At 40.2% G+C, this 72089-nt stretch overlaps 1 protein-coding gene and 1 non-coding gene across 3 annotated transcripts; both read right to left on the bottom strand.

Annotated features, from left to right (window-relative positions):
- Window positions 1-20983: 20983 nt before the first annotated feature.
- On the bottom strand, window positions 20984-21088 carry LOC115936088 (U6 spliceosomal RNA). The gene has a single exon (XR_004071672.1). It is a non-coding gene; the product is annotated as a U6 spliceosomal RNA (small nuclear RNA).
- Window positions 21089-34242: 13154 nt separating this feature from the next.
- MTPAP (mitochondrial poly(A) polymerase) lies at window positions 34243-70768 on the bottom strand. 2 transcript variants are annotated; one of them, XM_031015573.3, is made up of 9 exons: window positions 70533-70768; window positions 62840-63012; window positions 61587-61811; window positions 58161-58385; window positions 47840-48051; window positions 43795-44021; window positions 37520-37612; window positions 37365-37438; window positions 34243-35388 (listed from the first exon to the last, which is right to left on the bottom strand). In XM_031015573.3, the coding sequence occupies exons 1-9, from the start codon at window positions 70687-70689 to the stop codon at window positions 35026-35028; spliced, it is 1749 nt and encodes a 582-aa protein (XP_030871433.1). In that variant the 5' UTR covers window positions 70690-70768; the 3' UTR covers window positions 34243-35025. The 2 variants fall into 2 exon arrangements, with proteins under 2 accessions (XP_030871433.1, XP_055208364.1); XM_055352389.2 differs by lacking the exon at window positions 70533-70768 and adding an exon at window positions 70273-70513.
- Window positions 70769-72089: the final 1321 nt, after the last annotated feature.

Genomic DNA, 72089 nt, shown 5'->3' with positions numbered 1-72089 from the left:
ACATAATGGTAAGGGATCAATGCAACAAGAAGAGCTAACTATCTTAAATATATATGCACCCAATACAAGAGCACCCAGATTCATAAAGCAAGTCCTTAGAGACCTACAAAGAGACTTAGACTCCCACACAATAATAGTGGGAGACTTTAACAGCCCACAGACAATATTAGACAGATCAACGAGACAAAATTAACAAGCATATTCACGACTTGAACTCAGCTCTGGACCAAGCAGACCTAATAGATAACTACATAACTCCACTCCAAATCCACAGAATACACATTCTTCTCAGCACCACATAGCATTTGCTCTAAAATCAACCGATAATTGGATGTAAAACACTCCTCAGCAAATGCAAAAGAACAGAAATCATAACAAACAGCCTCTCAGGCCACAGTGCAATCAAATTAGAACTCAGGATTAAGAAACTCATTCAAAGCTGCACAGCTACATTGAAACTGAACAACCTGCTCCTGAATGATGACTGGGTAAATAATAAAATTAAGGCAGAAATAATGAAGTTATTTGAAACCAATGAGAACAAAGACACAACGTACCAGAATCTCTGGGGCACAGCTAAAGCAGTGTTTAGAGGGAAGTTTGTAGCACTAAATGCCCACATCAGAAAGCAAGAAAGATGAAAATCAACATTCTAACATCACAATTAAAAGAACTAAAGAAGCAAGAGAAAACAAATTCAAAAGCTAGCAGAAGACAAGAAATAACTAAGATCAGACCAGAACTCAAGGAGACAGAGAGACGAAAAACCCTTCAAAAAATCAATGAATCCAGGAACTGCTTTTTTGAAAAGATTAACAAAATAGATAGATCACTAGCCAGACTAACAAACAAGAAAAGAGAGAAGAATCAAACAGATACAATAAAAAATGATAAAAGGCATATCACCACTGATCCTACAGAAATACAAACTACCATCAGAGAATACTATAAACACCTCTATGCAAATAAACTAGAAAATCTAGAAGAAATGGAAAATTCCTGGACACATACACCCTCCCAAGACTAAACCAGGAAGAAGTTAAATATATGAATAGACCAATAACAAGTTCTGAAATTGAGGCAGTAATTAATAGCCTACCAACCAAAAAGAGCCCAGGACCAGACAGATTCATAGCCGAATTCTACCAGAGGTACAAAAAGGAGCTGATACCATTTCTTCTGAAACTATTCCAAACAATAGAAAAAGAGGGACTTCTCCCTAACTCAATTTATGCGGCCAGCATCATCCTGATACCAAAGCCTGTCAGAGACACAACAAAAAAAGAAAATTTCAGGCCAATATCTCTGATAAACATCGATGTGAAAATCCTCAATAAAATACTGGCAAACCAAATCCAGCAGCACAACAAAAAGCTTATCCACCACGATCAAGTTGGCTTCATCCCTGGGATACAAGGCTGGTTCAACATACACAAATCAATAAACATAATTCATCACATAAAAAGAACCAATGACAAAAACCACATAATCATCTCAATAGATGCAGAAAAGGCCTTCAATAAAATTCAACACTGCTTCATGCTAAAAACTTTCAATAAACTAGATATTGATGGAACATATCTCAAAATAATAAGAGCTATTTATGACAAAGCCGTAGCCAATATCATACTGAATGGGCAAAAGCTGGAAGCATTCCCTTTGAAAACTGGCACAAGATGAGGGTATCCTCTCTCACCACTCCTATTTAATTAGTATTGGAAGTTCTGGCGAGAGGAATCAGGCAAGAGAAAGAAATAAAGGGTATTCAAATAGGAAGAGAGGAAGTCAAATTGTCTCTGTTTGCAGATGACATGATTCTGCATTTAGAAAACCCCATCATCTCAGCCCAAAAGCTCCTCAAGCTGATAAACAACTTCAGCAAAGTCTCAGGTTACAAAATCAATGTGCAAAAATCACAATCATTTCTATACACCAATAATAGACAAGCAGAGAGTCAAATCATGAGTGAACTCCCATTCACAATTGTTACAAAGAAAATAAAATACCTAGGAATACAACTTACAAGGGACGTGAAGGACCTCTTCAAGGAGAACTACAAACCACTGCTCATGGAAATGAGAGGAAAAAACGGAAAAAAAAATCCATGCTCATGGATAGGAAGAATCAATATCGTGAAAATGGCCATACCGCCCAATGTAATTTATAGATTCAATGCTATTCCAAGCTACCATTGACTTTCTTCACAGAATTGGAAAAAAAACTACTTTAAATTTCATATGGAACCACACAAGAGCCCATATAGCCAAGACAATACTAAGTAAAAGGAAAAAAGCTGGAGGCATCATGCTACCTGACTTCAAACTATACTGCAAGGCTACAGTAACCAAAACAGCATGTACCAAAACAGATATATAGACCAATGGAACAGAGCAGAGGCCTCAGAAATAACACTACACATCTACAACCGTCTGATCTTTGACAAATCTGACAAAAACAAGCAATGGGGAAAGGATTCCCTATTTAATAAATGGTGCTGGGAAAACTGGCTAGCCATATGCAGAAAACAGAAACTGGACCCCTTGCTTACATCTCATACAAAAATTAACTCAAGATGGATTAAAGACTTAAACGTAAAACCTAAAACCACAAAAACCTTAGAAGAATACCTAGGGAATACCATTCAGGACATAGGCATGGGCAAAGACTTTGTGACTTAAACACCAAAAACAATTGCGACAAAAGCCAAAATTGACAAATGGGATCTAATTAAACTAAAGAGCTTCTGTTCAGCAAAAGAAACTATCATCAGAGTGAAAAGGCAACCTACAGAATGGGAGAAAATTTTTGCAATCTATCCATCTGACAAAGGGATAATATCCAGAATCTACAAGGAACTTAAGCAAATTGGCAAGAAAAAATCAAACAACCCCATCAAAAAGTAGGTGAAGGATATGAACAGATACCTCTCAAAAGAAGACGTCTATGCTGCCAACCAACATGATAAAAAGCTCACCATCACTGGTCATTAGAGAAATGCAAATCAAAACCATAATGAGATACCATCTCATGCCAATTAGAATGCTGATCATTAAAAAGTCTGGAAACAACAGATGCTGGCAAGGATGTGAAGAAATAAGAAGGATTTCACTTCTGGTGGGAGTGTAAATTAGTTCAACCATTGTGAAAGACAGTGTGGAAATTCCTCAAGGATCTAGAACCAGAAATACCATTTGACCCAGCAATCCTGTTACTGGGTATATACCTAAAGGATTATAAATAATTCTACTATAAAGACACATGCACGTGTATGTTTATTGCAGCACTATTTACAATAGCAAAGACTTGGAACCAACCCAAATGCCCATCAATGATAGACTGGATAAATAAAATGTGGCACATATACAACATGGAATACTATGCAGCCATAATAAAGAATGAGTTCATTTCCTTTGCATGGCATGGATGAAGCTCGAAACCATCATCCTCAGCAAACTAACACAGGAACAGAAAACCAAACACCATACGTTCCCACTCATAAGCAGGAGTTGAACAATGAGAACATATGGACACAGAGAGGGGAACATCACACACTGGGGACTGTCGGTGGGTAGGCAGAAAGGGGAGGGACAGCATTAGGACAAATACCTAATGCATATGGGGCTTAAAACCTAGATGACAGATTGATAGGTGCAGCAAACCACCATGGCACATGTTTACATTTAAATTTCATATGGAACAAACAACAGCCCATATAGCCAAGACAATCCTAAGTATATAACAAACTTGCACATTCAGCACATGTATCCCAGAACTTAAAGTAAAATTTAAAAAATAATAATACATAAATAAATACAACAAATATGATAACAGCCCTTTCCCAAAACAAACCCCCTTCTTGCCTGAGGACTAGACTGCCTTCATAGTAATAACAAATTACCCACAAGATTGGAAATTATGGTTTAGGAGTCATGCAGCTGGAGGCTACAAGATTCTGATCATCCCTAAACTGTTCCTTAGATCAATGCTTGCGATATTTTTGCAGACCCTGCACTTGATGGAGCAGCTGGCATCATCCAGAGCGATAAACTGGCTCATCTGATCTTGTGGCCCCCACACAGGAACTGATTCAGTGCAAGAGGACAGCTTCAATTCCCGATGATTTCATCTCCAACCCAACCAATCAGCACTCTTGGACTCACTGGCCTTCCCCCATCCACCAAATTATCCTTAAGAACTCTGATCCTCAAATGCTTGGAGAGACTGATTTGTGTAATACTAAAACTTTGGTCTGCCGCACAGCCGGCACTGCATGGATTACTCTTTCTCTATTGCAATTGCTGATATGGTTTGGCTGTGCCCCACCCAAGTCTCAACTTGAATTGTAGCTTCCATAATTCCCACGTGTTGAGGGAGGGGCCTGGTGAAAGATAATTGAATCATGGGAGTGGCTCCCCCCATACTGTTCTTTGTCGGACTAAGTCCGACAAGATCTGATGGTTTTATAAAGGGTCTCTCCTCGGCCGGGCGCATTGGCTCACGCCTGTAATCCCAGCACTTTGGGAGGCTGAGGCGGGCGGATCACGAGGTCAGGACCTCGAGACCATCCTGGTTAACAGGGTGAAACCCCATCTCTACTAAAAATACAGAAAATTAGCCGGGCGTGTTGGCGGGCGCCTGTAGTCCCAGCTACTCGGGAGGCTGAGGCAGGAGAATGGCGTGAACCCGGGAGGCGGAGCTGGCAGTGAGCCAAGATCACACCACTGCACTCCAGCCTGGGCGACAGAGCGAGACTCCGTCTCAAAAAAAAAAAAAAAAAAAAAAAGAAGTTTGTGGGCTCAAGCAGTTGACTCCTATGCAGCCATTAAAATATATGTCCCCAACAGAAGGCAGGCTTCCACGTATAACACATGTGACCATTTTCCCCGGGCCCTCTAGTTTGCAAAGGTGAGGGCAGAGCTCAACCTGTAGTGTACAGCCTGAGACAGAGGGACCATGCTCCCTGTGTCCTAATGGGAAAGGGCTCTTCTTGAGTAGAAAGGTGATTACCGAGTTTTGGTTTCTCCTATAGATGAAACATGAGCAAAAACAGGGAAATGGAGACCTGGAAAAGTGAGGGCACAGAAATGGCCAGGTGGGTACACCTGTGATGCTGGTGGTGGGATTCGTTGGTGAACTACAGCCCGTAGGCCAAATCCAGCCCACCACCTGATTTTGCATGGCCCAGGAGTGAAGAATGGTTTGTTTGTTTTTTTGTTTGTTTGTTTGTTTTACATTAAAATGATTGAGAAATAAATTTTTTAAAAGAATATTTCATGGCTTGTGAATATTATATAAAATTCACATGTCATAAATAAAGCTTTATTGGAACATGCCAGACGCATGCACTTACATATTGTCTAGGGCTTCTTTCCCCCATGTAAAGTTGAGTAGTTTTACAGAGATCATATGGGTACCAAAGCCTAAAATATTTACTATGTGACCCTTTACTGAAAAAGTTTGCTGACCCCTGCCTTGTAGTATGACACATGGATTTTTGGAAGAGTAAAACAAATTTAACATTTGCTGAGCACTCCTTCTTACCCAGCATGGCTATAGACTCTTCTCATATATTTAATATAATTTTGTGAACAACCCTATAAGGCAGGTACTATTATTATCTTCATTTCACAAATAAGAAAGTTAAGACACCTCGGTAATTTTCTCAAAGTCAGGTCATTAGTGAGTAGAAAAACTGGGATACGAACCCAGGCTGTCCAATTCCAGAGCAATAATCTAGTTAGATTTTCTGGCTTGTTATGTGATGGAATTCCTGCCAGCTGTCCCTCAAAAATGTCAGTATCGCTATGCAAACCATCATTTACTTGATTAGTCTTGCTGTGGAGAAAGGGATTGGGCTGTGCCTACACTTGGGGCACAACGGGAGAGGACACAACAGGAGGGGACAGTAGCCTGGAGAAGTGGCAGGAGGGGACAGTAGCCTGGAGAAGTGGCACCAGTTCACTCCTGGGCTTTACATTTGATGGCGTCATAGAATGGAGGAAATCATTGTGTGTGTGTGTGTGTGTGTGTGTATGTGTGTGTGTGTGTGTGGTGTATACATAGCAAATGTCTCGAAGGTCCCATCCCAAACTACATATAGCATTTGCCCTTCAGTAGTGAAATGGATAATGTAAAATTGGGAGCTGTCTACATTTTAATCCTACGTTGTTTGAAATTTTAAGTGAGGTTGTAGTCTTTGTATTGCTATTTTCAGAAACTCATATAAATATGGTGAAAATAACTCTCTGGCCTGATTTTCCCTTTTGTGAGGTAAATTGACTTAACTCTTCTTTAAGTTTCCTAGGTTTCGAGAAGAGATAGATTATTTAATAATCCATTTCCCCAGGACGGCACCTAGAGGAAAAGAAGATTATCCAGCCACCAAGAAATGCCCAGCTCCTCTATTTAGGATGAACCTGACTTAATCAGGAGTAGAAGGCACCTTTCTTCTTTTCAGAGTTACACAGGGGCCCTGGGTTTCCTGTTGACATGAAGATATTCACACCCTTCAGAGGATGGAACTCTTCACAAAGAGTTTATCATCTGTTCCACTTTCTGCTCTTAGAGATGAAATAGGAAGTTTCTTCTTTGTTCAAAGATTAAGGAAACCACTGTTTCCCTGTTGAGATGGGGAAAGACGTACCATCCTGGGATCTTCATGTCTCAGAAGGATTATATGCATTTTCCCTTGTCTTCCCTGCAAAGGAATGAGAGAAAGAACAGTCCCAGGGTTTGGCCACTGAAGGCTGGAAAGGGATGGCAGGGCCCTCCCACACTTAGCCATCACTCATGCATGAGGGCAGCTCCCAGCCCTCAGCTCTGGAGGGGTGGTTAGGGCTGGTTTTCCTGGGCTCTGCTAGGTATCTTGGGGGACTATCTCAAATTGAGTAAAAGAGCAGTGAGTGTTGCTTCCATTTTCGGCACACCACTGAAAATGAAGTACTTGTACAAGCTGGACATTTGAGTTTCACTTCTCTTGTAATGTTGAATACAGACTCCTAATTTAAAGACATGTATCTAAAGGACAAATAATTGCACTGATCCAAGAAGCGCTGGGCTCCTGGCTAAACTCTATCCTGAAGCCTGGAACCTTGGCCCTAAGTGAAAACAGCCAACCCCATTTTTCCACCCAAATGATTTCCTTTTCGGCCCACCCCGCCCCCTATCCTGTGCCCATAAAAAACCAGACTTCAGCTGGTAGAGGGAAAAAAAAACACACACACATACAAAAGCTGCTGACCGTCGGGGATACAAGCAGCTGAGTGGTGAGCAGAGAAGCAGCAACTGCGTACTGTAGAATATGGATAAACGCAGCTAACTTCAGACGGTGCGGCTTCAGAGGGGAGCCTGGCTGGAGACAGGCTGGGCTTCAGGGAAAGATCACCTTCTTCCCACTCGATCCCCTTTCCAGCTCCCCTTCCACCGAGAGCCACTTGCACTGCTCGATAGTCTTCTGCACCAATCATCTTTCAAACAGTTCATGTGACCTGATTCTCCCAGAATATTGAACAACAACTCGGGTGTCAAAAAGGGCAGGTGCAGAAGGCTGTCACCCTAACCTTTTACTGAGCTGTTAACACTTAGCCATCCACAGACTGCACGCTGCAGGCTGAGTGAAATGAGTCACTCCAGTTCCACGAAGGGGGTCAAAGTCAAGGGAAAAATCTCATCTTAACACAACCCATAATGTAATAGTGTGCAATATCTTTTCTAGTAATCACAGTTTTTAAAAAAAATCAGTATAAAGCTGTCAAGTTTTCTTAGAAAAGATCTGTTATATTTTTCTGAAATCATCTTCTTTATCTTTTGCAGGGAGGAATGTCCTTCCTTTTATGAAATTAAATAAGAGCCCCTATAATTTGCAAGAAACTGTTCTAAGTCCTAAGGAGTTGGCAGCAAACAAAACACAGCAAGTCTCTAAACTTGTAGAGCAAATTTTTTTCCAGAATAAAATGTAGCTTTATTATGACATAGGAAAGACTGCAAACCATTAGGGGAGGAGGACGAGGAGTCAAATTGATGCAGGATTATTTTCTTGACTGTTTCGTGGGACTCGTGACAGGGGTGCCCTGTTTACTCAGCCCACCTCGCTTAACCCCTTGTAGGAGGGAGCACACAAGCAAATGAATGGAGGAACCGGCTGGCTGCTTTAGCTCCAGCAGGAGCAAACTCCGTTCCTTCAGGTCTGCCATGCTCCACCCCTCACAGGAGGGAGCATGTAGGCAAGTGAGTGCAGGAACCAGCTGGCTGCTTTGGTGCCAGCAGGAGCAAACTCCAGGCAGGCCCCGCAGCAGTGTCTAGGTGGGGGTGCCTGTGACCCCAAAGCCCCAGAGGGCATGTTACAATGCTCTCTTAGCTCCACTGTCCACAGACAGCAGTGTGTTATCAGCTCAGTGGGCCCTTTGCCTCATCGTAGGGGCAGCTGCCCTCTGCCAGTGAGGGAAAGGGACCAGTGTTGACAGCCTTTTTGGGTATCAGCCCTTCGTGCCTACTGAATCCTTGTTTGGTGCCCAAGAAGAATGAGGTCACATGAACGAATTGAAGGTTGGTGGATGAGGATAATTTTATTGATCAATGAAAGCAGATCTCAGCCGAAAGGGGAGCTGGAAAGGAGATGGGAAGGGCAGGTTGCTCTCCCTTGAAAGCCTCTGTTTGACATCCAGCTGCTGTCTCTGAAGTCAAGTTGCCTCTTCCCAGTGTCCAGCTGCTTCTCCTCTCTACAGGCTGAGCCTGGGGTCTTTGTAGGCACAGGATGGGGGGTAGGGCAGGCCATAGGTTGCTTTGGAAAAGGCAACATTTGATTGGCAAAAAGACGTTATTCAGAAAGAACCAATCAGGAGACAGTGGGCACACAGGGATAGAAGTTCTCACTTTGGGTCGCAGGTTTCAGGATTTCCAGAAGGTGGGGTTTTGCCACAGATCCACCCCTGTCTGCATAGAATTTCTCTGCCTCTTGCCTCTATCAAGATAGCTCCTTAAAATGAGAGGTAAAAGGAAGACATAAACACTTTGGTAATGAAGCCTCCAACCACAGCACAATCATTGGATGTTTTTTCTCACAATTTTTTGTTTTCAAAGCTATAGTAAATGAAACAGTTACTTGAATTATCAAAAGAATAGCAGTTTTACACAATGAGAAGCATACATGCCAAGCAAAAATATAGTAGCACTTGGGCATAGAGTCCAGGGACCCTTCGTGCACCTGATAGGGAAGCCCAGGGCCTCGGTAGGTGTTGTGGGGGTGTTGGAAGGAGGCCAATCATGCTCCCAGCATATGGCTCAGCTCAAAGCACAAAAGCAAATTCTAGAAAACAAATAAATATATAACACCATGCCAATAGTAATTGGCACTATTAGTGCCCATTAATAATATTAGCACTATTTTAATAAGTGCTATGAAGAGACATGAAATAGAACCAGGAGCTCAAGCAGTGGGACTCAACCTGGGCCCAACGCTGTAAACACCCAAGAGCTTTAAAACATATTGTTGCCTTGGTTCTACTTGGAGAGTTCTATTCCAATTGGTCTGGAGTTTAGCTTGGGAATCTGAATTTTAAGCACTTTGGGTGGGTCTAATGTACTGATGAGCAGTGACTGCCAATAAGGGCACACTGGCACTTGAGGCTGTCACTCACATTTCATTGGCCAAAGCAAGTCATATTCCTGACCTGCACTCCAGGCAAGAGGGCAGTGCCATTCCAGGAATGCCCTGGAGAAAGGGAATGTGCGTGAAGCCCCTTAATGGTGGCCACAAGCTCCTCCTCCCTTGCTTGAGTCCAAGTGAAGAACTGTTTTTCTATTAAATCCAATTCTATGACTTTCCCTAACATTCACACACAAAGTAATGCAATACAGACCCACATACCAGCAGATCACTACTAGCTGAGTGTGTGACCAGTTTGAGTATCTGGATGGGCCAGATGTTCACAGTGGCCACACTTAACCACAAAACACAACAGCCTTCAATGTCCCAGCCCTTGGCCTAACCATCATTGCTCTCCAAGCATGTGGAGGCTTCAGCTTTCTCACTTCCGGAGCCGAGGTGACACTGTTATGCGCTGGCTAGTTTAGCTTTTTTGCATGCAACATCTGGAACAAATGTGTAACTTGATGTTGGTCACTTTTACACAAAAATAAATAGTCTGTATCCGACAGACCCAGTGAAAGGTGCTGTTTGTTTAGACAGTGGATTTGTTGTGCATTTCATTTAGCTAATGAATCTTGGAACTCTCAACATAAACAATCAGGAAACTTAAACCCTTAAGGAGCCTAAGAGATAGGAATGTTTTCTTCAGTGTGAATCATGAGCTAATTATTGTTCCTAAAACTGTAAACCAAATTAATTATGCCTACCTAGTAGCTAGAGAACATGAAGGATCCAGCACCTGCCTTGTGTTCAAATATGGACTATTTAGAGACAAGAGGTGTGTTCGATTTTTCTGCTTGCTAGAACATACTCTCTTTCAAGTTTCTTCAAGTAGCAGGGGTCCCTTGTAAAGATGTACGTGAGTTAAAAAAGAAACAGGGATCTCATGAGAACCTAAGAACAGAAGCCAATGGACACTCAGCTTACATATAATTACATATATAATTAATATTCTCAGTGACATAAGAGGAATCTTTGCATCCATGACACAGGAACAGAGTCATTTAAAAAAGGATCAATCAGACATTCAGAAATAGAAAAAGAGCTTTTGGAAATCTAAAATATGATTGCAGAAACACAACAATGACAAACTCAATAGAACAAATAAAAGTAAAATTTGGGCCGGGTGTGATGGCTCACGCGTATAATCCCAGAACTTTGGGATACTGAGGCGGGAGGATCATCTGAGGTCAGGAGTTCAAGACCAGCCTGGCCAACATGGTGAAACCCCGTCTCTACCAAAATATAAAAAATTAGCCAGACATGATGGGGTGCTTGTAATCTCAGTTACTTGGGAGGCTGAGGCTGGAGAATCACTTGAACACAGGAGGCGGAGGTTGCAGTGGGCTGAGATCGCACCATTGTACTCCAGTCTGGGTGACAAGCAAAACTCTGTCTTAAAAAAAAAAAAAAAAGTTAAATTTGAGGAAATCTCCCAGAGAGTAGTCAAAACCACAAAAAGATGAAAAATAGAATAGCAAAGATAACAAAATTTGAGGACCAGTCCAGGTGGTCCAATGCTGATATTTAATAGGAGTTCCAGAAATATATTAGAAAAAAATGAGGCAAGAAAATCATCAATGAAATGAGTCAAGAAAATTCTCAGGACTGAAGGACCTGAGTAGCCAGATTGAGAGAGCCCACAGAGAATCACACCAAAGCCCATCATGTGAAATTTCAAGTCCTGAGAGGCATGAGATGATCCTACAAGTTTCCGGAGAGTAAAACACAGGGCATGCATAGAATTAATATTCATGGATTTAGACTTCTTGAGACACCAGAGCAAGAATATATCTTAAAGGAAAATTATGTCTGACCTATTATTCTATATGCAGCAAAACTATTAATTAAATATGAGGGTAAAATAAACACATTTTAACATATGCAAGCCCTCAAAACATGTATCTCCCAAATATCCTTTCTCAGAAAGCTACTAGAGGAAGCACTCCACAAAAATAAGAGTAAACCAAGAAAGAAGAGGCATGGGAACATGGGAAATCCCACAAACAGAGAGACAAAGAGCATCCCTGGGATGACAAAGGGAGGTCTCAAAATGACCAGACTGAGGGAACATAGTCCAGACAGAAGCACCGTCATCCACGGATGTCCTGGGAGGTCATGAGCAAGATTCACACTGCCATTTTTTAAAACCAAAGGTCACATGTCCAATGGAGCTCATTGACTATCTTGTCTATGTACTGAGAAGATTTCTTTTTTCTCCTCTATGACCTACTACTTGGATCAGCTGAGAATCCTCATTTCACCCCCAGAGAAATGTTCTTCTTTGACCTACTCTTGGGAGCTGGAGGCAGATTATGGTAAGTTTGGACCCAGGAAGATCTGGGTAGCCTACTTGCCTGACCACATCACTGCTGAATCCAGACCCTGCTCCACAAATGGATGCCTCAGTGATGTGCTCCCATGTTTCCAGGTTTCAACAACGGCCTTGCCCCTGACCTTTTCAGAAGGGATGCTCTTACACATCCAGGGAATCTAAACCCAGAGATTCAGTTGAACTTATCCCAAGAACCTACTGGAAATTAACTCATTTTATTGCAGTTAAGTTTGTATTTGCTATTCAGTCAAAACTGAGCAATGTATCCTTTGAGGATACAAACAAGTTGGAAATCTATAAAGAAAGGCAAAGGAATTACTAACACAAAGGTTTGGAGAGGAATTTCCTTGGGGTGGAGGCTCGGGGCTGTCATAGAGAAGACAATCAAAGGGCGCTTCTAAGCTACTGACATGATTCTTCTGAGCCTGAGATAAGTGTATGCGGGAATTAATTTTATCCTTCTTCTGCTCTTACATAAACATTTTCTATCCTATTATGCATGATACATTTCACAAAAAAAATTATTCTTTTAATTTAAAAAACAGTCACGGCCAGGCACGGTGGCTCACGCTGTAATCCCAAGATTTTGGGAGGCCGAGGCAGGTGGATCACTTGAGGTCAGGAGTTCAAGACAAGCCTGACCAACATGATGAAACCCAGTCTCTACTAAAAATACAAAATTAGCCAGGCATGGTGGCAGACGCCTGTAAGCCCAGCTTAGGCTGAGGCAGGAGAATTGCTTAAACCCAGAAGGCAGAGGTTGCAGTGACTCTAGATCACACCATTGCACTCCAGTCCGGACAACAAGAGCAAAACTCCGTCTCAAAATAAATAAATAAATTTTAAAAAATAAAAAAGAATCAAGTAGCAGTTAGTGTTTTAAAAAAACAAAGACTGAGGAAGCTCTGTGTACTGATGTGGAATGATCTCCAAGATATTTTTTCAGATGAGACAAAAGGGATGTCGATGAGACAATGATTGAGAAGTCAAAAAACAAAAAAGCACACACACACACATGCATGTGCATGTACACACACACACTTGCTGGTGTCCACATAAAAATGCCCATGTAAGATTCCTTTAGGAACTTCTACTCTAAACTGTAAATGGGCTGCCTGGAGATCAGGGTCATAGAATGCTCACGTTCTATTTTTTTTTTTTTTTTTTTTTTTTTTTTTTGAGATGGAATCTTGCTCTGTCACTCAGGCTGGAGTGCAGTGGTGCAGTCTCAGCTCACTGCAACCTCTGCCTCCCAGCTTTTTAAGCGATTCTCCTGCCTCAACCTCCCGAGTAGCTGGGATTACAGGTGTGCACCACCATGCCCAGCTGATTTTTGTATTTTTAGTAGTGAGGGGGTTTCATGATGTTGGCCAGGCTGGTCTTGAACTCTTAACCTCACGTGATCCACCCACCTCAGCCTCCCAAAGTGCTGGGATTACAGGCGTGAGCCACCGCGCCTGGCCTACATTCCATTTTTTTATAGTTTTGAATTTTGCAGCACTTGAAAGTTTTACCCAGTCAAAAAAAAAACTTTTTTTTTTTTAATAAAAGAAAGAAGCCTGACAGGACCAAAGCAAATGTTATGAAGGATGCAGAATCATATCCTGCTGATAGGAGAGCAAATTGGTAAACCTCCTTGGAAAGCAATCTGGAAATATCTCATCAAGTTGAACCAGCAACTACACTCCTAGGTACATGCTCTAGGAAAACGTCTTTCATATGTGCATCAGGAAACATCTACAGGAACGTTCCAACCAGGCTTGCATATGATAACTAAAAAGGAAGAAAGAAAAAAGAGCAGCAATATAAAAGGTCCCAAAGAAGAGACTGTATTTAAAGAAATTCTATTATTTCCTTGGTCTGTGTGTCTGCTTTTACTGCAATACCATGCTACTTTGATTACTATAGCTTTGTAGTAGATTTTGAAATCAGATAGTGGGATGTTTTGCTTTGGCTATTCAGATTCTTTTGTGTTTGCATAAAAATTTTAGAATTTGTTTATAGTTCTGTGAAAAAGATTATTGAAATTTTGATAGACATTGCATTGAATCTCTAAATCATTTTGAGTAATATGGACATCTTAACAATGATCATTATTTTAATCCATGAACACAGGATATCTTTTCATTTATTTGTACTTTAAATTTCTTTAATCAGTGTCTTATAGTTTGTAGTGTACAGATATTTCACCTCCTTAATCAGATGTATTCCTATTTTATTGTTTTTGATGCTGTTGTAAATGGGATTGTTTTCTTAGTTTCTTTTTTGGATAGTTCATTGTTAGTGTATAAAAACACAACTGGACAGGGGGAGGTGGCTCACGCCTATAATCCCAGCACTTTGGGAGACCCAGGTGGATGGATCACCTGAAGTCAGGAGTTCAAGACCTGCCTGACCAACATGGTGAAACCCCGTCTCTACTAAAAATACAAAAATTAGCCCGGCATGGTGGCACAAGCCAGTAATCCCAGCTACTTGGGAGGCTGAGGCAGGAGAATCACTTGAACCTGGGAGGCGGAGGTTGCAGTGAGCCAAGATCACACCACTGCACTCCAGCCTGGGCGACAGTGAGACTCCGTCTCAAAAAAGTAAATAAATAAATAAATAAATATAAAAGAAAAACACAACTGATTTTTGTATATTGATTTTGCATCCTGCAACTTTACTGAAGTTGAGCGTTCTAACAGGTTTTTTGGTGGTGTGTGCTGGGTTTTATATATTTCAGATCATGGCATTTCATCTGCAAACAGAAATAATTTAATTTCTTTCTTTCCAATTTGGGTGTCTTTTATTTTTCCCTGTTGCTTAATTATTCTGGCTAAGATTTCAAGTACTATGTTGAGTAGAAAGCATGAGAGTGGGTACCTTTGTCTTGTTCATAATATTAGTAGAAAAACTTCCACCTTTTCACCTTTGTGAATGATTTTAGCTGTGGGCTTGTCATATGGCCTTTATTATGCTGGGGTGCATTCCTTCTATATCCAATTTGGTGAGAAGTTTTTTTATTTTATTTTATTTTTTCTTTTTAGCAGGAGTCTCACTCTGTCCTCCAGGCTGGAGTGCAGTGGTGTAATCTCAGCTCACTGCAACTTCAGCTTCCCGGGTTCAAGCAATTCTCCTGCCTCAGCCTCCCGAATAGCTGGGATTAGAGGTGGGCGCCGCCATGCCCAGCTAATTTTTGGCTTTTTTAGTAGAGACAGGGTTTCATCATGTTGGCCAGGCTGGTCTTAAACTCCTGACCTCAAGTGATCCACCGCCTCGGCCTCCCAAAGTTCTGGGATTACAGGCATGAGCCACAGCGCCTGGTCAGGTGAGAGTTTTTATCCTGAAAGGAAGTTAAATTTTGTCAAATGCTTTTTCTGCATCTATTGAGATTATTAAGGCCAACTAAATATGGCCTGAGAAAGACTGCGTACTTCTATATTTGAGTCCTTGTAGATGAACTGTAACCTAATTTAATAGGTAGACAACATTGAAAACGTAAATTAGGAGTATGCACCTGTAACAATAGCTAAGTATTGGCATTGTACTTCAACACTCATACACTGCCAAGTGTTCAAACTGTGTTCAAATAAGGCAAACGCCAACCTGTAAGCAATCCAGCTGTTACTGTACCTTGCTTCCAATTTTTGTACGTCAGTTTACGTTTTTGTCTATAAATTTGTTCCGACTGCAAGGCACCCCTGGAGTCTCTCTGAATCTGCTGTGATTCTGGGGGCTGCCCAATTCGCGAATCATTCATTGCTCAATTAAACTCCTTTAAATGTAATTCAGCTGAAGTTTTTCCTTTAACAAGATGATCATATAATTTTACCCTTCAGTCTGTTAATGTGGTGCATCACATTTACTAATTTGTTTATTTGAAGCATCCTTGTATCCCAGGGATAAATCCCACTGGATCATGGTGGATGACCCTTTAAATGTGCTGTTGAATTTGGTCTGCTAGTATTTCAATGGGAATTTTTGCATCTGTATTCATTAGAGATATTGGCCTTTGATTTTCTTTTTTTGTAATGTCTTTGTCTGGCTTTGGTATCAGGGGAATGCTGGCCTCATAAAATTAGTTGGGAAGCATTCTCTGCTCTTCAATTTTTTGTTAGTGTTTAAGAAGGATTGGCATTAATTCTTCTTTAAAAGAGTGATGCAATTCACTAATGAGGTCATCTGGTCCTGGGCGTTTCTTTGTTGGGAGGTTTTTGATTACTGATTTAATCTCCTTATTTGTTATTGGTCTGTTAAGATTTTCTATTTCTTCATAATTTAGTCTTACTAGTTTGTACGTATGTTTCTAGGAATTTGTTCATTTCTTCTAGGTTATCCAATTTGTTGGCATATAATTATTTATACTAGTCTATTATCCTTTGTATTTTCTGTGACATCTGTTGTAAGCTCTCCTCTTTCACTGCTAATTTTATTTGTTTGAGTCTATAATTACCATTTCCCTGAGTCTGGTAAGACAGAACAAACACATGTTATATGAAGCAGATGGATTGCTTCCAGATAGACAGCAAGGGACCAATCAAAAAGGCCTAGAATCCCTTGTGAGCCAGTCCCCCAACATTCATGAAAGCTGCATAGGATGGGATGGATAATAGCTGGACTGCATGGTCCTCATTTGCACCACAGCTGAGGGACCCTGAAAGGCCCACCTCAGGTTATATATCTCAAGGACCACATGACATCCTGGGCAAAGCTTTGAAGGACATTCTGATTCCAGGGGAGGGAGGAAAAAAGTCCAGGCTGTCTCAGGTACTTTCTCCCTAACTTACAATGTTACATTCCCTAGGAAGGACAGGACTACGGTGCAGATTGTTTCAGGCAATTTCTTCCTGCCTCAGGGTAATGCATTCGTACCACATTCTATAGTTATTCTTGAGAACTGCAAGTGAGACAGGGAAAAAACTAGGTGGTCCAAGACCACTCCGAAGAGGCCACTGTCCTGCAAAGTCCTCTCTTTTTCTTAGTCTAACTAAAAGTTTGCCAACCTTATTTCTATTTTCAAAAGACAACTCTTAGTTTCACTGATCTTTCCAATTGTTTTCCTCATCTCGGTTTCTTTGATTTCTGCTCGGATTGTTGTTTCCTTGCTTCTGTTGACTTTGGGCTTAGTTTGTTCCTTTTCTCTTAGGTGTAAAGTTAGGCTGCTTTGTGAGAGCCCCCTTTTTTTTTTCTTTTTTTTGGAGATGGAGTCTCTCTCTGTCGTCCAAGCTGGAGTGCAGTGGTGCAATTTCTACTCACTGCAACCTCAGCCTCCTGGGCTCAAGTGATTCTCCTGCCTCAGCCTCCTGAGTAGCTGGGACTACAGGCGCGCACCACCACGCTCAGCTAATTTTTGTATTCCAGGCTGGTCTCTAACTCCTGACCTAAGTGATCCGCCTGCCTCGGCCTCCCAAAGTGCTGGGATTACAGGAGTGCGTCACTGCACCCAGCCTCTTTTTTCTTAATGTAGGCATTTATAGCTATGGACTTTCCTCTTAGAACTGCTTTTGCTGTATCCCATAAGAACTTCATTCCATACTCCTTATCAAATATAAAAATCAACTTCAGATGAACTATAGACCTAAATGTAAAATGTAAAACCATACAACATCTAGAAGAAAATAAATGAGAAAATCTGCTGCCTTGAGTTAAGCAAAGATCCCAAAATCATGACTTAGAAAAGAAAAAGATTATAAACTGGACTTCATCGCAATTAATAACTTCTGCTCTTCAAAAAACACTGATAACAGACTTCAAAGATAAGCTACAAACTGGGAGAAAATACCTGCAAATTATCTATCTGATATAGGACTTGTATTCAGAACATATGAATAATACTCAAAACTCAATAAGAACTCACTTTTTTATTTCAATAGTTTTGGGGGTACAGGTGGGTTTTGGTTACATGGATAAGTTCTTCAGTGGTGACTACTGAGATTTTAGCACACCTGTCACCTGAGCAGTACCAATATGTAGTCTTTTCTCTTTCCTCCCCCCCAACCTTCTCCCTACCAAGTCCCCAAAGTCCAGTGTATCATTCTATGGCTTTGTGTTCTCATAGCATAGCTCCCACTTATAAGTGAGAACATATGATATTTGGTTTTCCATTCCTGAGTTACTTCACTTAGACTAATGGCCTCCAGGTCCATTCAAGTTGCTGCAAAAGACATTATTTCATTACTTTTACGGCTGAGTAGTATTCCGTGGTATATATATATATACCACATGTTCTTTATCCATTTATTTGTTGATGGGCACTTAGATTGGTTCCGTATCTTTGCAATTGCGAGTTGTGCTGCTGTAAACATGCATGTGTATGTGTCTTTTTCATACAATGACTTCTTTTCATTGGGTAGACACCCAGTAGTGGGATTGCTGGATCAAATGGCGGTTCCACTTTTAGTTCTTTAAGGAACCTCCATACTGTTTTCCATAGCGGTTGTACTAATTTACATTCCCACCAGCAGTGTAAAAGTGTTCCCTTTTCACCACATCCATACCAACATCAACTGTTTTTTGACTTTTTAATTATGGCCATTCCTGCAAGAGTAAGGTGGTATCTCAGCATGGTTTTCACTTGCATTTCCCTAATAATTAGTGATGTTGGGTGTTTTTTCATATGCTTGTTGGCCATTTGTACACCTTCTTTTGAGAATTTTCTATTCATGTCCTCTTGCCTCTTTTTGATAGGATTATTTGTTTTTCCTTGCTGATTTGTTTTAGCTCCTTGTAGATTCTGGATACTAGTCTTTTGTTGGGTGAATAGTTTGTGAATATTTTCTCCCACTCTGTGGGTTGTCTGCTGATCATTTCTTTTGCTGTGCAGAAGATTTTTAATTTAATTAAGTCCCATTTATTTATTTTTATTTTTGTTGCATTTGCTTTTGGGGTTTTAGTCATGAGTTTTTTGCATAAGCCGATGTCCAGAAAAGTTTTTCCAATGTTATCTTCTAGAATGTTTATGGTTTCAGGTCTTAGATTTAAGTCTTTGATCTATCTTGAGTTGGTTTTTGTATAAGGTGAGAGATGGAGATCCAGTTTCATTCTCCTACATGTGGCTCACCTGTTTTCCCAGCACCATTTATTAAATAGGGTCCCCTAGGTTTTTGTATGCTTTGTTGAAGATCAGTTTGCTGTATGCATTTGGGTTTATTTCTGAGTTCTCTATTCTGTTCCTTTGGTCTATGTGGCTATTTTTATACCAGTAGTACCATGCCATTTTGGTAAATATAGCCTTGTAATATAATTTGAAGTCAGGTAATGTGATGCCTCCAGATATGTTTTTTGCTTAGCATTGCTTTGGCTATGTAGGCTCTTTTTTGCTTCCATATGAATTTCAGCGGTTTTTTTTTCTAGTTTTGTGAAGAATGATGATGATATTTTGATGGGAATTGCATTGAATCTGTAGATTGCTTTGGGCAGCATGGTCATTTTCACAATATTGATTCTTCCCATCCATGAGCATGGAATGTGTTTCCGTTTGTGAAATCTATGATTTCTTTTAGCAGTGTTTTGCAGTTTTCCTTGTAGAGATCTTTCACCTCCTTGGTTAAGTGTATTCCTAAGTATTTTATTTTATTTTTTTATATTTTTTCAGCTGCTGTAAAGGAGATTGAATTCTTGATTTGATCCTCAACTTGACTGGTGGTGTAAAGCAATCCTACTAATTTTGAATCCTGAGACCGAATTCATTTATCAGATCTAGGAGCTTTGGATGAGTCTTTAGGGTTTTCTAGGTATGCAATCATATCATCAGCAAACAGTGACAGTTTGATTTCCTGTTTTCTAATTTCGATGGCTTTTATTTCTTTCTCTTGTCTGATTGCTCTGGCTAGGACTTCCGGTACTATGTTGAATAGAACAGCATAGAAGTGGTGAAAATGGGTATCCTTGTCTTTTTCCAGTTCTCAGAGGGAATGCTTTCAACTTTTCCCCATTTCGTATGATGTTGGCTGTGGGTTTTTCATATATGGCTTTTATTACTTTGAGAACTCATTTTTTAATGCAAAAGATTTGACCAAACACCTCAATAAAAAAGATGTAAATATGGCTAGTAAGCACGTGAAAAGATGGTAAACATCATTAGCTACCAGGGAAATGCAGATTAACACCAAAATCAGACCCCATTACATGCTCATTTGTAATAAAGTATCTGACTCCGATTTTGATTTTGGTAGCTAATAGCTTTGACGCTCACCTCTCCTTCTCCTGCCAGACAACTGGGAAAGCTGATAAGAAAACTGGTGTTCCCTTCTTTAATGCCAGTGGGAAGTTTAAACCACACAACCCTGACCTATGTTTAAGAATCTTCACTTCTTCACCCGCCTCTTAATCACCATTGAATCCCCAAGCCAGTCTCCTTCCCTTGCTCTCTCAAGCCATTTTCTTTGTTGTTGTTGTTTTTGAGATGGGGTCTCACTCTGTCACCCAAGCTGGAGTCCAGTGGCACAACAGCAGCTCACTGCAGTCTCGACCTCCCTGGCTCAAGTGATCCTCCTGCCTCAGCCTCTTGAGTAGCTGGGACCACAGGCACATGCCACCATGCCTGGCTAATTTTTTAAAATTATTATTTGTAGGCCAGGTGCAGAGGCTCACGCCTGTAATCCCAACACTTTGGGAGGCTGAGGCAGGAGGATCATTTCAGCTCAGGAGTTTAAAACCAGCCTGGGCAATAGAGCAAAACCCCATCTCTATTAAAATTCAGAAAAATTAGCCAGGCATGGTGGTGTGTGCCTGTAGGGGTACTTGGGGGGCTGAGGCAGAAGGATTGCTTGAGCCAAGGAATTCGAGGCTGCAGAAAGCCCTGATCATGCCACTGCACTCCAGCCTGGGCGACAGAGCAAGACCCTGTCTCAAAAAAATAAATAAATAAATTATTTTTTGTGGAGACAGGGTCTCACTCTGTTGCCGAAGGTGGTCTTGAACTCCTGGGCCCAAGTAATCTGCTTGCCTTGGCCTCCCAAAGTGCTTGGATTACAGGCCTGAGCCATTGCACCCGGCCTCTCAAGACATTTTTTTTCTTTTAAAATATGGAATGCTTCACGAATTTGCCTGTCATCTTGTGCAGGTCTATACTAATCTTCTCTCTATCACTCCAATTTTAGTACATGTGCTGCTGAAGCGAGCACTCAAACCATTTTCAAACCAGCTGGGAAGCCTTCCCTGATCTTCTCAGAGACTCATTACGTAACAAGTCCTTTCACATCTTTTGGGGTGTGTATGTGTGTGTGCGTGGCATTATCAATATTGGGAATCTGAACCAAATTCTGGGTGAAGGTCCATCCTTCTTATAAAGAGTGACTATAACATCATTAAATGGCTAAAATTTAAAAGCCTGATGATATTAAATGTTGGTGAAGGTGAGGAGGAAGTAGAACTATTAATATATATATCATGAGAAAGTGAAATTTAAACCCACTTTGGAGAACAATTTGACAACTTTTTGAAAAGCCAAATATATATATACTATGTGATGCATTACTTCCACTCCTAGGCATTTGCCCAAGAAAAAGGAAGCATATGTTCATATAAAGACTTGTATATGATCGGTCACAGCAGCTTTACTTATAACAGCCCCTAAACTGGAAACAACCCAAATGATTAATAAAATGGAACACTATTTGGCAATAAAAGATTGAACTATGCCATTATTGTGCCACTGCACTCCAGCCTAAGCAACAGAGAGAGACCCTGTCTCAAAAAAAAAAATTGAACAATCAATATATGCAAAAACATGGATGAAGCTCAAGCAGATTAAAAGAAGTCAGATAGAATACATACTGTATCTTCCCCTTATAATATTTTTTAGAATATACAAATATCTATGGTTATAGAAAGCAGCTAAGTGCTTGCCTAGGGCCTGGGTTGGGAATGGAGCAGAGGCAGAAAGGAAGAAGAGGGAGGGATACAAAGATGCATCACGAAAACTTTGGAGGTGACAAACATATTTAGTATCTTGATTTTGGTGATTGGTGTACATGTCAGAACTTATACAATTATACATTTTAGATATGCACAGTTTCTGATATGCCAATTATACTCAATTTGAAAAAAGGCAATAATTTCATGGCGAGTTGTTGTTGATAGAAAAGAGCTTCATCCATGGTATCCACGGGGATTGTAAAAATAAATCAATAAGAAAAAAAAAAGAAAAGAGCTTCAAGGACTGTTCCTTGGGCATTTCAGAGATCTCCTATCATATGATATTATCTTCAATTTCCTCCTTTTTTTTTCTGAATTCCATCTTCCTCTTTCTTGATTTGCTCTTTCATTTTGATGGAAGACACCCCTCAGTGAAATAATAAGGGTACTTCTGTAAAAATATTTTTTCCAGCATCAATTTATGACAGTTTGGCTAGGTATAGAATTCCAGGTTAGAATTCTTTCTCCACCAGAACTTTGAAGGCATTGACCATTATCTTGCTACTCCATGATGATGTTAAAAAGATCAAACCTATTTTGATTCCTGATATATTCCTTTTCATACACCCTTTGGTTCCTTTGTACATAATCTTTCCTTCTCTCCCCATCCCCCATCTCCCTGGAGACCTATAGAATCTTCTAATTGCACCCATCAAAGTTCATGGTAATGTGCTTTAGTGTGAGTTTATTTTTACACATTGTGCTGGTTACTCAGTGAATGCTGTCAACTTGACAGTGCGTATCTTTCAATTCTGGCAAATTTTTTTGTTGATGATTTCCTCTATTCAGATTTTGGACCTACTGCTTTGCTCCTTTAATTTGCTTACTTTTTCTTCTTGTTTTCTCTCTCCTATTATCTTTCTTTAATCTTTTTTGGGGGGAAATTTCCTTAACTCTATCCATCAGCCTTTATATTGTGTTTTAAAATTCCATTATTATATTTCATTTTTCAAGAATGTTTTGTTCTGAGTGTTTACTATGTATATGTATGATTCTGTTCTTTAATGAATGCATACATTCACTTGTTTCTCCAAGTATATTCTCTCTCCAAGTACAGGAAAAGTTTTTATCTTCGAGAGGCTCTTGTTCCTGTAGAGTTTCTGTCCTTCGAGTTACTTTGTTTTGGTTTCTTCCATGTTAAGAGGCTCTTCTGATATTGAGTGCATAATTTCTCTACTGCTGCACAAATTCTCAGACTTGGTGGCTTAAAATACCACAAATTCATTATCTTACAGTTCTGGAGGCCGGAAATCCTAAAATCAGGGTGTTGGAAGAACTGTATTCCTATGGAAGCTCTAGAGAATGTTTCTCTGATGTGCTCATAATCATGCTTTTTAAAAAGTCTGTTTTGGAGCATCGGTGATGGTTACATAATACTTGCTGGTCTCCAGTTTCCACAGGAGTTAGCAATGGTGAAACCATGCTTACATTCAGCTTTCAGTTTTTACAAGACTCAGACATACTTGAAGGAGGCCTTTTCCATCTTGGCAGCCTCCCCCTCAAATTTTTTGATGGTTCTTTTGTCAATCAGATGGTGGGCTTGCCTGAATCTACATGTCCAATGACGGCAATGTTGATATGATTCTTTGTTTTTCCCATTTTGGCCTTAACCCATTTATGCCAAAGGTTGCAAATTTTGGGTGGTGGGGGGGTGGAATCAGACCTTGGCAATGACCTTGAGCAGGATATAAATAACTCCCACAAGCTTAGCGTTCCAATAATGGAACATTAGGCATAAATGGGTTTAGTGGTGGTTTTCACAATACATATATTTTGGTGGCAAACTTGTTATGAATAAAGCTCTCACAGTCTCCTTTTGGCTGGGACTGATACCCTTGACTTCTTGTTGGCTGTCAGCAGAAATTGCTCTCAACTTTTAGAAGCCACCCTCAGGTCCTAGCCATATGGCCCTCTTAAACATGGCAGTTTACTTCTTCAAAGCCAGCAGGAATTTCTCTCTCCAGCCTACTAAGAAGGAGTCATATTATATAACATAATCACAGGAGTAATTATACCATCACCTTTGCAATCTAATGCAACCCAATCAAGGCAATGACTATTCCATCAAATTCAGATTGCAATCACATTCATGGGGAGGAGATTTTCCAGGGTGTGTGATCCAGAGGACAGAAGTCTCGGAGGTCAGTACAGAATTATGCCTAAAACATCATGCATTAGTTCAAATCTTTCTTTTAGAAAAAGAAGTTTAAAGATTTAGAATGGAAGTTGAGCTCCTAAATTTTTCTTGCTACCATTTCTCAATACCTTTAGAAATCAGTAGCTAAGAACATAATAAGGGAAAGAAAGTAATGTGTATTGATTACCAAATATATACCAGGCATTGTGCTAGGTCCTTGACATTACAGTTTATTCAATATCAGAAAAGAATTACATTTGAACCAAGGAGGTACTATAAGAAACATGTAACCAAATCAGAGCGTTCTTAATACTGGTAAGTGCAGGTAAGAAAATTAGACAATAACAATCGTCATTAAGTTGAAAGGCTAAATCTAGTATTTTGAAAATTTCCTAAAAGTATGATTGGGTATGATTTTGATGGTCTTGGAAAACAAATACTCTACATTTCCCAGTGAAATATGAACATTTTTTCTTTTTAAAGCAAAACAGATTTTGGTTGCACAGAATTTAAAACAGACTGTAGCTTATGTAACTAAATTTAATGTCCTAAAATATTTTCTCCTAAATCATGCTGCACATATTTTATTAATCTATGAATAAAATCTATTCCAGGATGGCACTGCACATATTTAATCATAGTCAAATCTTTCTTCATCTAGAAGATCCAATATAGCTAATATTGCTTAGAAAATAGGAACTACAGAGAGCTTTAGAATTAAGAAATATTTTAAACCACATTTAAATTCAAGTATTATTTAATGCAATTTTTATCCTGAAGCATCAAGATGGAAGTACTGTCTTTGTCCAGAGCAATCAAAATTAAAACATCAAATAATTTCAATTTTTCACATAATTGTATTAAATATTTAAAGACTTGAATTAAGGTCTCTGACAATATAATAGTGCTAGAATGTATTTAGCAAATTAAAAATACGAGTTGAAAATTAACTCAAAATAATGACAGCAATTTTTGTTAATTCTGTTACTAAACAAATGTGGGCTACTGAATGTAACTGAAAAACTACAAATATAAACTAGTCATATATTATAGAAATAACTGACTCATAATATACAAACACCTAAATTATTTCACCTATGTAAAAAATTTGTTTTATTCATGAATAAGATATCCTAAAAATAACATATGCTTAAAGTCCAAAAGAGATTTTTTCTAAACTCATAAATCATAAAATTTTAAAAAAGCATTTTGGCCTAAAATGCTCCATTCTTGGTCTCAACCCAGGTAAGTATTTTGGAAAACTGGAAGAAAAACTGTATTTCATAGTTGTTTCAGGTATCTCAATGTAGATGGGAAAAGGAGATATTTTTCTCATTCTTATTTGAGCATTTTGTGCACTTATTCACACATGGCACAATTTTAAACTTTGAATTGGCATGTACAAAATCCTCTATGAGGAAATCACAGTCTAGATATAAAAGCTGGCAACTTCTGATTTCTGGAGCATAGCAGAACATTTGCAGTGCCCAGCTTTCATTAGCGGTGAACTAGGCATTCATGTTGGCCAAATTTTGTACTGTTATCCAAAGTGTAATTGAACAGGCACCAGCAAATGAGACATTTGAAAGCTTCTTACAAGGAAGCAAACTAAATAGTACACATTCCTATAAGATAAAATATATATAAGGATCAGAAGCTGGAGTAAAAAAGAATGATGTCCAGTAATGGCAGACTAGGTAATATCCATCAACTCTCTCACTGAAGGAAAACAACCAGAAAAGCTTGGCAAAACAGGCTGGGCGCAGTGGCTCATGCCTATAATCCCAGCACTTTGGGAGGCCGAGGTGGGTGGATCACCTAAGGTCAGGAGTTCGTGACTAACCCGGCCAACACGGCGAAACCCTGTCTCCACTAAAACTATAAAAAATTAGCTGGGTGTGGTGGTATGTGCCGACAGAGTGAGTCTCCATCTCAACAGAAAAGAAAAGGAAAAGACAAGAAGGAGGGAGACAGAGAAATAAAGAAAGAGAAAGAGAGAGAGAAAGAAGCTTGGAAAAACAAAAACAGCTGCTTGGAGGGAGAGAGAGAGAGACGGGGGTGGGGAAAAGGAAAGGAAAAGGAAAGAAAGGAGGAAGGAAGGAAGGAAAGAGAGAGAGAAAGAAGCTTGGAAAAACAAAAACAGCTGCTTGAAAGCATCAGACTGCTAACAAAGGAGTGAAAAATTACAAAATTGTGAAGAAGTAGACTTAAACAAGTGAGCCTAGCATTTGGGGTTGCTACCCCCTAGGGACATCTGCTGATGAAGTAGATCAGAGGGGAGCAGAGGTTTCAAAAAACTTGCAGGGATAGGAGACAAAAAGGACTTCAGGGCCCACCAAGGAAAAGGGACCCTGGTCAGCACTCCAGGTTTTGGACTGAGATCTTCCCCACCACAGTGCAAGTTAATGATGAACTAGAATCTGGAATTGAATCCAACTTCAAAATCTCAAACCCTTTCTGGATTAAAGTGATCCAGGATCATAAATACCCCTACCCATCCCCCAGAAACAAAAGTAAATCCTTTCTGAAGGAAGAGAAAACATCATCCTCCCTCGAAGTACTTCCTACTATTTCTCCCATCCAGTATCAACACACAAAGCCACCACTGCCATCACCAGGTATACCAGGAGAGAAGTCAACATCATGAAAAACAGAAACAGACCCACAGGGGAACCACATGATCAACTTATCAGACACAGGCTTTAAAATAACTGTGTCAACCTGAAAAAAATATACTGAAATTGAGAATTCAATAAATGGATTTTTAAAATTAGACACAGATGAAAAAAGTTGATAAACTGTTATATAGGTCAGAATTCTGGCCACAGTGGCTCATGCCTGTAATCCCAGCACTTAGGGAGGCCGAGGCAGATGGATCACCTGAGGTCAAGAGTTCAAGACCAGCCTGACCAACATGGTGAAACCCCATCTCCACTAAAAATACAAAAATTAGCTGGGTGTGGTGGTGGGTGCCTGTAATCCCAGCTACTCAGGAGGCTGAGGCAGGAGAATTGCTTGAACCCCGGAGGCGGAGGTTGCAGTGAGCTAAGATCATGCCACTGCACTCCAGCCTGGGCGACAGAGCGAGACCCTGTCTCAAAAACAAACAAACAAACAAACAAAAAAGAAGTAAATTCTTGGAGTGAAGGGAGACACAAGAGTAGAAAATACAGGAAAGTATAGAAGAGACATAGGGAATTAAGCAAAAAGACCTAATAAATGTTAAGTGGAATCCCAGAGGAATGAAGGTGAATGTAGCCAAAGCAGTATTTGAAAATTGTTGAGTTTTCTACAACTAATAAAAAATATTTTCAAGTCATTAAGTAATGTTGAACAGCTCATGTGAACAATGTTGAACAATCATATGTGCTGACATCATCAGCATAATCTATGTTGTAGGAACTCCCTAAGACAATCCCCTATCTTCAATAAATTGCAAGCGAAAAAAGAGATGAAGTATAAACCTGGAATCTAAGAGAGTTAAGAAACAGACCATCCAATCACAATATGTGGACTCTAATTGGATACTGATTCAAACAATTGCACTAGGAAAAAGCCATCATGATATCCACAAGACAATGGGGAGCTTGAACAGTAATCAAATACGATGATATTATTAGAGAATTACTGTTTTTGTTTGTTCCATTTTGGTCTGACAATGATTTTGTGATTATATATTAGAACAAAAGTTATCTTTTAGAAATATTACATACTTACAGATGAAATGGCAGAATGGAATTTGCTTAAAATAATACAGAAGTGGTAAGTTAATGGGGTTATAAATTAAAAGCAATTTGCCATGAATTACTTGTTGAAAGAGGTGACGGATATGTGCCAAGTTCATTACTCTTTTCAATTTACTTTTGCCTGTGTTCAAAATTCTCCATAGTAAAGTTTCATACAATTATTAGTGAGCTTGCTTTCCTTGCTAATCAGCCAGTTTCATAACCCACCCTTTTTACTCCAGTTTTCAAGACAGGGTAGAACTAGAGAGAAATGTCAATATGCTTTAATTTTATAAGAGGAAAAGCTTCAGAAATGTAAGACTTCCACTGTACCTAACAAGTTTAACATGTTAAAGAATTTTAGTGACATGGAGCATGATGCAGGCTTAATGTGGAATCTTTTCATTAGTTTGCTCCATTTTATTTGACAGCATCCATTACAGTAACTTTTCAATGTGCCACACTTCAAAATAAACCCAGGCAAAAGTAACAACCTATAATTTTATTTTTCACTAATAATTAATTTTTGAGACAGAGTCTCACTCTGTCACCCAAGCTGGAGTGCAGTGGAGTGATCTCATCTTACTGCAACCTCCAACCCTCAGGTTCAAATGATTCTCCTGCCTCAGCCTCTCGAGTAGCTGGGATTGGGCACGTGCCACCACGCCCAGCTAATTTTTGTATTTTTAGAAGAGACAGAGTTTCACCATGTTGGCCAGGCTGGTCTTGAACTCCTGACCTCAAGTGATCCGCCTGCCTTGGCCTCCCAAAGTACTGGGATTACAGGAGTGAGCCACTGGGCCTGGCCTACTTTTCATTAATTTAGACTTGGCCTGTTCCAAATTAGGTATTTTCCCCATACCATGTATTCATCATAGTATAGTATCTAGAGTTTCAAGTTAGATTTTTTCTTTTTTCTTTTCTTGATTTTTTTTTTTTTTTTTTTTTTTTTTGAGGTAGAGTCTTGATGTCACCCAGGCTGGAGTGCGGTGGCACAATCTCAGCTCACTGCAACCTCCGCCTCCCAGGTTCAAGCGATTCTCCTGCCTCAGCCTCCCGAGTAGCTGGGATTACAGGTGCCTGCCACCATGCCCAGCTAATTTTTGTATTTGTAGAAACGGGGTTTTGCCATGTTGACCAGGCTTGTCTCGAACTCCTGACCTCAACTGATCCACCCGCTTCGGCCTCCCAAAGTGCTAGGATGACAGGCGTGAGCCACCGCGCCCGGCCAAGTTAGACCTTTTTAATACTCTCTTTAAAACATGCCTTAGCACCACATTCTAGAAGCTTAGAAACTCTGCTATGGGGGAAAATTTTTGCAACATATTCATCTTAGAAACATGAATAATGCTTTTAATCTAGCTTTGACTCCACTGAGTACTGAAAGGGGGTGGATACACACACAGATAACATAAAACATGAGCAATCACATTTAAAAGATAAAGTACATTTTTTAATAATTTGTGGTGATTTGATATATCCTGTATCACAGATACTATAGATTAAAGATTCTATCTACAGTACTTTCTGAGAGTTGCTACATGGGAATTCCAGAGGAACACTGTAATGTTTATATTCTTTGGAATCCGTATCCCCAAGTAATTGAATTCATTGTGGAAACCCAAATAAGTCTTTCAAGTATTTAAAATAAATTTGCCAAGATGAAAAGTGACTTCTGGTCATGTTTTCATTCCTTTCCAAGTATATATGTAAAGAATTTTTCATTAATAAGGCTTTACATACAATCATATGTAAGCCATGAGCTGTTACTTCCTGCTGATAGCTTTAAACTACTTAAGCTTTACTTTCTTATTAAACACTAAGGAGAAAGACTCTTCTGAGGCATATGAGAGACAGTCACCTTCCAGCCTTTTGTGGAAAATTTAACAGCCAAATTTTATCTAACTTAATGATAAAACCTACACTCAAGTACTCAAATTTGTGATTATTATTATTTTTGGCTGAGATGGAGTCTTGCTCTGTTGCCCAGGCTGGAGTACAGTGGCGCGATCTCAGCTCACTGCAACCTCCATCTCCCGGGTTCAAGCAATTCTCCTGCCTCAGCCTCCTGAGTAGCTGGGACTACAGGCACTCGCCACCATGCCTGGCTAATTTTTTTATTTTTAGTAGAGACAGGGTTTCACCATGTTGACCCGGCTGGTCTTGAACTCCTGACCTCATGATCTGCCCGCCTCGGCCTCCCAAAGTGCTGGGATTACAGGCACAAGCCACCGTGCCCGGCCAAATTTGTTATTTTTAAAAGAAAGGAATCATGGCCGGGCATGGTGGCTCACACCTGTAATCCCAGCACTTTGGGAAGCTGAGGTGGGCAGATTACTTGAGTCCAGGAGTTCAAGACCAGCCTGAGCAACATGGTGAAACCCTGTCCCTATCTCTACAACAAAATACAAAAATTAGCTGAGAGTAATGGGGCACACTTGTAGTCCCAGCTACCCAGGAGGCTGAGGTGGGAGGATCGCTTGAGCCTGGGAGGTGGAGGTTGCAGTGAGGCTGAGATTGTGCCACTGCAGTCCAGCGCAGCCTGGGCAACAAACTGAGACCGTGTCTCAACAACAACAACAACAAAGCCATGATCTAAAACTACTAGGTATCAACAGATTAATCATCTAAAAGCACTGCTTTTTTATTATCCCTTTGCATGAAAACCATCAATGGGCCGGGCGTGGTGGCTCACGCCTGTAATCCCAGCATTTTGAGGGGCTGAGGCAGGCAGATCACCTTAGGTCAGGAGTTTGAGACCAGCCTGGCCTGCATGGCAAAACCCCATCTCCACTAAAAATACAAAAATTAGCTGGGTGAGGTGGTGTGTGCCTGTAATCCCAGCTATTCAGGAGGCTGAGGCCTGAGAATTGCTTGAACCCAGGAGGTAGAGGTTGCAGTGAGCTGAGATCGCACCACTGCACTCCAGCCTGGGCAACAGAGCTAGACTCTGCCTCAAAAACAACAACAACAAATCATCAATGATTTACCAGTGAAGATATACTCAACCTCCTTAACTTGAAATTGGCAGTTCTTCCCCATCTTGCTCAACCTTAACTTCTGAGTATCACATTAAAAACTACATCCTAGCCAATCTGGACCCCTAGTTCTCCAAACATATGACAGCTACTCACCAACTGAATGTCATACTCTGCAAAGTGGAGTTGCTACTTCAACAAGATGCATCTGCTTGGATGCTCCTTCTGGCTTTGCTGCAGATATTCAGTGTTTGCTTATTTACACAGGCAAATGTAGCATTTCCCTACCATGGCACCAGGAGGCTCTAAAGGGCTGAATATGGCTGTACTTGGAAGGCCAAGGAAATCCCAGGAGCATGGAATGAGGTGGAACAATCTAATTCTGCTCTCACCTGACTACAGCGTAAGCCACCTGACTAGAGCTCTACACCTGACTACAGCAAAAGAAAGACACCAATAGGAAATGACAGCAGAAAAAAGTCTTATTTCAACTCAACTTTATTTTCCCTTCTCCTTTATGGTAACTGAAGGCTTTATGGTAACTGAAGGTGAATGAGATAATTACACACAGTTTTCCTATAATGTTTCAGGCTAATCGTTATTTCCTAGAAAGTCTCTGGCTAATTCTCAAATTTTCTAAAGATGGATAATAGCTCCAGGAATTATACTAGTGGGCTATAGCTGAAATCGTTTTGATCTGAGTAGTCTCCTATCAAAATTACTTTCACATACTTAGTAAAACTCATTACAGGTGAAAGCTACTGAATGAAAGCCTAGTAATAGTTATAGAAGAAAAAAACTTGAAAAAAGTTTTACTTATCATTGCAATTATTTTTAATTAAGAAACAGCAATGACAAATAATTGCTAGTTATCACTATCACGTAATAAAAATATTTTAAAAATCTGGGGTGTGATACACTAAAGTTATGAGAAAATATATTTGTCTGTAGTCTATATTCAGTTGAACAGACTTTAAAACTGTGTATTAAAAGGTCTTTGCAGCCAGGCGTGGTGGCTCATGCCTGTAATCCCAGCATTTTGGGAGGGCGAGGTGGGCAGGTCACCTGAGGTCAGGAGTTCGAGACCAGCCTGGCCAACAGAGTAAAACCCCATCTCTACTAAAAATAGAAAATTTAGCCAGGTGTGGTGGCATGCACCTGTAATCCCAGCTACTCAGGAGGCTGAGGCAGAAGAATCACCTGAACCCGGGAAGTGGAGGTTTCAGTGAGCCAAGATCACTCCACTGCACTCTCCAGCCTGGGTGACAGAGTGAGACCCATCTCAAAAAAAAAAAAAAAAAAAAAAGGGTATTTGTAGGCCAGGTGCGGTGGCTCACACCTGTAACCTGTAATCCCAGCACTTTGAGAGGCTGAGACGGGTAGATCACTTGAGGTCAGGAATTCAAGACCAGCCTGGCCAACATGGTGAAACCCCGTCTCTACTAACATACAAAAATTAGCTAGGCATGGTGGCAGGCGCCTGTAATCCCAGTTACTTGGGAGGCTGGGGCAGGAGTATTGCTTGAACCCAGGAGGCAGAGGTTGCAGTGAGCCAAGATCGCACCACTGCACTCTAGCCTGGGTGACAGAGCAAGATTTGCTCTCAAAAAAAAAAAACAAAAAACAAGTCTTTGTAGATTTAAAATTAATCACATAATTAAATCTGATTCTGAAAAGTAAAACAGCCTAGTGTCAAGGCTGTCCTACAAATTACCAAAAAGAAAATGCTAACCCATACACACACTTTATGTGCTTAAATAACCATATTACACCTAGCACCAACCTAAAAAAGAAAATATCTGACTAAATATCTGTGAACAGAAAAAAAAATTTCATTTAGAAACCCTTAAGTGGTTTATGCTTTTTAAGCTTTTTAAATCAATATGGATTTCTAGCCCAACAAAACAAAGAATGAAAAATGGCTTTTAAAGACATTGCCTGTACAGAACACTGATATTTGTTGGTGTCAAATGTGCAATCCAATAGCATAGACACAAGGACACAGAATTCATTTGCTTCATAACAATGCTGTTTCTTAAAATATCCCATGCAGAACCCATTATAATTTCTGACATAAAATTTAAATGGGAAAAATTTTTAAAGTACTACAAACTCTCTGAATTTTGAGTAGCAAAAAAGGTAATTACATACCACCAACACCGAAAGGCAACAGTTAAAGAGAAGTAACATTTACTTCGCGCCAGGAAAATGCACTGACCTAGCATTTTCCTACATCCCTCGCTTAATCCTCAAGTTGATCTGATCATGATCCCCATTTTACAGATCAAACAGGGGCCCCAAGAGACTGAGTACCTTGTCGTCGAGCCAGTCTCGCTCAAGTCTGTTTTTAAACACTATACTACTTGCTTCTTTTCCTTTTTTTTGAGAGACTCTCACTGTTGCCCAGGATGGAGTACAGTGCTGTGATCTCAGCTCACTGCAGCCTCTGCCTCCCAGGTTCAAGCAGTCCTTGTGCCTCGGCCTCCCAAGTAGCTGGGACTACAGGCATGTGCTGCTATGCCCAGGCCTTACTTGCTTCTTAAATAGAAAGTTACTCCACAGAAGCCAGGTGCAGTGGCTCACGCCTGTAATTCCAACACTTTGGAAGGCCAAGGTGGGCGATCACCTGAGGTCAGGAGTTCGAGACCAGCCTGGCCAACATGGTGAAACCCTGTCTCTACTAAAACTACAAAAATTAGCTGGGCATGGTGGTGGGCGCCTGTAATCCCAGCTGAGGCAGGAGAATCGCTTGAATCTGGGAGGCAGAGGTTGCAGTGAGCTGAGATTGTGCCATTGCACCCCAGACTGGGCAACAAGAGCAAAACTCCGTCTCAGAAACAAAACGAAACAAAGCAAAAATGTTGCTCCACAGAGAATGTAATGGAAATTAAATTTCAATATACAGTTGCCCATTGAACAACATGGGTTTCAACTGCGAAGTCCATTTACACACAGATTTTTTCCAACCAAACTTGGATTGAAAATACAGTATTCTCAGCCAGGCATGGTGGCTCACGCTTGTAATCCCAGCACTTTGGGAGGTTGAGGCGGGCTGATCACGAGGTCGGGAGATCCAGACCATGGTGAAACCCTGTCTCTACTAAAAATACAAAAAAATTGTCTGGGCATGGTGGCGGGTGCCTATAGTCCCAGCTACTCAGAGAGGCTGAGGCAGGAGAATGGTGTGAACCTGGGAGGCAGAGCTTGCAGTGAGCCGAGATCGCGCCACTGCACTCCAGCCTGGGCGACAGAGCGAGACTCTGTCTCAAAAAAAAAAAAAAAAGAAAGAGAAAAAGAAAATACAGTATTTTCACAGGATGCAAAATCTGCTTATGTGCAAGGTGGAATTCTCCCATGCACGGGCTCCACAGGACTGAAGGAGTTCAGTGTGTGCAGATTTGGGTGTACGTGGATGGTCCTGGAACCAATTTTCTGCATATACTGAGAGACAAATATGTCTCTTTCCTGCAGGAAGAGGAGAGTTCTCAAAAGAGATGTGAAGGAATACTGGGAATGTCACATTTTAGTTAGAAACAGAATTTTATTTTTGAAAATAGAAAAATCAAACAATATTTTTAAAATGCAATCTATTGATGTCATCATATTTGGTTTGGAATACCTAAGAATGCAGTGACTGAAATGTCTGTTCTAAAAACATAAACATTTTTTGATATCAGTACCAACCCACTTTAATTTATATGTGAATAAGAGAACTTCGCTTGAAAAATACAAATATACATATTCGAGAGCACTACCAAATTTTGAAGCTTAATGTATTCATTGCCAACGTACTGTACATAACTAAAAGTCATTTTAAATGTTTTCTAAACAGGGACTGATGTGGATATCAACAATGGTTTCATCCTAAAACTGAGTTTTAGCATTTGTTTAGTATATTTACCTATTTAGTTAAAGCACATTACAATAATCTTTCACCCATTCCTTGTGGCTTATGTTTATTTTCATTTTTTTTAGAGATGGAATCTTGCTATGTTGTCCACGATGGATTCAAAATCCTGGGCTCAAGAGATCCTCCTGCCTCAGCCTCCTGAGCAGTTGGGACTACAGGTGTGCACCGCCACACTCCACAGCTGATGTTTTAATAAAGTGCCACTGAGTATCAGACTGATCAGACTGAAAACATCCCAGAACTTCAGACCAGGTTAAGGGGGCCAATGAGAAGATCATGAAAAGTGACATCAGATGAAAGCTGAGATCTGTGAAAGTTTCAAATCAGTTTTTCCAAGTAAGTCCACAGACCATTTGATAGGGTAAGCCCAGTTCTCTACACAATGTAGCAGCCATCATGTCTGAGTACTAATTGTTCTCTTCCCACTGGTTTTTGTGAAATTTTCTGTTCTGTTACCTTTTAAAGATTCTAACAAGTTTTTGACTGTTTCAATTGCAAACTTATTGCTTTTCTTCTTGGTAAAGGACTTTCTGTTTGGAGCAGATGGTAGCAATAGGGATACCAGCCCCCAGGGTCGATTACTTGATATGGAAGGTCGATCTATATCTTCCTGTTGTAAAATCCAGGCACTTTCTCGGGCCAAATCTACAAATTTTTGGAGCTGGCTTTGACTTACATTTTTGCTTATGTTGAGAGAAGTTTCAAACGGATTCTGAATGTACAGAGGAGAAGAATCAGGTTTGTTTTGCTCCCTTCCCTATAGATTATTACACAGAAGAAAAAATGAGTAAGTACATGAAGGGCTTAAATATAAAAACAGTTAACTCAATAAAATGTCAAAACACATAAAACACCAGCATTAACTTTACATAGCAAAGAATTTCTTTCTCAGGGGATTGAGTATGTATGCATGGTGGGTGTGTGTACTTCTCATTTTTTGTTTTTTTTTTCCCTGTTGTAAGTTTTATGAGTGTTCTTTGGAGAAATAACTTAGGGCTTATCATCTATGGATGATGATGCCATTGCTCAGAGAAGAGGTATCTGGACTAAGTCAACCGACAAAAGTATTTTTAAAATAATATAACTTTTACCTAACAAGGTAGAGCATGAAAGGGAAAAAAATGATTAAAAAATCAGAAAGTAAGATGAAGATACGTTTATTTCTGAGACTTGCTAAAAGCATACCTATTATGGTAGAAACAGGAATACACAAAATTAGAACCCTTAAATTAAATATATTAATTAATGTTTCCCAAGTATGAGATGAGGAAAAAAGAGGAGGAACAAAGGATTATTCATTATTTATTTAAAACACTAAAGTTTCCATTATCTTCCTATAGATCCAACAAAAGGGCTCTGCCACATAAGACAGTATCTCACAGAAGTAAAAAAGATACCTGTAATCCAAGCATTTTGGGAGGCCAAGGCAGGTGGAACACCTGAGGTCAGGAGTTCAAGACAGGCCTGACCAACATGGTGAAATCCCATCTCTACTAAAAATACAAAACTAGCCAGGTGTGGTGGCACATGCCTGTAATCCCAGCTACTTAGGAGGCTGAGGCAGGAGAATCACTTGAACCCAGGAGGCGGAGGCTGCAGTGAGCAAAGATCATGCCACTGCACTCCAGCCTGGGCAATACAGTGAGACACTGTCTCACAAAAAAAACAAAAAAAACAAAAAAAAAAAGAAAAGAAAAGAAAAGAAAAAAAGAAAAGCTAAAGCTATGAATCATATGACTAACATAAGCCATTAGTCTATATATCTTTTCCTCTTTCAAATGATACCATAAATTTACTTAATTAACTATTACAAAGCCAATGGTTAAAATTCCCTGATGTGAGCAGCAGCTGTTATATTCCCTAACTTATTTCATGCTTGGCATCTCTGAGCTTTGGAGTACAAAAAAGGTGACGAACTTTGTATGCTTATGACTTTTTCCTTCTAGATAGCATTTGCAAAGCTTTCTGAATGAATCCTTTCTCTCTCCTCTCCCCAATCTTTTATTTTAACAAAGAGTCCATGAGCAGGTAAGAGGGAAGGATGAAAAACGGAGAGGTGAAGAAATAAGGAGAAAGTATATCTGGGTTTGTGTTTTATGAAGCCAATCTTGTAAGGTTTGTAATCAAGTAGCCAAATGCTAAACAGAATAAACCCAAACAGAGGGCTATCCCAAGTTATCTCCCACTTGCAAACAAATTTTGTCTAGACTTCTGCCTGAGTTTCTTTTTGAAAAGAAAAAATGTCTTTCATCCCAGCTGCTCAGAGGAATCCAAATAATAAGTTCATTTGCTCAAAAAAAAAAAAAAAAAAAACACCTAAATCCTAAGGGCTCAAATTGAGGGAATCACTGAAATCTATCTTTGGGACTTAAGTTTATTCCATAGACACAAATCCAGTTTAAAAACAGCTGTATGTAAATAATATTTTTCAGGAAACTTTCTGGAATGTATTCCACATCATGAGGGATACAGTATTACACTAAGTGAGGACAGAAGTCCCATGGCATAATAACAAGGCAGATGCTAAAGAGCTGGCTTTTGCTATTTGGCGTAAAGGGATGACTGATCTTAGTCAAGTCATGTAACTTCTCTGGACATCAACCTCCTTGTTACTACAAATTACTACACAAAAGAAATAAATAACATTTATTAGAGTGTTTTGAAGACAGTTAATTAAATATTAGTACAGTGGAAGACCAGATACTAATAACTAAATAGTAAAACATTATTTACCTGTCGAATATTTATGGAATTTTTATCAAAAGCAAAATTGCCGAAATACTCAAAAAATTCCTTCAGTAGTAATTCTGTAAGAAAATAAAACAAGGACAATCAGAGGAAAGCCTGTTTCAATCCAGAAAGGATCAAGTAAACAGAAAGACACTTACCTAATGTTTCTGTGTTCTGTGAAGGTTTAATTCTACTCAAGTCACGAACAAATGTGCAGTTGTTGCCTTCTATTACACATTTATCTTCTGCATCTTAAACACAAACAAAAAACATTTCACAATTTTTTTTTTTTTTTTTTTGCCTGAGACGGAATCTCACTCTGTCATCCAGGCTGGAGTGTTGCGGCATGATCTCAGCTCAATGCAGCCTCCACCTCCCAGGTACCAGCAATTCTCCTGCCTCAGCCTCCCGGGTAGCTGGGATTATAGGCACATGCCCCCACGCTCAGCTCATTTTTGTATTTTTAATAGGGATAGGGTTTTACCATGTTGGCCAGGCTGGTCTCGAACTCCTGACCTCAGGTGATCCTCCCACCTCATCCTCCCAAAGTGCGGGGATTACAGGAGTGAGCCACCACACCCAGCCTATTTCACATATTTCAAAGATATTCCCTACCTCAGAATACAAATCTATGATTTAAATAAATTTAAGGCCAGGCGCGGTGGCTCACACCTGTAATCCCAGCACTTTGGAAGGCTGAGGCGGGCAGATCACCTGAGGTCAGGAGTTCGAGACCAGCCTGGGCAACATGGTGAAACCCCATCTCTACTAAAAATACAAAAATTAGCCAGGCATGGTGGCTTGCTCCTGTAATCCTAGCTACTGAAGAGGCTGAGGCACGAAAATCGCTTGAACCCAGTAGGCGGGGGTTGCAATGAGCTGAGATCACATCACTGCACTCCAGCCTGGGCAACAGAGCAAGACTCCATCTCAAAAAACAAAACAAAACAAAACAGAACAAATAAATTTAAGTAAATTTCTACTCTATTCTTTATTTAAATCATAGATTTTATAAATGATTGAATAATTATGACTGAATGATTAAATAACGATTTAATCTATAATTTCTTGTCTATGATTTAATGATGTTAATTTCACTATGGCATAACTAATCTCAAATCTTTTTATCTTCTTCTAATGGAGTTAAATTTTAAAAATAGATTTGAGACTAGTTATGCCACAGTGAAATTAACATTACATTTAATTTAGCATACGAGAATTATTGTCTTTCAACAACCCAATGATTCCTAATCAATTTTTGAGGTAATCAGTTTTCTAACAGTAGATGGAAATGTAGGGAGTTCCCCCATCTTTCACCAAACCAAATTTCAGCACTACCTCTAGTCAATACTTAATTTACATCTCCAATTCCATTCTTATCATCTTCATACATGACACAAACTGAATGCTAACTAAAAAAGCTTCAGGTAATTTCTAAAATGTAGCACTCTAGACTAACTGGAATTCAGTAATTCAGCAAAACAAACTCAATAACAGCACGTTAGACTCAGATACTCACCTTTTCTACTAGTATTTATATCTTAAGAGGTAATCATTTTCATAAATATACAACCACCATGAAATCCCTGGCCCACACTATCTGCAACAGATACCATGCTGTTTTCAAGAGCAAATTCCCACTCTTCAGAAATCTCATCAATGGCTACTTCCTATCTGAAAGCATTTCATAATTCCAAACTGGTTTTCCATCCTTTTTGTTCCATTCACCATTTGACTTATCTGACTGCATTGTGACTGTTTGTATGCTGTCCACTCCTCTGCCCCAGTCAGGAATTACAAAGGCCACTATCCTATTCATTATTGCCCAACTCCCCACCACCGACCTGCCCCCAATGAGCATCTAGCATATAGCAGGTATATAATCAATAATCTGGATGATTGCTGATATTTTAATTTTTTTTTTTTGAGATGGAATCTGGCTCTGTCACCCAGGCTGAAGTGCAGTGGCGTGACCTTGGCTCACTGCAACTTCCGCGTCCCGGCTTCAAGTGATTCTCCTGCCCCAGCCTCCTGAGTAGCCGGACTACAGGCGAACACCACCACACCCGGCTAATTTTTATATTTTTAGTTAGAGACAGGGTTTCACTATGTTGGCCAGGCTGGTCTCAAACTCCTGACCTTAAGTGATCCACTCGCCTCGGCCTCCCAAAATGCTAGGATTACAGGCGTGAGCCACCGTGCCCGGCCCTGATATTTGACTTTAAATGCCTATAATCACCAGAGAGATAAATAAGCCTCCTATAAATTTATCTCCCATTTTTTGTGTTTTTTGTCATTTTTTTGTCAAGACCTGGTTACCTGCATAATTTCTCAAAAATTATTCTAGGTTTTAACATTTTAATAGCACATTTTACGTGCTCTACTATACAATTTATAATATGTTGAAGGAGCTATATAAAATGTATGTATGTATATATATTTCTACTTAGATCTATTTTTAAGGAACCTGGGCACATGTTTTACTATTTCAAGTAATTAACAGTTTATGTTTTTTCATGACGCAGTGTCAGTCACAAGTATTGATGCTCTTTAAGCTGCTGTGTCTTTTTTCAGGAATGAATCTTCAATTAAAGCACTAAGCACAGAGGTAAATGTAACAAAAGTAGCAAAGCCAGAAAGCATGGAAAACACAAGAAAATGAGACATATGAGAGAACACAGTGGAGATTATAAGAAAACACAAAGAAACAGGGCAATTCAAGAGGAACCAAATATGAAAGTTAATATCATGGTCCATCTTGCCCAGTACAAACAGCCCTCAACTTTAAAATGTTATCCAATCATTTTGAAATCTACATAGTGAACTCCTACTATGAACCCAATACTATTCCAGGAACAGAAGACGCAGAGATGAAGCAGACAGCCAGCCCTAGAAAAGCTTGACAATGCTGAGGCAAGCACATAAAAGAACTACAACAATCTAACAGTTGTTACAATACAGGTGTGTACCAAGAGCTTGGAAACCAACAAAGCACTACCCACTGGGAGGCAGAGAGGACAGCAAGAAAAGACCTAACAAATGAGATCCTGTACTAGGTTTGTCTGTCTTCTCCGGCTTAATCTTGAGATTCTCCATAAAAAAAAAGCAGGGTGGGGGGGAGGGGGAGGCTGGGAGAAGGCCATTTCAGGCAAAAGCATGGAGCAATGAAAAAAAGCACAAAACATCAGGGATCATCAAGGAGTTCAAGAGTGGCTAAAGCTCCCGACTGGTATACAGGAATCAACGTAAAAGAAGAGGATAAAAAGGAAGGTGATAAAGGGCCCTGCATACAATGCGAAAAAGTTTGGTCTTTAGCTTAGCTTAGGTTCTAAATAGTAGTTTACAAAATCCTGGAAGTTCTGGAAGGTATTCTAGGAATTCATGTTGCCTTCTATTAATAAACAAGCAAGGAAGCAAATAAAATATTTTTTCTTTTAAAAAAGAACAAATTGATTATTTGTATATCAAATGAGAGGTGCAGCTCAGAAGAAATGAAATGATTGTACACAAGATTCAGGTCACTTAGACGATTAAACACCAAGTACTCAATATGGTTTTGATTGTTTCACAGTTTAAAATTGTTTTCTTCCTTAGGTTTAATGTCCACCAAAGGTGAACTACTGGTCAAAATTAGAAAGTATAAAAACCATGGATTTTGGGGGGAAAAAAAAGGAAAAGGAAAATATTGATAAATTCTCCTCAAAATGATCTTCACCAAATTCTTAATATACATTAATCTAAGACAAGTTCTTTTACAGCAACTTCAAAAACCATAGGTGATGGAAGGCAAAAAGTGTATCAAATTTTGCTTGGCATTTATTGGCAATTCGCACCTACAATGTGCTATATGCCGAGAAGCAATTGCAAAAACTAGCCTGAAAAATTCTCTTACTGTATTTAAAAACTACTGCAAAAATTTAAAAACAATCAAATTTGATGTTTCAGGTGAAATATTAAAGAATTCCAAGCTAGTTTTGCCTGTTTTGATGCTATACGATGTGAACATATTTAAATGTATTTTAATGTAGATTTGGAATTAAAAACTCAACAGGTCATTTAAAATCCCAGCACTTTGGGAGGCTGAGAAGGATCGCTTGAGCCTAGGAGTTTGAGACCAGCCTGGGCAATACAGTAAGACACCATGTCTATAAAAAGTTTTTAAAAAAATTAGCTGAGTGAGTGGTGGCACGAGCCTGTATATCCCAGCTATTGAGGAGGCTGAGGTGGGAGGATCACTTAAGCCTGGGAGGCAGAGGTTGCAGTGAGCCAAGATTGCACCACTGCACTCCAGCCTGCCTACAAGGTAGAGCACAGTGGCTCACGCCTGTAATCCCAACACTTTGGGAGACCAAGGTGGGAGGATCCCCTGAGCCCAGTTCAAGTCCAGTCTGGGAAACATGGCAAGACCCCATTTCAACAAAAAATTAAAAAATTAGCCAGGTATGGTGGTGCATGCCTATAGTCCCAGCTATTCAGGAGGCTGAAGTGAGATTACGTGAGCCCGGGAGGTCGAGGCTATAGTGAGCCGAGATTGTGCCACTGTAATCCAGACTGGGCAACAGAGAAAGACCCTTTCTTAAAATAAATAAATAAATAATAAATAAAATTTTAAAAAAAATAGTGGCCATTTTTAAAAAAGATAATAGAAAGTTACTGAAGGACTGCAAAAGAGGGTAATACTATCATATGTATTTGTGAAAATCACTCTCTTAACTAAGAATAGATTGGTGGGAACCAAACTTGAGATAAGGAGGAAAGACAACATAAGCCTTCCCAGGCAGAGGACAACAGGGCCTTAACATGGGCAGGGGTACCAGTACTTGTAAGACTGAAGGGAGCAATCAAGATGCTTAGGAGTAGTCTACCCCAAGTTCAACTTTCTTCTGCTCCTCCTTTTACAGCTTCTACTGTTTCTTAGTTTCTGAACTCCCAAAGTTCCGTGATTTTTCCCCACGATGGTTTCTATGAGAGTAGCATTAAGCATCACTGCACACAGCAGGAGTGGAAAAGGAAGTGCTACTTACAGGTAGTTTAGTGGTAAAGATCTGCCCATATCTTATGTATGGCTTACCTCTCCATTAGATTGTGAGTTATCTGGGAACACTGTTCATAACCCCATTACTCCAATAACACCTGACGCATAGGAAGTAATCAGTAAATACTGAATGAATGACACTAAGGGATGAAATGAGCACAGATATTGATGCTGCCCTTTATTTTAATCTCAAAAGTGAGATAAGTGACCACCACTCTACCCCACTGAAAACTTCCCATTTTCCCTTAACCTATCAAATCTAGCTTTATTTTATTTTATTTCATTTTACTTTATTTCTTTAGGCTAGTCAAGTGAAGCAGTGAGAGTGGAGAAGGAACACAGAAATTTGTAACTGGTTGTGATCAATTAGTTGTAAACACAAATCAAGCTTTTTTTAAGGTCAATTTCAAACAATATCAACACTTACAGTGTTAACAGGAAGAGATCACTTCTAATATGGATAAAGGAAGGTAGCATGGAAGAAATAATTTAGACTGGGAGAAGAGAAAGCAGATTCCAGGCAGAAAAACAGTGTGAACAAAGAGCTAAGATGAAATGTTCCAAGGGTAATCACAGCACTGGCTGGAATGTGGGACACATAAAGAGGAGTAGGGAAGAGCATGGAAAACTGGGCCGTGTTTAGAGAGCTAAAGATTTTAAACACCAAGCTACGTAAATAGTTTGCCTTTTAAGGTCATTTTAAACAGGAAGATTCAAGAAAGCACTTAATTGAATTATCAGGCAGCAATTATGTAAGATGGGTAGAAGACAGTACGCATTTGTGTGTATGTACCCCTTAATTATCTTCCCTTTAGCATTTACAATTTCAAGATTTTATAACATAACTTCTCCAGCAGGCCTCAGCAAGGCTGAGGCACAAGAATCACTTGAACCTGGGAGGCATTTATAAAATCATTTATAATACAAACAATATAGTATGTCAAATTTAAAATAATGCACCTAAGACTGCTTATATGCTTTTCATTAAAAACACATTTAGAATCTTTGAAACATCACGAAGCAGTTTTAGTATCTCTAATACAAGTCTAAACATAAGTTCAGATTTGAAAGTCATCTCTGAGACTGTGATCCAATCAAAAGTTGTATCTGAACAAGTTGTATCTGAAAAAGGTCATTCTAGACTTGGTCAACTAGGGGAGAAGCTCCAGCTATCTCACAACCTTGCCAACTGATACAAAGAAAACAGAACTCTCAAAAAATGCTAAAGGCCCTAGCTTCCCAAATCATCTGCTCTCGTGACTCCGGTAGACTTTAAAAAAAAGTCAAGACAAATTTTATGACTAATAAACAAATAGACGGGACTTTGGTAACACATGGTAATTATATTTACTCATAACATTGGAAAAAGAAAATGGAGAAGTTTCTTTCTAGTCTTACCTGCTAGGGTTTTTAAGGAATCTAGTGTTGGAAGAATAGGGGGTGATCTTCTCTGGAGAAAAAAGATGACCATCATTGTAAGGGAGAAATTTGTAATCCATGCACCAGGAATACTACTTGTTAGTGAATGTGCTCGAGCCCAGCACCGTATACTGAACACTAAGGCTCTCACTCTTGAGTCTAGGGCACCATATATATAAAGGAGTTCGGAACTTGTCAAGGCAATCCTTCAAAAAATAAAAATAAGAAAAATTTCAAATCCCCAAATTATAAACCAAGGGCAAAATTAAACTTATACCAAGAAACACATCTAAATATCCTACTATATCTGAATGTATTCAGAACATCATTAGGTAATCAAAAGCATTATGAATTTGTAATATAAAATTTAATATGAATGGCTGAATATCAAATACATTCATCCCCATTAAAACATCCTCTTAAAATTGATAATTAAAATGTAAGCCGGGCTCGGTGGCTCATGCCTGTAATCCTAGCACTCTGGGAGGCCGAGGTGGGCGGATCACTTGAGGCCAGCAGTTCAAGGACAATGAGGTGAAACCCCTTCTCTACTAAAAATACAATAATTCAGCTGGGCGTGGTGGCGTGCCCCCGTAATCCCAGCTACTCAGGAGGCTGAGGCATGAGAATTGCTTGAACCCAGGAGGCAGAGGTTGCAGTGAGCTGAGATCACACCACTGTACTCCAGTCTGGGAGACAAAGCAAGACTCCGTTTCAAAAAAAAAAAAAGAAAGAAAGAAAATGTAGATCTAGGGCCAGGCGTAGTGGCTCATGCCTGTAATCCCAGCCCTTTGGAAGGCCGAGGCGGGCGGATCACCTGAGGTCAGGATTTGAGACCAGCCTGGCCAACATGGTGAAACCCTGTCTTAAACAAAAATACAAAAATTAGCTGGGCGTGGTGGCGCATGCCTGTAATTCTAGCTACTTGGGGGGCTGAGGCAGGAGAGTCACTTGAACCCGGGAGGCGGAGGCTGCAGTCAGCCGAGAAAGCGTTATTGCACTCCAGCCTGGGTGACAGAGCAAGACCCTGCCTCAAAAAAAAAAAAAAAGAAAGAAGAAAGAAAATGTAGATCTAGAACTCAGAATATGTATGTATGTATGTATTTATTTATTTACTTGAGACGGAGTCTCGCTCTGTCGCCCAGGCTAGAGCGCAATGGCGCGATCTTGGCTCACTGCAAGCTCCGACTCCTGGGTTCACGCCATTCTCCTGCCTCAGCCTCCCAAGTAGCTGGGACTACAGGCGCCCACCACCACGCCCAGCTAATTTTTTTGTATTTTTAGTAGAAATGGGGTTGCACCGTGTTAGCCAGGATGGTCTCAATCTCCTGACCTCGTGATCCACTCGCCTCGGCCTCCCAAAATGCTGGGATTACAGGCGTGAGCCACTGCGCCCAGCCTAGAACTTAGAATTTTTAAATCAAAGTTTCTAAACATGATTTAAATAATATGTAAAACACACAAAGGCTCTTTATAATTATTAATAAATGGCTGGGTACAGTAGCTCACACCTGTGATCTCAGAACTTTGGGAAGCTGAGGTGGGCAGATAGCTTGAGCTGAGGAGTTCAAGACCAGCCTGGGAAACATGACAAGACCCTGTCTCTACAAAAAATACAAAAGTTAGCTGGGTGTGGTGTCGCACACCTGTAGGCCCAGCTACTTGGGAGGCTGATGTGGGAGGATCACCTGAGCCCAGGGAGGTCGAGGCTGCAGTGTGCCAAAATTAAGCCACTAGGCTTCAGTCTCGGCGACAGAGTAAGGCGACAGAGTAAGACATCATCTCAAACACACGCACATATATATATATAAAATCGATAAAGACAAAAAGGCATTTATTGGCTGGGCACTGTGGCTCACGCCTGTAGTCCCAGCATTTCAAAGCAGGAGGATGACTTGAGCCCAGGAGTTTGAGACCACCCTAGGTAACATAGTAAGACCCTGTCTTTATAAAAATAAAAAATGTATATATAAAAGAAAAACAAAATTTTAAAAATTTAACTAAAAAAATAGTCAGGCGTGGTGGCATGCACCTGTAATCCTAGCTACTTAGGAGGTTGAGAAAGGAGGATTGTTTGGGCCCAAGAGTTCGAGGCTACAGTGAGCTATGATCACACTACTGCACTTCAGCCTGGGCAACAGAGAGAGACACTGTCTCTAAAAAAGTAAAAATAGAATTAAATTAAATTAAAAATATTAAGTTCCGACTGATCAAAACGTGTCTTGTAATTTCTCCAAGAACCAACAGATGGCATAAAAAAAAAACTTAACAGCATCAAGTTAAAACTGTCTCTAAAACTGTCTTTAAAAAGAATAGAAGAAACAAGGCCAGGCGTGGCGGCTCACACCTGTAATCCAGCACTTGGGAGGCCGAGGTGGGCAGATCACCTGAGGTCCGGAGTTCAAGACCAGCCTGGCCAACATGATGAAACCCTGTCTCTACAAAAATTAGCCAGCATGATCACATGTGCCTGTCCCAGCTCGGAAGGCTGAGGCAGGAGAACTGATTGAAGCCAGGAGGCGGAGGTTGCATTGCAGTGAGCCAAGATTGCGGCACTGCACTCTAGCCTACGCGACAGAGCAAGACTACGTCTCAAAAAAAAAAAAAGAAAAAGAAAAAGAAGAAACAGCAACTTAGAAATTCATGGTGATTAAGTGTTTTATGTATGAAAATGAAGCTAAATTAAGCTAAAAATAAATATCAAAAAGTATAAGGTATCTTGATATAAAGAAAAAAACATAATTACAAAGATAAATGTAATTTTGTCCTATTTTACATACTACAAAGAAAATATAATAATGATAGAAAGTACAGTATTACATTTTTATATTAAAATTTGGAAAGAAATCACAGACTTTACTCCATGAGTTTTACTTGAGAGAAAGTCGCAAGTACTTATGATTGGCTTGTGGGTGAAGATTCGAGTTTAATCAAAACTGCTCTAGCCTTGATTTTCTGAATCTATTTTCAGTAATGATTATTTAGCTAACAAATAACATAGTGAAACGAACTCATGCAATGAGAAGTTAAGAAATAAACTTCTCAATTAAGAAATTTTCCCTACTGTGGGCCAGGGTCAGTGGCTCACGCCTGTAATCCCAGCACTCTAGGAGGCCAAAGCAGGCAGATCACTTCAGGTCAGGAGTTCGAGACCAGCCTGGCCAACAGGGTGAAACCCCGTCTCCACTAAAAAAACAAAAATTAGCCAGTGTGATGGCATGCATCTACAATCCCAGCTACTTGGGAGGCTGAGGCACAAGAATCGCTTGAACCTAGGAGGTGGAGGTTGCAGTGAGCCGAGATCGTGCAGTGTGCTGCACTCCAGCCTAGGCAACAGAGCAAGACTCCGTCTCAAAAGTAATAATAATAAAAAAATGAAATAAAGAAATTTTCCCTGTTGTGAAACCAGGAAAAGTCATCAGTACAAAAGAACTTTTCCCACCCCACTTTTTTAAGCAAACAAATCACTAGGACAATACAATGCACATAGGCTGAACAAAAGCCATCCGGTCTTAAGCTCTTCCAACCACTTTTGGACCTAAGTAAAGAGGACATTTGTCTAGTACACAAAGTTGACTATATACCTGGAGGCAATTCAAAGGTCAACTTCAAGTTGGTATTTTATTTTCTAAGTATTCTTAGAAGACTTGTACTATAAATAGGCATCTTTTCTTATTTTACTTTTTTCTTTTTTTGCCATCAGAAATTTCTCCTAAAAAATAGGCATCTCTCACACTACACACTACCAGGCTGCACAAGTAAGAATAATGAACTACATTTCTTCTCAGAGGTTAGATACGTGAACATTTTAACACAATATCCTAACACTGTTTAGGAACACTAAATTATCAACAGGTATAATGTAAGAGAAAAGATTACTTACTTTTCAATCCAAGTGATAAATTTTTAAAAAATTATTATTCAAGCATGTTTAAGATTACAAAGCCACTGTTTCTGTGTGAGAAAAACTAAGCTAATATATCAGAATACTCATATTTAAAATAATAAATGTAAGAGATCATACCTATTGTTCGTAGTCAAATCACACTGAAATCCAGAGGCCTGGTGTGAGAACCTCACGAGCGGACACCGGGCATTTAATATTTTTTGCACACCCACACAACCAGGGCCAAAGTGGTCAAGGCACTCTCCTAACACAGACAGGATCTTCTGAGTTGCAATTCTTTCTGAAGGAACATTTTTCACTTGAAATTCCATCAGAAAATTTCCTGAGGTCTGAAAAATAAACACATTTCTAAATAGGAGCTTTTGGTAAAAAAACAATTTTTTAATAAGTTTTTGTAAAAGGATGCTCTAAATCACTGCTGGCAAAGCAAAACAAAATAAGAAAAAAACAACCCACAAAATAAAAACTCTTCAAGAAATCACAGCCAAAAGCAAACTTAAAAGATCCCCAGTTGCCTTTTGTTTCTCCAGAATATAGAGAAATACAAAGCACTAACTTGAACGATCACTGGTTTTTGTAATTAACTTATGAACTACAGTATAAAATGAATCATAAATACTATGCATAGAACCATTCACCCTATAAATTCAGTGAACATATACTTGCCCCTTCCCAGTTGACCATTATATTTTAATCTATGCTATAAACCCACAGTAGTATGGAAGTACAGGCACAAGAGCTTATGAGTAGAAGAAAGAAGACCAGATGGTGTAAACAGGCTTGTACATAGGAATTTAATATTTAAGGCCACAAATTACTAGGGGAAAATTCCTATTCAACAAATGAGTTAAGTGGCCATCAAAAAAAATAAACCAGATCCTTTGTTTAATACTAAAACTCGCCGGGTGCAGTGGCTCACGCCTGTAATCCTAGCACTTTGGGAGGCCAAGGCGGGTGGATCACTTGAGGTCAGGAGTTCAAAACCAGCCTGGCCAACATGGTGAAACCCCATCTCTATTAAAAATACAAAAAAAAAAAATTAGCCAAGTGTGGTGGCGGATGCCTATAATCCCAGCTACCCGGGAGGCTGAGGCAGGAGAATTACTTGAACCCAGGAGGTGGAGGTTGCAGTGAGCCAAGATCACACTACTGCACTCCAGCCTGGGCAACTGAGCGAGACTCCATTTCAAAATAAATAAATAAATAAATTACTAAAACTCAAGTAAATTCCCTGAGCATGGTGGCTCATGCCTCCAATCCCAGCACTTTGGGAGGCAGAAACAGGCAGATAACTTGAGGTCAGGAGTTCTAGACCAGTCTGGCCAACATGGTGAAACCCCGTCTCTATTAAAAATACAAAAATTAGCCAGGCATGGTGGCATGCACCTGTAAACCAAGCTACTTGGGAGGCTGAGGCAAGAGAATCACTTGAACCCGGAAGGTGGAGGTTGCAGTGAGTCGAGATCACACCACTGCACTCCAGCCTGGGCGACAAAGCAAGACTCCATCTCAAAAAAAAAAAACTGAAGTAAATTCAACATGGATCAAAGACTAAAATGTAAAAGGTGCATCAGTAAAGTACCAGAAGACAATGAGTGAATGCTTTTACGATCTTAGAATAGTGAAGGATTCTGTAAGCATGACATAAAATTAGAGAAGACACAAAAGAATATGATTGCACAAAAAATTAAAACCACCTTAAGGCAAAGCATCCATTCACTACTAAAGAACAAAGCAAATAACACACGTCATACAGTTTTAGGCAAATGAAAGGGAGAAACCCATCAAATTCTAAAAATGGGCAAAAAAGACAAAAAAATTCACAGAAAAAATAAAAATGGCTAAAAACCATGGTAAAAGTTGTGCATGTTTTCTAGAAACTAAACAGAAATTAAAACAGCAATGAGATTTTTTATTTTTCAGCCTGGTAAAGACAAACAAGTTAGTGACCAGAACTAACGGGTATGAGAAAACATGTATACACTGTTGACGGGAGTGTAAACAAGGGACATACTTCTTGTAGAACTTGTCCATATCTACTGAAACTTGTATACGTTGGCTATTAAAATGGTTAGAAATTACGTCAAAGGAATATTTGCATAAATGAGACAATTTACAAAGATGTTCACTCACTGCAGTACTATCCATGTGGTATACACCTTTTGGGAGCTGTATCTAGTTTAATAAGGTTCCCTATCAACAACTATTCCCTCTTCTAGAATTCATTCCTCCTAAAAGGATGAAGGCTCCAACAATGTTTATCATGGACATCTACCCCCTTCCTTTCAGCTGAATGGACTGGGCAAAGACAGCTGATCTAAGCACTGTAGGAGTGTACCCCACATTCATTTGGAGATCTCTACTGGGAACTGGTTACTGGGAACAGGAACTAAGTAAGGTTCAGAGGCAACCATGTGGCTAAAATATCTAACTCAGAAGCTTTGGGGCAGCCATATTTATACAAGCATGAAAAAGGAAAGAAAATCAGTGGGGGTAGGGAGGAAGGAGTTAAGGACAGAGACAGAGGGCAATAAATGAAGGAAAAACATGTAGACAGAAACAGAACACATCCTAGGTTGTTTTGCTGTTGTTTTTGAAACAGGGTATCACAGGCTGCCTGTGGTGGCTGTAATCCCAACACTTTGGGAGGCCGAGGCAGGCGGATCACTTGAGGTCAGGAGTTTGAGACCAGCCTGGCCAACATGGTGAAACCCCATCTCTACTAAAAATACAAAAAAAATCAGCCAGGTATGGTGGTGCAAGCCTGTAATCCCAGCTACTCAGGAGGCTGAAGCAGGAGAATAGCTTGAACCCGGGAGGCCAAGGTTGCAGTGAGCCGAGATTGTGCCCCTGCACTCCAGCCTGGGTGACAGAGTGAGAATCCAAAAAAAAAAGGGTATCACTCTGCCACCCGGGCTGAAGTGCAGTGGTGCAACCAAGCTCACTGCAGCCTCAACCTCCTAGACTCAAGCAATCCTCCAGCCTCAACCTTCAGGGTAGCTGGAACTACAGGTACACACCACCACACCTCGCTCATTTTTTTATTTTTAGCAGAGATGCGGTCTCCCCCAGCCTATGTTGCCCAGGCTGGTCTTGAACTCCTGAGCTCAAGTGATCCTCCCGCTGCAGCCTCCCAAAGTGCTGTCATTACAGGCATGAAGCACTGGGCCCGGCCACTTCCTGGGTTCTTAATGGTTTACACTTCTTACTTCTAGTCCTTTCCTAAGACTCATCCATATTCCTGGCCCTGGGTTCTATGATGCCTCCTCTACTTCTTTAATTGTTTAAGCTAACTCGTGTTTTTTCTCTAATGTATAATCAAAGAATATTAACTAATATATAGTTGGCAATAAAGAGGGGAAAGTTACCTAGTGGTCCAGTGCCTAGGATTGGGCACTTTCACTGAAAGAGGAAAAAAAAAAAAGATACCACCCTCATTATCCAACAAAAAGAGGATTGGTTAAATAAATCATGGTACATCCATTCAATGGAGTATCTTGCAGCCACTGAGGGCGATACAGTAGATTGAACTGCCAAGACACTACTAATGGGGAAAAAAAATGAAGTTAAAGTTATTATCCGTAAAGATTATGTTCTGGGTTTTTTCTTTAAAAAAAAAAAAAGTTTTCTATACGCACAGGAAAAAAAATCCAGAACATATTAAATTATTCACGGGGTTATCTCTGGAGGCAGTGTGACCAACAGAGATACTTAAGTTATGTATTTCTATGTCTATCATTTTATAATCAGAAAAAAATAGATTAAATAAATCACTGTATACAATCCCTACAAATAAACATGTGGCATTTTCTCTACTGATCTGTCATTTAGATATCTTTATATTAAAAGGACTAAAAATAAATTTCCTTTAAAAAATTAAAATTTCAAGATTCTTCCTTAGCCATTTTGTTATAATTTACCTTCATAACCTATTTCCCTGTGCATTCTCTTTTAAAATACAAACACACACAATTTATGTTAGGAATAGGAATCCAAACAAAAGCAAAGACAGATTGGGGGTCTATCTCAGGATGGCAAAAAGAGGTCAAGTGAGAAAGCAGTATTAGAGTACATCAGGGAGGAGTCATGGTGGACTCAATCTCAGAAGCAACAGAAGGATTAGAATCACTCAGAAGAAAGGTGACAGAGATTTTTTAAATTAAGTACTATAAATGAGAGAATAAAATCCTTGAGGTAACAGAAGTGAAAATGACGGGAAAAAATAGCTCTGATTAACAGAACTGGGTGCAGGAAAGTGGTGAACTGTGAACCATGAGCAGGAGTGTGGTAGTTATTGAAGCTGCTCACCAAATGTTCTGTATCACCTTTCTGGCATTTGGAAGATCTCATGTTCTTGCCCCTCTAAGGTTAAGCAAATTCATGAGATTTGCTTTGGCCAGTGAAATGTGAGCAGAGGTTTTAAGTGTCACTTCCAGGCAGAAACTTCAAGAGCCGATGCTCAGTTCTTCACTTTGCCTTTCCACTATTCAGTGATGGTAGCGCAGGTGGAGATGAAACACTGGTCAGCCTGGGTGCTCGAGCTACTACAATGTCTAGAGTGCCCCTGCTGACCTGCTGTGACATATAACCTCAGCAACAGATAAACAGGTGATGTGTTAAGTCACTGAGATCTTTGAGATATGGGAGGTATTTGTTACCAAAGCATCAACTAGCCTAACCTGACTGACCAAAAATGCAAGCCACGAAGAATCACAATGGACTCAGTACAGAAATAAAACACTGCTTTTAGGGAAAATTTAGATGAAAATTATACTTATTATGAGCAAAGGAAAGATATTCTCAAAAATGACTGTCCTCTATTAAATAAATAAAAACTAGAAAAACTCTTCACAGAAAGTTAGATCCATAAATACTTCCTATTAATGTGTGCTATTCCTATAGCACTATATATTAGCAAATCATCTAATAAAGAAAAAACAGAAGTTAAGCACACTGTCCACAGCAATCATTCAGATAACAGAAAGCAGTACTCAAGACTTAGCCACTAATTCTTACTTTTATTACCTAAGTCCTCTAAGATACAGAACCCTGTAAGAAAAAGCAAAGCTGAAGGAAAGACCAAAGGCAGATTTTAGTTTAGGATTTTGTGCTAACATGATCTTTGTGATAAGTCAGGTGACATATTTCACATGTAACCAACTTTTACACACACTAAAAAATTTATGAACATTAAAATCTACTATTTCAGTTAGTAAATAACTTTCCTTCTTTTTTAGTCTTGCTCTGTCGCCCAGGCTGGAGTGTAGTGGCGCGATCTCAGCTCACTACAACCTCCACCTCCTGGGTTCAAGTGATTCTCCTGCCTCAGCCTCCCGAAGAGCTGGGATTACAGGCACCCGCCATCATGCCCGGCTAATTTTTGTTATCTTTGTAGAGATGGGATTTCACCACATTGGCCAGGCTGGCCTTGAACTCCTGACCTCAGGTGATCCGCCCACCTTGGCCTCCCAAAATGCTGGGATTACAGGCGTGAGCCACCACGCCTAGCCGTAAGTTAACTTTTATTTATTCATTAGCAAATAATTTTAGTCCCTATCGTGCATAGGATATCATACATAGTGCCATAAGACATGCAAAAAAGTCTAACACACTCTTCCTAACTCCTCTCAGATTGAGTTGAGAAATAAAATACACACACAAAGAATTATTAAGCAAGGTGTAGTGCGAAAAGATATCAAAGAAACAAAAGGTAAGAGAAGAGCTCATGAATGCAGAAAGTAGTCAAAGAAGGTTTTATGAATCTGATGAATGTAAGAGTACTTATATTTTTTATTGTATTTTATTTTTAATATTTTTACTAGCAAAGCTATTATAATCTTGAACAAAAACATATTTCCAAAAAATCCTTAAATAAGCACATGTATGTTTATAACAACACTCTCCTAATTTAAACTGACATACAAAATGCCAAGTTCTGGTTATTTCTGTGTATGTATGACAGAGTCTTGCTATTTCACCCAGGCTGGAGTGAGGTGGTGTGATCTCGGCTCACTGCAACCTCTGCCTCACCGGGTTCAAGCAATTCTCCTGCCTCAGCCTTCTGAGTAGCTGGGATTACAGGCTCCCACCACCATGCCCAGCTAATTTTTGTATTTTTAGTAGAGACGGGGTTTCATCACATTGGCCAGGCTGGTCTCGAACTCCTGACCTCAAGTGATCCACCCGCCTTGGCCTCCCAAAGTGGTAGGATTACAGGCTTGAGCCACTGTGCCCGGCCCAAAATGCCAAATTGTTTAGTAAGACTGGAGCACTGTCTTTAAAACATCTTTTTCTAAATACCTCTATACCTCAGAAATCTAAGAGTAAGACTTAACTAAAAGTTTCTAGGCCAGGTGCAGTGGCTCACACCTATAATCTCAGCACTTTGGGAGGCTGAGGCAGGAGGATCGTTAGCCCAGGTGTTCGAGACTATCCTGGGTACCGTGGTGAAACAACATGTCAATAAAAAAACAAAAATTAAAAATGGCCGGGCGCAGTGGCTCACGCCTGTAATCCCAGCACTCTGGGAGGCAGAGGCAGGCAGATCACGAGGTCAGGAGATCGAGACCGTCCTGGCTAACACGGTGACATTCCATCTCTACTAAAAATACAAAAAATTAGCTGGGTGTGGTGGCGGGCGCCTGTAGTCCCAGCTACTTGGGAGGCTGAGGCAGGAGAATAGTGTGAACCCGGGAGGCGGAGCTTGCAGTGAGCCGAGATGGCACTGCTGCACTCCAGCCTGGGAGACAGAGCAAGACTCTGTCTCAAAAAAAAAATAATTAATTAAAAATAAATTTAAAAAAAAGAAGAAGAAAGTTTCTAACTCCTCCCTGTTTCCACCAAAGAAAAAATTTTGCCTCCCACTTACATAACAGTAAAATTATATTGCTGTTGATGGTGGTCAACATTTCAACACTTACTATGTGCCATAAGCACTGTTCTAAATGTTTCACACATATTAACTCAATAAATCCTCTCAAACATTGTATGAGATATGTGCTATAACACCATTCCAATTTTATAGTTAGGACAATTGAGGCAGAGAGAAGGTAAATAACTTACCTGGGATCACATTACTAGTAAGTAGAATTAAAATACTGCAGCTTGGTGCCAGAGCCCAGGCTTTTTAAACCATTACAACACACAGTTATGCTCCTTGATTATTCAGTTACAATCCTTTATTTAAGACAGCCTAATGTAATTTAAGTGCCACTGCCAGGAACTTAATACATTTTCAAGTACATGTTAGTCTTAATAAAACTGATCCAGGCCAGATGCGGTGGCTTACGCTTGTAATCCCTATAATCGTAGCACTTGGGGAGGCCGAGGTGGGTGGATCACCTGAACTCAGGAGTTCGAGACCACCCTGGGCAACATGATGAAACACTATCTCTAAAATAATTAGCCAGAAGCAGCGATGTAAGCCTGAAGTCTCAATCACACGGGTGAGGCAGGAGAATTGCTTGAGCCCAGGAGGCAGAGGTTACAGGGAGCTGAGATCATACCACTGCACTCTAGTCTGGGCAAAAGAGTGAGACCTCATCTCAAAATAGTAGTAATAATAATTATTATTATAATAAAATTGACCCATTTAATTTTTACCTGTTTCCTATGCCTGGCTAGCTTCAATTCAATAAGCATATGGTGAGCAAATTAAGTACACAGTACTGTGGAATAAGTATATGAACAGACATGATTCCTATCTGCCCAAGTTTATTATATAGTGGGAGATACATACATCAGCTACTCACTAAACATGACAGAAGAAATTTGGAGACAGATAGAAATACCTGCAAGATACTACAAAAAAGGAGTGATTAATTTTGGCTAGAGTGGAGAAAAAAATCAAGAGCAGTTTCAAGAAGGTAGAATTAGAACTAGACCTTGAAAGCTGCATTAGGAATGAGTCGAGGAATGGAGGGAAAGTGCACTCCTGAGTGAAGGCACAGAACAACTGTTTGATCATTATGATATTTACAAGTGCCTTCTATTACTGGAAATGGTAATTAAACAATGTGGTTGGGGCCGGGCATGGTGGCTCAAGCCTGTAATCCCAGCACTTTGGGAGGCCAAGGTGTGTGGATCACCTGAGGTCAGGAGTTCCAGACCAGCCTGGCCAAAATGGCGAAATCCCATCTCTATTAAAAACACAAAAATTAGCCGGGTGTGGTGGGGCGTGCCTGAAGTCCCAGCTACACAGGAGGCTGAGGCAGGAGAATCACTTGAACCCAGGAGGCAGAGGCTGCAGCGGGCCAAGATCATGCCACTGCACTCCAGCCTGGGTGACAGAGCGAGGCTCCGTCTTAAAAAAAGAAAAATAAAAACAATGTAGTTGGAAAATTGGGTATGTAACAATATATAATGGGAAATGATGACTAAAATTAATTAAGAGACAGAGGATTTCAATACTATGCTAAAGAAAAGAAGCATTCTAAGTTTGTGGGAAAATTCAAACTGTGAGTGAAGGTAACTCCAACAAAGACTGAAGGTTAAAATACCAAGGCATGACACAAGGAATAAGAAGTGGAAACAGAATGTAGTTACAATAATCTAAGTGAGAGTTTATAAGGGACTGTGAAACTATGAATACAAAAGATAACAACTTAGAAGCAGAATTAAAAGAATGGTTAGCAAAGCTAAAATGCCACTAATTAACATGTGAAACATAGAACTTTTGTAAGAACTTAGAAAGAACATTTGTGGGAAGATGAATATAAGTTGTCTCAAAATATCGTTTGAAGTATCAACTGGACATCCACATAAAGACTGATGTTCACTACTAGTTTGAAAGACGTAAGGAAAGATACAGCCATAGAAACTAAACATTTTATAAAAACACATAGCCTTGGCCGGGTGTGGTGACTCACGCCTGTAATCCCAGCACTTTTGGGAGGCTGAGGTGGGTGGATCACCTGAGGTCAGGAGTTCAAGACCAGCCTGACCAATACATGAAACCCTGTCTCTACTAAAACAAAAAAATTAGCCGGGCATGGTGGCCCCTGCCTGCAGTCCCAGCTACTTGGGAGGCTGAGACAGGAGAATTGTTTGAACTTGGAAGGCGGAAGTTGCTGTGAGCCTAGATCACATCACCGTACTTCAGCCTGGGCAACAGAGCAAGAGACTCTATCTCCAACAAAAAAATAAAAATAAAAATAAATAGCCTTTTCAACACTGTAATTAAATTAAGACATCATTTATATTGTTTGGGAGGATGGAAGAGACACTGGTTAATTTTACCATTAGACATCGTGTTAAAGAGAACATAAATGGAAGAAATAATATCCAAACTTGAAAGAGAAAAAAAGGGTAAGGAGGAAGTGCAGGAATAAAGCAGGAGTAATCCAATAAAAGGAAGAAAGAAAGTGAAAAGCTGCTGGGAAGTGGCCCATGCCTGTAATCCCAGCACTTTAGGAGGCCGAGGGGTGTGGATCACCTGAGGTCAGGAGTTCAAAACCAGCCTGACCAAGGAGGTAAAACCCCGTCTCTACTAAAATACAAAAATCAGCTGGGCATGGGAGCAGGCGCCTGTAATCCCAGCTACTCAGGAGGCTGAGGCAGGAGAAATCACTTGAACCCGGGAGGTGGAGGTTGCAGTGAGCCGAGATTGCACCATTGCACTCCAGGCTGGGCGACAGAGTGAGACTCAGCCTCAAAAAAAAAAAAAAAGAAAGTGAAAAGCAAAAGCACAGAAAATAGGAAATAAAAAATAAAACAGGAGAAATTAGTCCAAGAATTATCAGCAGTAACAATAAACATATTGAACTCAAAGACTGATAGACTGGAGTAAAAGCATACTGCTATTTATAAGAGATACACCCAAACTAAAATAACATATATAAAGGCTGACAATAAAGAAACAGAAGACATGTGAGACAATTATCAAGCGGCCATATTAACAAATAAAATAGAACTTAAGAAAAAAGTATTTATAGAGATGAATAAAGCATGTATGAGGGATATAATAATGAAACAATCTAATAAGGAAATACAATGATCGCATACCTATATGTAGCTAATATAGCCTTTGGATAAAACAAAAATCAAAAGAATTTTAAAGAGAAATTAACAAAACCAAGAATCATGAGATGTAAAAACATCTCAGTAACTAGATCACAAGGTTAAAAAGAAAAAATTAGTTAAGATACATAATTTGAATAACACAATAGGTAACTTTGACTTAACTGAAAAATTTCTGAACGCTTGAAAACAATTAACTATTTGATTGCATATCTACAGAATATTCACAAAAATGATCACATAGTAGAACAACACAAAGAAAGACTTCACCAAAGAATCAATAACAAATACACCTTATTCTTTAACCACAATGTTTAATAAGTTTAGAAATCAACAGTTTTATTTTATTAAGTTCAAAGATTTTTCTTTTTATACTTTCTTAACTTTAAATGATTATAGTGGTCAAAAGAAATAGACTTACCTTGTGAGCACTGAGGTTTCTGGTTTCATCTAGATCCAAAAACATGTCCAAATCACATCCTAACTTCCCAAAAGTGTTGACTGAGGAGCCAAAGGGTCTGACTATGCAGTCCGGAAAATATGCGGCGGCTATGTCTTCAATAAGAGAACAGGTGAGATATCGGAGCTTAGTGTTCTCCTCTGTTAGCTGGAACTCCTTCAAGAGAGTGTTCAGCTGATCGTCTATCTAGCTAGCCGAAACAAAACCAACAAAATAGAGAAAAAGTACAGGTCGCATAAAAAGTTACCATTTTACTTTCAAAGATTTGGTGGCTTTGAAGACCTACCTTAGAAATATGCAAAGCCTGGCGCAGTGGCTTACGCCTGTAATCCCAACATTTTGGGACGCCAAGGCAGGTGGATCACCTGAGGCCGGAATTTCGCGACCAGCCTGACCAACATGGAGAAACCCAATCTCTACTAAAAATACAAAATAAGCCGGGCGTGGTGGCGCATACCTGTAATCCCAGCTACTCAGGAGGCTGAGGCAGGAGAATCGCTTGAACCCAGGAGGCAGAGGTTGTGGTGAGCCAAGATCGCACCATTGCACTCCAGCCTGGGCAACAAGAACAAGACTCCATCTCAAAAAAAAATACTCTTTAAAAACCACTGAGGAGGCCAGGTGCGGTGGCTCATGCCTGTAATCTCAATACTTTGGAAGGCCAAGGCGGATCACATGAGGCCAGGAGTTTGAGATCAGCCTAAGCAACACAGCAGGACCTCGTCTCTATTTCACTAAAGAAATAAATTATATAATATTTTAAAATTTTTAAAAAGCTCTGAGGAATGCCACTAGCAAAATGAAAGTTGGCTAGAATTAAAACTTTGTAAGCGATGAGTATAAAGTATTGTTTTAAGAAAATGAAAGTAGTAAAGTACTCCAGAAGAGGTTAAAACAACCACATTAGACATTTTAAACTCAAAGGGATGAAAGACCAATGTTAAAGGGCAAGAAAAACTAGAAATACTCAAGTAATGAAGGCCCAAGACCTCTCAGTTTCTCAGAATAACAATCCTGTCTATCCACTAGAAGATTGGCATTAAAATGATCACATACTGAAATCGTGTACTGGAGTATCTGAAGTGAAAAAAAATCATAACTTCAAATGCTTTTATTTGAAACCAACATTGAAAATATCAACTGGCTGGGCACAGTGGCTCACACCTGTAAACTATTGGGAGGCCAAGGCGGGAGGATCGCTTGAGCTCAGGAGGGAGACCAGCCTGGGCAACGTGATGAAACCCTGACTCTACCAAAAAAAAAATACAAAAACTAGCTGGGCATGGTGGAATGCATCTGTAGTCCCAGCTACTCAGGAGGCTGAGGTGGGTCACTTGAGTCCAGGAGTATGCAGCTACAGTGAGCTGAGATTGCACCACTGCACTCCAGCCTGGGCAACAGAGCAAGACTCCACCTCAAAAAGTAACATAACATAACATAACATAACATAACATAACATAACATAACATAACATAACAACATAACATTAACATAACATAACTGAACTGAACTGAACTGAACTGAACTAAGCATTCAACTCAAAAATAATAAAAGAGGCCGGGCTCGGTGGCTCATGCCTGTAATCCCAGCACTTTGGGAGGCCAAGGCAGGCAGATTACATGAGATCAGGAGTTACAGACCAGCCTGGCCAACGTGGTGAAACCCCGAATCTACTAAAAATACAAAAAATTAGCCAAGTGTGATGGCGCGTGCCTGTAATCCCTGCTACTTGGGAGGCTGAGGCAGGAGAATCGCTTGAACCTGGGAGGCGGAGGTTGCAGTGAGCCACGATCAGGCCATTGCACTCCAGCCTGGGCAACAAGAGCGAAACTCTGTCTCAAAATAATAATAATAACAATAAAAGTAAAGGAAATAGATTAGAAGCAAAAATTTTCTTATTAGAAAATTAAACCTTGAAAATAGTATTTTGATAAATAAAGCCATGAGTTGATTCTTTGGAAAGACTAGCAAGGTCTGGCAAGTCTGAGTAAGAAACACCAAGACAGGCCAGGTGCGGTGGCTCACGCCTATAATCCCAGCACTTTGGGAGGCCGAGGCGGGCGGATCACAAGGTCAGGAGATCGAGACCATCCTGGCTAACTCAGTGAAACCCCGTCTCTAATAAAAATACAAAAAATTAGCCAGGCATGGTGGTGGGTGCCTGTAGTCCCAGCTGCTTGGGAGGCTGAGGCAAGAGAATGGAGTGAACCCGGGAGGTGGAGCTTGAAGTGAGCTGAGATCACGCCACTGCATTCCAGCCTGGGCGACAGAGCAAGAGTCCGTCTCAAAACAAAAACAAAAACAAACAAACAAAAAAACACCAAGACAAATACAAACAATATTTGAACACAGAAGAGACAGAATCTTGGGCTGGGCGTGGTGGCTCACACCTATAATCCCAGCACTTTGGGAGGCCGAAGTGGGCACATCACCTGAGGTCAGGAGTTCAAGACCAGCCTGGCCAAAGCGGCGAAACTCTGTCACTACTAAAAATACAAAAGTTAGCTGAGTGTGGTGGTGCACACCTATAGTCCCAGCTACTTGGGCAGCTGAGGCATGAGAATTGCTTGAATCGGGGAGCAGTTGCAGTAAGCCAAGATCATGCCACTGCACTCCAGCCTGGGCAAGAGCGAGACTCCATCTCAAAAAAAAAGAGAGAGATAGAATCAGAAAGAAGACATTTTAAAATTGACAGAAAACCATGTACAGTTTTATGTCATTATGCTGGAAAGAGAAAGAAAACCTAAACTGTTCAAAAGGCCAAAAACTTCAGAAGAATGTGGTTACCTGTAAGTACAAATGCGGCATGGCGGGGAAGGAGCAGACAAGGATTACTATCACTTTTCATTCAACATATCCTGTAGTTTGAATTTTTTAAAAGCAATCCCAATTATTTATAGAGATATTAAAATTGTAATAAAAATATTAGCACGACAAATGTAATAATGCATTTTTGTAAATACACCTTGACTAAGTAGGGTTTATTCTGTGAATGCAAGAATGACTTGACAAGAGGAAATCTACAGTGAATCTACAATTCACTACGTTAAGACATTAGGAGGGGAAAGAAAAAGACATTAGGAGAAAAACCATATACAATCTCAAGATCATATGCCAGTCATCAATACAATCTCAAATGTCAAAACTCAACATCTACTCAATGTGTTGAGCATGACGACATTCTTAGAAAGCTAGAAATAGAAAAAAACTTTCCTTCATCTCATTATGCATCCACCACCACGATTCATCTCTGTAACTCTTTTCACCTTGTAAAACTGAAGATCTATACCCATTAAACAATAATGTAGCTTGAATATTTTATAGGAATCTTTATTGTTCATAAAAAAATACATAGTTCTAAAAGTTGAAGTACACCTAAAAACTTACACTTTCTGCATAACAAAGTAATTCAAAAAGCTGCTTGTTTGAACGTGGCAACTGATTACTTGACCGTATGCATGACCGTTCAGAAGTCTGGTTTTTCAACCTCAGATTGAAGAAACGTGATCTGAATGGAATTGCAGTCTCCATGGCCGTGCTTGGAGTATGAGTCCCATTCTGCAGTGAACCTATGCTTTCCTTTTGGCAAAATTCTACGACAGCATAGAGACCCTATACCAAAAACATAAGAAAAAACAGAACACATTTCACAATATATCTAACATACTATTTTAGCTCATATATTAAAACAATTATCATAAGGCTACAAAATATCGAGTTTTTAAAATTTACAAATGATATGATTCTAACATAGCATTAATTTTATTCAATTTAAGTAGATTAAGAAAAGGAACACTGGGCCGGGCGCAGTGGCTCACGCTTGTAATCCCAGCACTTTGGGACGTGGAGGTGGGCAGATCACCTGAAGTCAAGAGTTCAAGACCAGCCTGGCCAACATGGTGAAACCTCGCCTCTACTAAAAATACAAAAATTAGCCAGGCGTGGTGGCAGGTGTCTGTAAGTCCAGCTACTTGGGAGGCTGAGGCAGGAGAATCGCTTGAACCCAGGAGACGGAGGTTGCAATGACCCAAGATCATGCCACTGCACTCCAGCCTGGGCAACAGAGTGAGACTCCACGTCAAAAAAAAAAAAAGAAATGGAACCTTAAAACAATGTTAGTTAAGAGAAGCTGAAAAGACTGAAAAGAATGATGAAGCAGAAAAATCCAAAGGCAAAACAAAGATCCCCTCCCACTGGCCTTCATCCGCAAGTTAAAGGGACTATCTAAAGTATTCAAGCTGGGTGTGGTGGTGCAGGGCTGTAGTCCCAGCTACTCCAGAGGCAGAAGGATCACCCGAGCCTAGGAGTCGAGGCTGTAGTGCAATATGATCGTACCTGCCAACAGCCACTGCACTCCAGCATAGGCAACATAGTTGGACCCCGTCCCTTCAAAAATAAAATTAAGCATTCAAATAAAGAAATCAGTCATAAATGACTTATAATCCTAAAATACCGCTATAAGAATTTCTGGTCCCATATCAAAAACAAAACTCATTAAAGAAATCTAGATAAAGAAGATGCAGTATATCAAAGAGAACCTACCTACCATATTGCAAAAAGCAACAGCAAAAAACAACTAATGGAGACCTCCACCCTTGAAAAGCATAAACGTTAAGTTAGATTGTTTTTCAAATACTTACAAAGCTTTCATAGAAGAAATGATTATTAATAGGTCCAAATTGGGATAAATATTTAAGAAACTTGTTTTCACTGATTTTCTCTGGGCAATGTATTAAAACAGTCCGCTGTGCCTGTTCTCGTCTTTCATTTTGCATCTCAGAGAATCTCCTTTTGGGAATCTTGTCTTCAAAGCCTATGAACAAGACAAAAACATTTCCACCACACGCACACACACAAAATTTTAAAAATATTTTGATAAGGTGTTTAAAGACTTTATATATGACTAAAACCAACTTCACCTAATCTATTTTTTCTCTTCCTTTATAAGGGCTAAACTATACTACAGTAGTCTCCCCTTTACCCACAGGGGTTATGATCCAAGATGCCTGTAAATGCCTAAAACCTCAGCTATTACCAAGCACTATATATACAATGTTTTATCCTACACATACATTGCTAGGATAAGGCTTAATTTATAAATAGGCACAGTAAGAGATTAATAACAATGGGCCGGGCTTGGTGGCTCATGCCTGTAATACCAGAACTTTGGGAGGCTGAGGTGGGTGGATCACCTGAGGCCAGGAGTTCGAGATCAGCCTGACCATGGTGAAACCTCATCTGTACTAAAAATACAAAAATTAGCCAGGCATGGTGGCGCGCGCCTGTAGTCCCAGCTACTTGGGAGGCTGAAACAGGAGAATCACTTGAAACCAGGTGGCAGACGTTGCAGTGAGCTGAGATTGCACCACTGCACTCCATCCTGGGCAACAGAGCGAGACTCTGTCTCAAAAAAAAGAGAGAGAGATTAACAACAACTAATAATGAAATAGAACAATTCTAATATACTGTAATAAAAGTTATATGAATGTGGTCTCTCTCTCTCTCAAAATATCATATTGTACTGTGCTCACCTATTTGTGGACCACAGTTGACTGTGAGGAACCGAAACTGTGGACAGTGAAAACATGGATGAGGTGGAATTACTGCACTTTCAGTGTTCGTTTGACTACTCTCCCATGACTACTATTAAAACTGCCCACTTTCTCTGTTTTGATTTACTATGCTTGATGCAAAGTGCTGAAAACGGAGTTCCACAAAAAAAAAAAAAAAAAAAAACAGGAAGGTAAAATCACTTATTTAATACTTGCACAAATATGCACACACAAAATTGTGCAAATTGTAACATTCCAAAACCTAAAAGAAATTATTACAAGCCTGAGTGTAATGAGACAATGAGTTTGGAAATTCGGTGTTTTGACGTAAGCTATTAAGGCATTTTTCTTTCTCAAGGGTCTTGATCTGGCTCAAACAATTAACAATGAGTTACCAACTATCATGTGCTCTATATCAGGGAAATCAAAGAATTTAAAACCTCTTTGCTGCCCATGAAGAGCTCATTGATAATTTTACTAAGGAAAGAAAGAGGCTAGGAGTTTTACAATCACAGGGAATCAAGACAAGAATTGTGACAGTCAAGAATTAAATATTAATAACCCACTAGCCACAATGGGAAGGTCAACAAATGAACTAAGTATAGAGAGAAAAAAATTATTCAAGTTCTAAGAGAGTATTAAAGCACAAACCTGAATGTTAACAACTAATTTTTTCCCCCCAAGATTTTAACTTCCAGTTAAGTAGTTTAAGGTGTTTCTTTAAAAAGTCTGGAATGGTAGACCCTAGAGATCATAAACCACCAAGTCTGATATCAATACCCTTAACAAGGCCAGACGCGGTGGCTCACACCTGTAATCCCAGCACTTCGGGAGACGGAGGTGGGCGGATCACCTGAGGCCAGGAGTTTGAGACCAGCCTGGCCAAATTAGCCAGGCATGGTGTCGTGTGTCTGCAGTCCCAGTTACTTGGGAGGCTGAGGCAGGAGAATCACTTCAACCCAGGAGGTTGCAGTGATCCGAGATTGCACCATTGCACTCCAGCCTGAGTGACAGAGGGAGACTGTCTCAAAAAAAAAAAAAAAAAAAAAAAAAAAAATCTTAAAATTCCAAAGAAATTAAATAGAACAGAAAATGTAAATGATGTATAGAAATCAGCAGAACTTTTAGCCTCATTTTCTTCCAAAAGGCTATGAAACTGATGGATCAAGGAAATACTCCAAACCCACTATCTTACTATCTTTTTTCTTTTTTTTTTTTAAAAGAGACAAGGTCTCCCTCTGTCACCCAGGCTGGAGTGCAGTGGCACAACCCCGGCTCACTGCAATCTCTGCCTCCCAGGTTCAAGCGATTCTCATGCCTCAACCTCCCCAGTAGCCGGTATTACAGGCGTGCGCCACCATGCCCAGCTAATTTTTGTATGTTTAGTAGAGATGGGGTTTCACTATGTTGGTCAGGCTGGTCTTGAACTCCTGACCTCAAGCAATCCTCCCTCCTTGGACTCCCAAAGTGCTGAAATTACAGGCATGACGCCACCACGCCAAGCCTGAAAATACAGCTTTTAACTATGTGCCTTTGCCTCCATTCCCAATGACAATTCTTTAACATCAATCTCTTATTTCAGGCCTGTATCACAATAATCTGACTCCTAAACTAGTCTCATTCACCCTAGTTTTGTTTTTCTCAAGCTATCCTCCACATAACTGCCAAAGTGTTCTTTACAAAGTGGTCTTTTTTTTTAAAGTCTTATTCTTTGGCTTACCTGCTTAAATCCTTTAATGGTTTCCCCACTGCCTTTAAGATCACATCTCAACTCCAAAGCATGGGTATAAAGTGTTTGCACCATGTCCCATCTCCCCTCTTTCATGTCACTTATACCATTTCTTTCTGTTGTACTTTTCATATATGGTACTCTACACACACAATACTATCACATGCTATGAACTATCTATGTCTTCTTCCTTCTGGGTGGAATGTCTACCTTCTCATTTTCTGTCTGGCAAACTCCCATTCACCCTCCAAATCTTGCTCGGGTCTGTGAAGACTTGTGACTCTCCATGGCAGAATCTCTTCCACCTCTGTATTACCTTACTTTAACAACTATGAAGGAATGTAATTCATAGTGTTATATTTATTTAACAATATGGAAGAATACTTTCTTCCATATTGAGGGCAGAGGCTATTCTTTTCAATTAGATCTCAGTCTACCAACTGTCCTTCCTCCAAGTGGTCCTTATTTCCTTCTCTTATGCTACAGGCTCTGCCTAGACCACCTTACCACCTTTTCAGTTGTGAATGCCACCTACACACTCGTCTCTCATTTTTACTGAGTCTAAACTGATGTCCAACTGCGTATTGTAAAAGTAAAGTCAAACAGCATAGAATTTTCTTTTTTATTTTTCAGACACAGTCTCACTCTGTTGCCCAGGCTGGAGTGCAGTGGTGTGATCTCGGCTCAGCGCAATCTCCGCCTCCGGGGTTCAAGCAATTCTCCTGCCTCAGCCTCCCGAGTGGCTGGGATTACAGGACCTGCCACTGCGCCAGGCTAATTTTTATATTTTTAGTAGAGAAGGGGTTTCACCATGTTGGCCCGGCTGGTCTTGAACTCCTGACCTCAGGTGATCCTCCTGCCTCGGCCTCCCAAAGTGCCGGGATTACAAGCGTGAGCCATGGCGCCCGGCCCAAACAGTGTAGAATTTTCTCAGGTAGAAGCATAAGTCCTCTCCCACTCCTCTTACCCTAACAGCCAACCATTAAGTTGTGGTACTTACCTTTTCAGACATTTTCAAGGTATATGTAAACATATACACCTGTATCCATAGATACACATCTTTTACACAACTGAAATGTACTGAAATCTTACTATATATTCTGTAACATGCTGTAAGATATTTAATATATTGGGGACATTTTCCCGTATCAGAAGATACACATTTACTTTATTTCTTTTAAAAAGTATATACTCTTAAATATGTATTTATCATAGTTTAGCCAAATCTCTATTGATAAATATTTAGGTGGTTTACCATTTTTTCACTATTACAAACAATGCTGCAATGTCATCTGTATGCAATGTCTTTGCACATTTATGCAAATATATCCCTGCAGCTGGACTGCTGGCAAAGAGCAGGGATTACATTTGAGAATGAGATAGAAAAGTTTGATTAAAAAAAATGGAGCAATGTGCTTGAGAAGATGAAAAAGGTAGAATCTAAAGCCGTAAACAACAGTAGGTTAAGAATGATGTAGACACGATGACAAAGTTGTGAAGGCGGGAACAGAAAGTTGAGGTAATTTATTGCCTCACCAAAGGTTTATCAAATCTATAACAAATTAAAAGGAAGAACTAATAAGTGCTAATATTTTATGACAGATTGAAATGTGCAATGGTCTTGATAATACAATATGGTAAGCACAAACTAACATTAAGAAATGACTGAATAGGCCAGGTGCAGTGGCTTATGCCTGTAATCCCAGCACTTTGGGAGGCCAGGGAGGGTGGATCACTTGAGGTCAGAAGTTCGAAACCAGCCTGGCCAACACAGTGAAATCCCATCTCTACTAAAAATACAAAAAATTAACCAAGTGTGGTAACGCGTGCCTGTAATCCCAGGTACTCAGGAGGCTGAGGCGGGAGAATCGCTTGAAGGGGGAGGTTGCACTGAGCCGAGAGCGCCACTGCACTCCAGCCTGGGCGACTGAGAGACTCCTTCTCAAAAGAAAAAAAAAAAAAAAAGACAGAATACTATCCTGTATTTAGAATTAAAAACAAAATAAAGATGCATGCACATAATGGGGGAAAAATTAACCTAGCGCAGTTTTATAAAAGAGGCCTGAAAGTCTGATGCATCATAGGAATGTCTTAACTTCTGGATTGAGGATAGGAAGAGAATGAATTCATATATAGAACTTCAGGCCTTACTGAGACAAACGTTTTTAAAAATCCAAATTTAAGGGGTAATAACACTTCTTTGCTACTTACTAATCAGGCCACATATGGAGTATATGTTCTGCTCTGGACATAATAGATAAGCCAGAGAGCATCCAGAGAGGAATAACAAAAAGTCTAGAAATTCTAATATACAATTACTACAGATAAAGAGAGGATTTACAGCCTGGAAAAAAAAAACCGTAAGAATCTGAGAGCTGAGCACTGGCTTTACACATAATATAGCACCTTCTCTTAATAGTTTTCCAAGCACTGTCACATACACACTCTTCTGAAACTCACAATAACCTTTTAAGATAGACAGGGTAGGTATCACTGCAGGTGAAAAAAACTGCCCAAAGTCAAATACCTAATAAGCTGGGTAGCCTCCTGCAGTTTAGCTGTTGTTGGTTTGGCTGCTGGCATCCAAACAACAGCTAAACCTGTTCAGGTAACAGTTCTGGTAACAGCACACCCCTGCTAGTAAAAAACCACTCTATGTGGTTGTGGTGGAACTGTCACACTTATCCCCCACCCCATGAGATAGGGATTATCAGACTATTTTGGACACCTCCTCTTCATCCAAAGGGTGGGCATGTGATCAATCAGAAGCCGCAAGCATGTGAACGTGGAGCTGCTGGTGACCATCACCCCCACCATCAACATCCCATGTAGAAGAGCCCAAGATTATAAGGCCACCAAAAAATAGCTAAGGAAAATGAAAATATCTCACACTGACCACGTCAATCCAATTGACCTTAAAGTATGATATATGTCTCTTTCTGGAGTTAGGTTACACAGATTGGTATAGTCTCCCTTTTCTACTTAAGCTATTTTGAGTTAGTTTCTGTTACCTGTATCAGAAAGAATCCCGAATAATACACCACGTACTCTTATTGTCTTTCTACTACAGCTCTTTCCACTACTGACATGAAACCTATGTCAAAACTAAGACCAACCTGGAAATGGGAAATTAACAGATTTTAGCTCACTATAAATATTTTTCAACCATTAGAGGCTGACCAAAAATGGAATTGACTGATTTATGCAACATTGTTCCTTATTGCTATAAACTGGTAATGAATCCTCACACTGAATGAAAAACTGAATTGGATATTTCTCAAGTTCCTTCCAATTATAAAATCACATGCTTCTAGGTGAGTATAAGGTGGACAGGTGCTTCTAGGTGAGTATAAGGTGTACTTACCTGTCCTTTTTTAAAATGGTAAAGACATCCAAATGAGGATTTTGTTATTTCCTACAAGAATCCCTGAATATTTAGTCGTATTATTCTAATGACACAAAATGAAACATTTCCTTAAAAAAGAAAAACAGCAAAGCTACAGTAAATGAAGAGTATAGTCTTGGAATTAGAAGTGGGTTTTACTGGCTGAGCGCGGTGGCTCACGCCTGTAATCCCAGCACTTTGGGAGGCCAAGGCAGGCAGATCGCCTGAGTCTGGAGTTCAAGATAAGCCTGGCCAACATGGTGAAACCCCATCTCTACTAATAACACAAAAATTAGCCAGGCGTGGTGCCACGTGCCTGTAATCCCAGCTACTCGGGAGGCTGAGGCAGGAGAATCACTGAAACCCGGGAGGCCAAGGTTGCCGTGAGCCAAGATCGTGCCATTGCACTCCAGCCTGGGTGACAGAGCAAGACTTCGTCCCGGAAAAGAAAAAAAAAAAAACAGTGGGTTTTTTTATTTTTGCCACCGAATAGCTGAGTTTAGCTTGAACTACTCAAGCTACCCTTGGACTACCCTGTTCCCTCATCTATAAAATGGAGTAACAGTATTTCCTTCCACACCTACGCTACAGGGTTGTTTCATATATCAAAGAGCATATGAACATACTCTCAAATTTAAACACCCATACAAATGTTAAATTACAATAGCTTTTTTGGCAGAATCCTTACTCAAATTTTCAGCGTTACTTAGAAATTTTCAACAGAAGTATCTTCCACTAAATACAATCCAATCAATATTTGAATGAAATACATAAAGATTTCTCACCGCCTGCCAATGTAAGTCTTTTATACAGTCTGATAAAGACACCAGCTTATTTTAGGGAAAAAATAGCTCCAAGGAATCGTAGAAATCAATACATTTTGTTTAATAATTTGACTAGAAGTCTAAATTAACTGAGCTAGTGACCTTGCCTAAGTTATTTACCTCTTTGAGCCATTTTCTACATCTGTAAAATGGACACAGTGATACATTTCTTGCAAGATCGTTTTAAGAACTGTAAATAGAATACACAAGCTCTTGAGTCACAAGGGAGGTTCAATAACACTGGCTTCTCAATACACAAAGAAGCATATAAATGTAGAACGAACGCGGGACAACAGCCTGTTGCAGTGAATTCAAATCTGTTACCAGACTGATTTGGTTCAAAATGGCCAAAAAGAATAAAGTAAACGGCAGTACATTTCATAGACAGAACCCTATGTCTAGGAACCAAGAATCCTCTTGATTCATCAGGCTACAATATAACTCGGCCTCCAGCAACAACTTAATGCATCAAAATCAGAAATATATGTACACGATGCAGCGACTGGCTCAGGTGTGTAGCATTACTATCACTGGGAACACTATTTCGTCAAACTGTAAAGTGCTAGCAAACTGGGTTCCTGACCTGAATTTCATGGAAGTCTAAACAATTCCATTACTGTACACAGGAGTCGCCCCAAACAAACATCACACATCTCACTTCTGCCTCAGCAACGGCGGCGACCCTGGGTTCCCCTACAGAGATCAGAGAAGAGGAGGACAGGACACAGCCCCACCCTCTTGCCAAAGAGTCCACAGCCGTTTCCACAGGCCACGTGTTTCCCCGTGATCCCAGACTCCTCGCCCGCTGTGGGACGGAACTACAGGGCAAACCGGCGCCATCACCTGTCTCCACGCTCCCTGAAGGCTGCTCGTCTCTCCTAAGGTCTTTGGCCACAGTTCCTGGGCAACTCAAAAGCCTGACGATAGGCCGCTGGACTCGAGTTCTTCTCTGGGCACACAGGTTCAAACGGGTCAAGAGCCCCACGCCGGGAACCGCCATTGCTAAAAAAAAAAAAAAAAAAAACAGCACTAGCGCAAACCTGAAAGGTCAGCGCGTTTTCGCGCATGCGTCGGGGGGGGGGTGGGGAGGAGGCAAAAGAAACGGGAAGCCTCGAGGGTCAAACTAGGCGAAAGAAGTTCGCTTTTAGAGGAAGGAAGGAAATTGAGGCCGGAAAGATGATACCTAAGCTTTCAGACATGGTTTACTTCCACAGTCACACAGTTTACCAAATGAAAAGTTCCATAGAAGGAGCGCTCCACCTACTCTTGTAAATAGCATCATGAAAATAGAACCAGAGCCCAGGCGCGGTGGCTCATGCCTGTAATCCCAGCACTTTGAGAGGCTGAGGCAGGTGAATCTCCTGACGTTATGGGTTCGAGACCAGCCTGGCTAACATGGCGAAACCTTGTCTCTACTAAAAAATACAAAAAAATTAGCTGGGCGTGATTACATGCCTGTAATCCCAGCTACTTGGGAGGCTGAGGCACGAGAATCACCTGAACCCGGGAGGCGAAGGTTGCAGTGAGCCGAGATCGCGCCACTGCACTTAAGAGATCGCGCCACTGCACTTAAGCCTGTGCAACAGAGCGTGATCCTGTCTCAAAAAAAAAAAAAAAAAAGTTAAAATAATGGAAAGGCTTTTAACCTCTCTGAAAGGGGCACCAGGAGCAGGCAGGGCATCATCTTCTTCCTTGAACCATGTGAGGACATTTTACAACCTCTGCCAATATGCCTCAATTCAAATTAAAATTCAAGTGGTTTTGCCAGCCCCTCCTCCAAGTGAGAAGTACATACCTCATCTTAAAGCCATACGAAAGGCATTGGAGAGGACTGGTTCAGTCTTCTCATTTTGGACATGAGAAAGTGGGGCACAGATCAGACAAGGACTGGCTATAGGTCACACCTGGGGAGTCAAAGTTTAAAGTCAGAGCTCTGCCCTTGATTCAAGGCTCCTCCTCAGGGCCTGTGTCATAACCAGTGGCCCTTGCTCGGGTGCCTGGGAAAAGGACATACGAAACAGTGCAAAGAAGCCTGCAACTGAAGGCAGCCTCCCCGGGGGAATACACTGCTGCTGGAGGCGAAAGGAAAGCAAGGGGCCTCGCAATCGGAGCGTGAGAGAGGACAAACCAGCACTGGAACTGACTAGCCAGCTCTGTGTTAGCATGGTGCTATTGCCTTGCAGGTATTTTCCTTTTTAATCATCTCAATAAATCTGAGTGATTAAACCCATTTCATGGATGAGAACTCGGAGGCTTAGAGACAGTAAGTAACTTGTCTAAGGTGGCCTCATTAGAAGTTGGCTGTGCTGGCTGGGTGTGGTGGCTCACGCCTGTAATCCCAGAACTTTGGGAGACCAAGGCGGGAGGATCACCTGAGGTCAGGAATTCCAGACCAGCCTG

Source organism: Gorilla gorilla, chromosome 8 (assembly GCF_029281585.2).
Source record: "Gorilla gorilla gorilla isolate KB3781 chromosome 8, NHGRI_mGorGor1-v2.1_pri, whole genome shotgun sequence".
Taxonomy (NCBI): domain Eukaryota; kingdom Metazoa; phylum Chordata; class Mammalia; order Primates; family Hominidae; genus Gorilla; species Gorilla gorilla.
Note: the sequence above shows the minus strand (reverse complement) of the source record. Positions and strands in the feature narration are given on the sequence as shown.

What these genes read in the sequence shown, in the direction of transcription:
- MTPAP (XM_031015573.3), bottom strand. Translation starts at nt 70,689, where the DNA reads ATGGCGGTTCCCGGCGTGGGGCTCTTGACCCGTTTGAACCTGTGTGCC. An exon ending in TTCAGGGAGCGTGGAGACAG is followed by an intron (nt 63,013 to 70,532) that starts GTGATGGCGCCG and finishes TCTTGTTCATAG; the next exon opens with GCTTTGAAGACAAGATTCCC. An exon ending in ATTCCATAAATATTCGACAG is followed by an intron (nt 35,389 to 37,364) that starts GTAAATAATGTT and finishes AATAATCTATAG; the next exon opens with GGAAGGGAGCAAAACAAACC.